Source organism: Lynx canadensis, chromosome F2, assembly GCF_007474595.2.
Source record: "Lynx canadensis isolate LIC74 chromosome F2, mLynCan4.pri.v2, whole genome shotgun sequence".
In the NCBI taxonomy this organism is placed as follows: Eukaryota; Metazoa; Chordata; class Mammalia; order Carnivora; family Felidae; genus Lynx; species Lynx canadensis.
Window position 1 is genome coordinate 1,650,362 of NC_044320.2, and position 68,337 is coordinate 1,718,698.

At 63.8% G+C, this 68,337-nt stretch overlaps 2 protein-coding genes across 3 annotated transcripts; both read left to right on the top strand.

Moving 5' to 3' along the window:
• Window positions 1–2,192: 2,192 nt before the first annotated feature.
• On the top strand, window positions 2,193–15,102 carry JRK (Jrk helix-turn-helix protein). Of its 2 annotated transcripts, XM_030304130.1 has the most exons (4): window positions 2,193–2,234; window positions 4,125–9,207; window positions 9,240–13,249; window positions 13,585–15,102. In XM_030304130.1, the coding sequence occupies exon 2, from the start codon at window positions 4,564–4,566 to the stop codon at window positions 6,187–6,189; it is 1,626 nt and encodes a 541-aa protein (XP_030159990.1). In that variant the 5' UTR covers window positions 2,193–2,234; window positions 4,125–4,563; the 3' UTR covers window positions 6,190–9,207; window positions 9,240–13,249; window positions 13,585–15,102. The 2 variants fall into 2 exon arrangements, with proteins under 2 accessions (XP_030159990.1, XP_030159989.1); XM_030304129.1 differs by having other exon boundaries at window positions 9,240–15,102.
• A 22,010-nt stretch (window positions 15,103–37,112) lies between these two features.
• Window positions 37,113–40,361, top strand: ARC (activity regulated cytoskeleton associated protein). Its single transcript, XM_030304135.1, has 3 exons — window positions 37,113–38,950; window positions 39,203–39,327; window positions 39,526–40,361. Exon 1 carries the CDS (start codon window positions 37,113–37,115, stop codon window positions 38,301–38,303), a length of 1,191 nt encoding a protein of 396 aa, XP_030159995.1. The 3' UTR covers window positions 38,304–38,950; window positions 39,203–39,327; window positions 39,526–40,361.
• Window positions 40,362–68,337: the final 27,976 nt, after the last annotated feature.

Genomic DNA, 68,337 nt, shown 5'->3' on the forward strand with positions numbered 1-68,337 from the left:
TTGTGTGGAGCCCACTGGGAAGCCAGGGGTGGGGCAGGGGGTGACCTGCTCAGACTGACCCTCTCAAGGCCACTCTGGCTGCGAACGGCGATGGGGGGGGGCTGCGGTGGTGATCGGGGGTGGTCTGGGGGCCCGATCCTGTGCACTGGGGGTGCTCGGGGGAGTGGGGCCCTCAGCGCCAGCTCCCAGGAGACACCAGTCCTTTCCCCTCCTCTCTTTATGACCCTTTCTCCTCGGCCAGAGTTGGCTCCGTCCCTGAGATGAGGCCCAAGGGCCCCAGAGTGTTGGTGGGAGCATCTGGGGGAACCCCATACATCTTGGGGATCAAACCCAGGCCCCTGCCAGCCCCATGCCCGGGGCGGGGGGTGGGGGGAGGTGTGCCGCATGTGAGCCCGTGTCCATGAGGTGGCAGCACAGTGTCACAACACAGGGATGGAGCCAGCCTTCCTGGGGGGGCCACCTGGCTGCCCCAGGAGACCCTGCTGGGTCCCCCTCACGTTCGAGTTCTGCTCAGTGCTCCGGTTTTCTCCTCTGCCAAACACGTCTGCCTCTAGCACGCCCAAATTCCTCACCCACAGGACCGTGTGCAGCAAAATGGCTACTGTTTCAAGCCCGAGTTTTGGGGGTGCTTCATCGTGCAGCAGTGGATGGCTGATATGGGGGCGAAGACAGATGTGAGGGGACCAGGGGGGCTTGGGCCAGGGAGAGAGCAGTTGGTGGGAGTGAGGAGGCCCGACGTGGCACGGATGAGGAGGGCAGAGCCCCTAGTCAATCTGGGTGTGGGGCGTAAGGGACAGGCGAGTCCAGCGTGACTGAATTTTTGGCCCGAGGGAATGGAAAAAGGACCCTGCCACCCACCGAGATGGGGACTGTGTGGGTGGAAAAGGCTGCGCGGCGTCAGGAGCTCAGGTCTAGAAATGCTGGACATGGGGTCCTCACAGAGGTCCACGTGGGGATGCCGGGAAGGGCACAGGCGTCTAGAGTTCTCAAGAGGGGTCCCGGCAAGGAGACAGGGATGTGGGAGCGGCCAGCCCCTGCTGGTATTGCCACGGGAGTGGAGATCACCGAGGGAGTGGGTGTGGGTAGAAGGGGAGAGCCCAGGAGTGAACCCTGCAGGTCAGGGATCCTTGGGGGGGGGGGGGCGAGGAAGGAGGGCCTGGGGCTACAGCATCCTGGAAGCCCAGGGGAGAAAGTGAATGAAGCCGGAGACAGCTATGGACATCCGTCTAGGCTCCCTGCGGCTGCTGTGACAAATAACCTTACATTGGGAGGCTTAAAATAGGACACAAGGTGTCGGCAGCTGGATCCTCCCTGAGGATCCAGGAAAGAATATGCATCCGTAGCTGGCAGCCCTTCCTGGGTCTACAAAGCACACACTCCGACCTGTGTCTGTTGTCACATTGCCTTTTCTCCCTCTTCTTCCTGAATCACGTTGTCTTCCCGACTCTGTCCCTCCTTCCTCCCTCTTATAGGGACCCTGTGATTACACTGCACCCCCCCCAGTCCCCCACCCCTGTCCCTGTGATAATCAGGATAATCTCCCCATCTCAAGAATCTTAATCACATAAGCAAAGCCCCTGAGGTCACGTGCTCATGGGGTGGGGGATGAGGGTGTGGGGCAAGGGGCGGCGGTGGGGGTGGTGGTGGCTGGGGCGGTGCTTTATTCAGCCGCCACGGCTGCCCTCTGGTCCCCAAAGGCTCACATTTGTCCCGCACGCAGAGCACATTCACCCCATCCCAAGGGCCCCCCAAAGTCTCAACTCCTCTGACTGCATCAGGTCAAGTGTGAGTCTCATCAGCTCTAAAGTCTCAAACATCAACACGCAACCCCTGCAAATTAGGTGCGGATGAGGCGCCCGCTCAGCAAGAGGCCGAGTGGGAAGGAAACCGCGCTGGCCCTTGGATTTCACCGAGGGAGGGGGGCTGCGTCACCGTCCTCCTGCCAACCCTGGCCGGGACTGCAAGGGCCCCCACGTCCTTCAGCGCAGGGCTCCACTCGCGCGAAACTCGAGGCTCCGACGCCCCTGCGCCCGCCCCACGGGTGCACAGGGAGAGGCCGCCCCGCGCCCCACCCACCGGCTCCGCACCGGCCCGCAAGGCCAGCGAGAGGCCCAGTCAGTCCTCCAGGCTGCCTAGAGCGTCCCGGAAGTGGCTGGGGGGAAGGCGGCCAGGCGCGGACCGGCGGCGCGGGGAGAGGCGGCACTTCCGGCGGTGGCGGCGGCCCGGGTTTGCAGGTGAGCGGGACCGGGGGGCCGGGGGGGCTGGGGGGCCGGGAGGTGGGTGGGGGCGCCGCGCAGTCCGTGCTCCCCGGGCGGAGGCTCCTCCCGTCCCAGCCCCGCCGCGGGGCCGCCCCTCGCAGACCCGCGGGGACCCCGCTCGAGGAAAGCATCGGCCACGGGCGCCCCGCCCCCTGGCGCAGACTTGCACTATTTTCGGTTTTCTTTCTTTGGGTTGTTCCCGTGCCCGGGACTGAGCTTCCACCCCAAACGTGGTCCCGGGAGAGAGACGCTCTCAAAGCAGGCGTGTCCTCAAACCCGACTGCCCCTCGGCTCTGGGTTCCCGCGGGCGCCCCGGGTGTGGCCGTTGCGCCACGCAGACCCACCCCCCCAACCCCGCGACGCGCCCCGCGTTTCTGCGGTCCCGGCCCTTCCTGCCCCTGCACGCTACGGCTGCTCCCAGGGGAAGGCGGTTGCTCATTTTTTTCTCCTGAATCTCTGCGGCTCTTTTCTAAGGACAGGTCCTCCCCCCACCCCGCCCCGCGGCCCCGTCTCTGGCCCTTTATGCCCTCTCCCCAGCTTCTTCTCTATCCTTTGGGCACAGGAGGATAAGATGTTCACGTGCACGTTCGTGTGCTTACTTTGAATTCACAAGGCTACACCCCCACCCCACCCCATTCTCTCTCCATATTAGGTTACCCTTTGGTTTGAGAAGTTGTTTCGGAATATCGGAGTATCTGCCTTTCAGTTGTAAAGGGAGTTTTGCCTCGCAGGCTGGTCCACAGTGCCCTCAGCTACCTTATGTTACTCTGCACACACCTGCATGTGCACAACAGGAAACGTCCTTAATGGCCCCATTTCAGGCGCTGAGCCTCCTCCAGGAGGCCTTTTCCACAGTCCCAGCTCCTCCTCCTCCTCCTCCTCCCCTCCTCCCCCCTCTTCTCCCTGCTGTGCTTAGAGTTAGTTCCTGTCAGGTTCCAGGCCCCTCCTTCCTGGGGTGCTGTCATATGGAACTCTCTTAGGGGTGGGTGGTGGCCTTTTACTTCCCCCGGTCTAGGTCCAAGCAGTCCGCTCTCACACTGTCATTCCCAGTAACTAGGATAAAGGTAGGATCCGTAAAGGAGCAGCACCCTCACTTTGCAGACCAGGAGACTGACCCAGAAGGGGGAGGGGCACACCCAGAGCTGGCTGGTGATGTGCCTAGAGTTTGAGCTCAAAGGGCTATGTTTTTATGCTCCGCATAGGCTAGTCTTTGGCCTCACGGTCTGCATATCTGTGGGAAGACACGGCCCAAATAAGGGCTTGGGTGAGAGGTGGGCTGGGGAGTTGCTAGAAGCCCGTGGTGAATACTGCCTGTCTTTCATCGCGGGACAGGGAGCAGGCTGTAGCTGGGGAGGGGAGTGAGGGCCACGTGACCAAGTCATGAAGGAAGCGAGGGGACCCTCCCGGCAGACACTGCACGGCTTGCGGGCCGGTCGGTATCAGGGCACCAGCTCTCTACTCCTTGCAGGCTGGAGGATGTCAGTGTCTTCGCAGGTGAAGTGTGGTGGGTAATCTCGAAGGGTCCAGCAGGGCTGCCTCTGCTCCGCCCCGCAAGTCTGCTCCGCGAGGCAGGGAGGGCTGGGGTGTTTGGGCAGATGTTAGGAAAGAGCGGAGCTGTCTGGCCTGAAGGAGCTGTGATGGCCGAGAGGTCACTTGTCACCTGGTAGGGCCGGGAAGAGCCAGCGCACCCGGCGGGGCGGCCTTCCGGGTGCCGCGCCACCTGGGCCAGCTCACGTGCTGGTCTCCCCTGCCACGCTTTGGTTTCCGCTGCAGCTTCCCAGCGGGTCTAGACTAACGGGGGCATGTGTGCAGGTGGCCCAGGCGCGTGGTCAGTAACGTTCTTTCTCCCCTTGTTCTGCTTTCCAGTTCCTAAAGCGAGGCATGTGGGACCGTGCCGTGAGCCCAGAGGGGTGTCCCCAGCACAGGCGGTACAGCCTCGATTAACCAGAAACCGGCTCCCAGGACCCCTCTACTCTGTGGTCCATGTTTGAAGGGAGGGGCTGCCGTTGTCCTCCTGAGAGAAGGCCAGAGGTTCCAACAGTGTGGACGAGTAGGGGCGTCGTGACACCGGTCGTCTCCTGCGGAGAGCACCGGGAGCCGCCAGCGTCGCTAGGAGCCCGGAAGCCGAGGCGCCGCTGACGCCGCAGGGAGGGACGGAGGAGCAGCGGAGGCTCACGGTGGCCCCGGGGTCAGAGGGACGGGGCAGGCAGGGGCGGGAGCAGAGGAAAGGGGCGGGAGAGGCAAGAAGTCCGCCAGGCCCCGCGGCGAGCGTCTCCCCACCCACCGGGGGCAAGCCAGCCTCCGCATGGCCTCCAAGCAGGCTGCCGGCAGGAGCCCGGGGGAGAAGCGCAAGAGGGTGGTGCTGACCCTGAAGGAGAAGATCGACATCTGCACGCGCCTGGAGAAGGGGGAGAGCAGGAAGGTCCTGATGCAGGAGTACAACGTGGGCATGTCCACCCTGTACGACATCAAGGCCCACAAGGCGCAGCTGCTTCGGTTCTTTGCCAACTCGGATTCCAACAAGGCCCTGGAGCAGCGGCGCACCCTGCACGCGCCCAAGCTGGAGCACCTGGACCGCGTCCTGTACGAGTGGTTCCTGGGGAAGCGCGCCGAGGGCGTGCCCGTGTCGGGCCCCATGCTCATCGAGAAGGCCAAGGACTTCTACGAGCAGATGCGCCTGACGGAGCCCTGCGTGTTCTCTGGCGGGTGGCTGTGGCGTTTCAAGGCCAGGCACGGCATCAAGAAGCTGGACGCGGCCGGCGACAAGCAAGCGGCCGACCACCGGGCGGCAGAGCAGTTCTGCGGCTTTTTCCGGAGCCTGACCGCCGAGCACGGCCTGTCCCCGGAGCAGGTGTACAACGCTGACGAGACCGGCCTTCTCTGGCGGTGCCTGCCCACCGCCAGCCCGGAAGGCGGGACGGCGCCCGGCGTCAAGCAGAGCAAGGACAGGCTGACCGTCCTCATGTGCGCCAACGCCACCGGCTCGCACAAGATCAAACCCCTGGTGATCGGGAAGCGCGGCGGCCCCAGGGCCTTCCGGGGCATCCAGCACCTGCCGGTGGCGTACAAGGCCCAGGGCAACGCCTGGGTGGACAAGGAGATCTTTTCCGACTGGTTCCATCACATCTTTGTTCCCTCGGTGAGGGAGCACTTCCGAGCGGTGGGCCTGCCCGAGGACGGCAAGGCCATCCTCCTGCTGGACGGCGCCCGGGCGCGCCCGCGGGAGTCCCAGCTGGTTTCCGACAACGTCCTCACCGTCTTCCTGCCCGCGGGCGCCACCTCCTCCATCCAGCCCATGGACCAGGGCATTCGGAGAGATTTCCTGAGGAATTTCATCAACCCCCCCGCCACGCTGCAGGGCCGTCACCCCCGTTACAGCATGAACGATGCCATCGTCAGCGTGGCCTGCGCCTGGAGCGCGGTGCCCCGCCACGTCTTCAGCCGGGCCTGGAGGAAGCTGTGGCCCGCGGTCACGTTCGCCGAAGGCTCGTCTTCCGAGGAGGAGCCGGAGCGTCTCCAAACGAAGCCTCACGACCAAACTTTCGCGCACATCCTGGAGCTCGGGAGAGAGGCCCCGGCCCGCCCCGGCAGCCGGCTTCACCGGGGCGCGGCCGCCAAGGGAGACGGGCTGGGATGCGAGGCCGGGGAGGGCCTGGCCCCGTCCGCGGGGGGCCCAGAGCAGGTGGAGAAGGACGGCGACGAGGCGGCCTGGGAGCAGGCGGCCTCGGCCTTTGACTCTGTCGTCCGCTTCGCCGAGGGACAGCCCTGCTTCACGGCGCAGGAGGTGGGGCAGCTGCGCGCGCTGCGCTCGGTGTTCGCGAGGCAGCGGCAGGCGAAGGGGCGGCGCGTGGCCCTCAGGGCCGCGGTCAAGCTCGAGGCCCCCCAGGAGCTCTCCCCTCTGCCCTGCTCGTCCGCGGCGGCCGAGGACTGATGGCTGGGGGCGCTGCAGAGCCGGGCAGAGCTCGCCCGGGAGGCTGGGCGCCCGGTGGGGGGTCTCGGCGACTTGGGGCGGCCCATCCCGCGTGTTCTGGTTCGTCGCGGGCCTGTCGTGTTTTCTGGCGCGTGAACGTGAGGAGCCCCTCTGGAAGGGTCCGCCAGACCGAAAGCCTAGCGGAACATCCTGTGACCGGAGCCCAGGACCGTGCCGGGCGGACTCTGGCCTCGTGCGCGCTGGCTGAGCCCTGCTGTGTGTGCGGGTGGAGACGTCTGTCCGTCCGGGAGGAGAAAAGCCGGTCCTCGGGCCAAGCGATGGCAGTACCTGCGGCCACTGGACCGGGTCAGCGTCACCCACGGCCTGCCCCTCCGTCCCCTCGGGCCCGGGTCTGCCGTGTGGCCGCCATCCCTGCGTCAGGTGGGCGCGACGGCTGGGACTCCGCTTCTGACCGTGAGTCGGCAGAGCCCTCGCCTGCGGCTTCGAAGGCACACGTCGTCACCCTGCTCGCGTGTCCCTACTTCAGCCGCGGGCTCGCTCAGCCGCCCCGGCCTCCCGCGCGTTCCTCCTGGGACCCCAGGGCGTGGGGGCCGCACGCTGCGCTGGCGTGACGGAGTCACTTCCCACAGCGCAGGCAGGACCGTCCCCCCGGGCTGCCCGCTGCCCCGAGGGGCCCGTGGCGCACCGCCGGCAGGCCTGGTGTCCGGGCTCCAAGTTCACCATTCGCTCCCGGGGATTCCGCGCTTCCCGCCTTCACGCTGACGAATCTTGAGGAGGCGCTCGGAAATGAGGCTGAGGTTTGCGCACACGCGACCCGGCGCTGGAACGAGCTGCTTAGGTTTCTAGCGATGCTTGAACTCCTGCGGTCGGCCCTTCCCACCTCTGTGCCGCGTGTGGGCAGGAGCCGGTGGCACCACCTGGCCGTGGGAAGACGCGGTCCCTCCTGTGTCTCCCGGATGCTTCCGGCCTCGCCGGCACCGCTGTGGCCCCTTGCCGGCCGTGCTCCCCTCCCCACGTGTCCTCTCACCTCCGTGCCCCTGGATTCACGGTCTGGTGGCCGAGCTGGCGCGACGTTTTCCTTCCTCCGTTTGCCGTGTGTCCCTCCGGGAGCCGCGGGAACGGTGCTTGGCGTGCGGCCGGTCCCCCCGGTGCTTTCACGTCTTTCTGAACACGGGAGGCGGCCGCTGCTGCCGTGGGGCAGCACGTGGGCCGTGCGTGCTTTCTGTGCACGTGTGAAGATGGTGAACTAAGCACGGGCCTTTTTAAGAGTCTCGTCGCCGAGTCCTAGGGCCGGATGGCTCCAGGCAGGGCTGTGTCGCTGTCGCGTCCTCTCCTTCGTGTGTGTTGGGGCCGCAGCTGTCGAATCGCAGCTGCTTGCGGCCTGGAGGGAAGTTAGGTGTCGGGAGTCACCGGAGCGCTGCCCTCGGCGGTGGCGACGGGCAGCGGAGAGGAGGACGGACGTCCTGAAAAGCTCTCCCCGCATAGCCCGGCGTGGTTCTCGACTGTGCTGGGCGGTGTCGTGAGGGAGGGGAGAGCAGATAGGGTTCCTGGCCGCCTCCTAGGTCCCCTGTGGATGCCTTGTCCCCGTCAGACCCTAGACCCCAGGCCATGGATTCAGCGCCCTCACCACCTGCCCCCGTCCTGGCCGTTTTGGAACCTAACAATAAATGCTCGTCACCAGATGGCCTTTGGGGGGGGGGGGGTGTGTCTGTCCTCCAGGCGCTCCTTCCAGAACCAGCCACGGTGCCGCGCTGCTCGGAGGTTCTGGGCGGAACAGGACAGGCAGGCCTCTGGCGAGCAAGCTTCCCTGGACCGCAGACCGAGGTACATGGCCACGTGCAAGGGCCCGCACAGGCCTCCACGCCCACCTGTCCTCCGAGGGCCCTCCCAGCTGCTTGCCCATCCCTCCTTGCCCAGCTTCGGGCTCGGTGGTCAGAACGTTTTAGCCTCAGAATCTTTTTTCCCAAACATTGCTGGGTGGAACCCTGTGAGACTGGATGTGAAATTGGAACAGGGTAGAACCAGTCCCCCCTTCCCTTCCCCCCAGTTGCTACTGAGGCAGGAAGCCTGGGCTCCCTGTCCCTGCGAGCCCTGGCCCGGAGCCCTGGCCATCTTGTCCTTCTGGCCCAGCCTGCACCCTTCTGCTTAGTCCCACCTGGGCCGGAAGGCAGCCCGGGGCCACGGCCGTCAGACGTGGTTCTGGAGGGAGAGGGGTTGGAGGCGGGGGTACGCAGAGAGGCAGGCTGGGCTCTTTCCTGGCAGCCCGTGCCGCAGGGGGAGCAGAATTTGGGGCGAACGGGACCCACCCACGCTGCCTCCGAGGGCCCGCCTGAGCATCTCTGGGGAGGAGGTGCCCCGGGTGCCAGCTGTGGCGGGCTCTCCTGGCGTGGGAGCATGCTGACGTTGGTTCGCAGGCGTGATGTGTGTCAAGTGCCCGCCCTGTGCTGGGCGTCGTGCTCAGCCTGGGGCCGGCGGGTGATCGGACAAGGCCCCTGTCCTGCCTTCAGAGAGCACAGGTTTCCCGAGAAGGGCCGGAAGTTGGGGAGGCCGGAACACAGGTGAGGGGCGGAAGGTGGCTCGGTGGGGGTGTTAGGGGGTCCACGAGGGCGGTAAAGAGAACAGAGGTCCTGCCTGCGTCAGCCCCGCCCAGCAAGTCCAGGAGGGGATCCAGGGCAGTGAGGCGGCCGCGTGCGTGCAGCCAGGCTCCTCTGCCATTTGTCACATGTGGCTCCCGCTTCACGTCAAGACTGGCCTTCCAGTCCCCATCCTGGTGTCTGCTTCCAGCCACCGGGAGCGGGAAGTGTAGCACCTCCTCCAAGAATTCCCTCAGCTGGCACACATCCCTTCTGCTCCCGTCCCTCGGGCCGGGTCCCAGGGGCATCTGGGCCTGCAGTTGTGGAGGACGCGAGGGCCCACGCTGGGGGAGCAGCCCGGGAAAGCCGGGGCCAGGTCTCCTCACCCCCACCCCCACCCCCCACTCAGGGCCTCGGCCCTGCTCCCCAAGGCCATGGGGGGCCCGTGTGTCAGGAGGGCCCGGGGTGTGGAGGCAGGGGGCGGGCGGCGTGTGGGCCTCCACTCGTGGGGCAGGGACCCCGCACTGCAGCAGGCCCAGAGGGCTGGAATTGCTGTCCCCACCCACCCACCCCCGGGGCCCAGGCCTTCCACAAAAGGACTGACTGCGTTTGCACAGAGGGTGAGGTTCGAGGGTGCTTGCGGAAAGTGGAGCTCGCAGAGAACAGCACGTGGGGGGAGCGGGGGATCCACAGGGGACACAGGCTGAACTGTAGGCTGGTCAGGGAGGATCTCAGACACCGATCTCAGGAGCTGTTCTTTCAAAGGAGCCAAATTTGGTTGGATTAGTCAGGGAAGCCGTTCACGCCCAGGGCGTCAGTAGTGAAGACAGCAGAGCACTCGGCCGGCAGGGAGAGGAGCTCAGGGGCAGGGAAGACAGCCGGAGCCTCTGTCCTCCCAGGGTGACTGTGGGCGAGCCCAGGGCTGCGCCCCTGGCCAGCAGCGGGAGGCTGGAGCGGCCGCCCCACCGCGCCCAAGATGGGACTGGTAACACGATCCGGCCTGGGTGGCCCGTGCCCGGAACTGCTACAGCACATTCCCTAAAGCGACTAGTCTCCTACCTGGACGTGCAAGGAAACAGCCCATGTGGCCCAGGCCCCAGGAAACAAAGGCCACAGAACCGGCAGTGTGTGAGTTAGATTGAGCAGAGGAGACTTGAAAGTGGCCGCCGTAGATACAGTCAGAGGAAAGAAAACCAGCATCAAACAGGGAAGGGAAAGTAGTGAAGGAAGGTGCCATCGCAGCGACGCAACTAACGGAACCAATGAAAAGATCAGAATTAAGTAAAAGAACCAAGTGGAAATTCTGGAGTTGTAAAATACAGCAACCACGATGGAAGGTTCACTAGAGGGGCTCAACGGTAGCCATGAGCCGGCAGAAGAAGATCCATGATCTTGGCCTAGAGACCCACAGATCACACAACGCAAAGACAGTGACGGGAAAGGAGCAAACGGTCTCGGAGAAACGGGGACCCCCAAGTGCACCGTCGGAGCCGCAGGGCGGGGAGGGCAGGAGACAGAAGGGAAAGAATACGCAAAGAAACAGTGGCTGAAAATCCCCAGATTTATCAGGAAACGTCCGCCGACAAGTCCAGCCGGCTCGGTGAGCTCCAGTGGGACCAACGCTACGATCCCCGAGTCCGGGAAAGCCCTCCCTGGCCACGAGAGCGCCCCACGAGGCTGGCAGCTGACCCCAGGCGCGGGGACGGCATCGTCCGCGTGCTCGAAGAGAACCCACAGCCAAGACTCCTGCGTCCACCAAAACCGTCTTTCCGGATAAAGAGAGAGAACGACGTTTGCGGATACACAAAACCCGAGAGAGTTTGGTACCAGTGGACCCACCTTCCGAGAAACACTGAAGTTCCTCAGGCTCAAAGCAAGTGACCCTGACAGTAGTTCAAATCCACTCAGAACAAAAAGAAGCTTGGGGAAGACAGTTCTGTCCTGATGGGAGACCTAGGACACCGTGTCCAGTTGACCCTCGGACATCTCTGCGGTTGGGGCGCCCCCCCCCCCCCCCGCTACCCTTTCCTCTGGCAGCTTCTCTAAAAGGCATGCCATCGCACAAGGTGGGCGTCTTGGCCCCGTGTCGTTGAGTTCATCGCGTTTACGGTGTGCTGTGTCTCATGGTCACACCGGGAAGGGGTGTGGGGCTGCCGTCTCCAGCAGGAAGTGAGCGAGGGCACATCCGAAGTCCGTTCTGGCCGGCCTGAGAGCGGCTGCCCAGGAGGTAACTCAAAAGTAGCGACGGATGCATCACAGGAATTAAAGTGCTACGTTAGAAGAAAACATAAAAGCAGCAGATGAGGGCTGGAGGGACCGGAAGGCCCGGGACCCTCAGCAGCGGCACCTTCCGGCCTCCCTGGCCCTGGCTGAGGTGACAGCGTGGCCCCCGTTGTGCAGAGCAGGGGTCGAGGCCCTGAGCTGGTCCGCGCCACGGCAGAGGTCTTGCTGCGGCCCCTGGAGCCCGTCATCCCGCAGAGGGGGGCCCCGGAGTGCGCCAGCCGCGGCCGTGCTCGTGGCCTCAAGGGCCAGCGCTGCTGTGCTCCTGGCCGCTTGTCCCTCTGGGAGCCAGGAAGGACGCCGTGCCGCCACTGCCGTTTCAGGCCGCGTGGAACCTCCAGGCACACTGATTTATTTAAAATTGACCTTTGTCAGTAAACTTGCCTTAGAGGATGTGCTCTACGTTTTGGCGACGAAGCGCGTCTTGCGATGGAGTGAGACAGGCTGCTGTTGTGCAGGCACCCACACGGGGCAGCGTGCGCTCACCTCCACCTGTCCCAGCGGGGGCCCAAGTCCTCACCTCCGCAGACGGCGCCCCCTGCCACCTGTGCCCCTCTGTCCCACCCCAGCGGTTTCCAGGGGGTCAGGCATGCGGAGCAAGATGAGAGGTCTCCCACAGAGCGCCGGGAAGGGCGCTTCGGGGCAGGGGGCGCGGGGTGGGGTGGCTCCCCGCGGTGCTGCAGGACCCCGGAGGGGCGGATTGCCTCCTCCCCCGGCCAGTCCCCGCCCTCCAGCCTGACGCTGGGTGTGCTCCCTGCTCGAGGACTGGGGTCCTGGATGTCTACACCTGTGCCCATCCATCTGGACAGGGGACTTCCGGGAGGCCGGGACAAGCTTCTTACTGGACGCCATGTGGGCCTGGCACAGAGGAATATTCAGGGAGGCAAAGGCGGGGGGGGGGGGTGGCAGCAGTTCTCATGACCAAGAAAGTTCTTGGCTAGGAGCCACAGGACAGGAGGTGTGGCTCTGGCCACCCAGTCCCCAAGACTGTGCGTGCACCCCACCCTCCAGTCCCAGAGACCCACGGGGTGGCAGGAGGGAGAGGGAGCCGGCTCCGAGGAGCGGACGCCGAGTGGGCACAGCTAAGAGCCAGACCAGGTTTAGGGACCCGGCTAACCGCGCGGCAGAGAAGGTGGGCGGCATCACAGAGCCAACATGGACTCGGGAGCCAGCGGGGCCTAGGACAGTCTCACGTGCCCAAAGTGAGCAACGGTGGCTCTCCCAGCGCCTGTAGCTGAGGATGTGGGTCACGTACTCATTTCTCAGGTCTTTATCGAGGCTCTTCGGGTCCTGGGGGCTGCCTGGCCGCTGGGACGGAGGTGATCGGGATGAGGGCTCAGAGAGCTCGCGGTGTCGCCCGAGGCAGGGGGTGCTCAGCCTCGGAGCAGGGATTGGGATGCAGGAGAGGCCTGTGGGAAAGCAGCCTGGAGAACAGAGAGGGCTTCGTGGAAGTGGCAGGCGTAGAACTGGGGCCCGGGAGGGTGTGTAGGAGTTCTCCCGCCGAAGTTGGGAGCGGTGCCCTGTGGGCAGACCAGGGGTGAAGAGGCTGGTCCGGAAGGGTACAGTGGCTCGCAGGGCAGGAGTGGCCCCCAGGTGGGGTGGCCACCCAGCAGGACAGGACCCTTGAGGCCCAGCGGGTGGGGTCATGGGCTGCCTCCCACCCTGCCCTTCCCAGTACTGCTCTGGCATCTGTCTGGGCTCCTTCCTCGCCCCTCCCCATCAGGGCAGCCGGCCAGGGAGCCCCCGTCCCCCGGTGCTGCGGCTCTCCTTGTCCAGGGGGCAGGTGACACCCCTTCACTGTTTCAGGCTGTGACTCGTGATGACTGAGAACCTGCGATCCGCAGCAGGATCTCTGGGAGAGGCAGAATCTCGGGGAGGTTTTGGATACCCTAGGGACCTGAGTTGAGTTGACTGAGGGACCCTCGGATGGACAAGAGGGAGCCTGGGCAGGAAGGCGAGGCCCTCGGGAATGTGACTGTGGGACCACCTACTGATGTAGGGCCCCTGTGTGGACGTGGCCCCCCCAGAACTGGACATCGGAGCACGGAGGTCACCAGGCTGCCTGCTCGGGAGAAGCCCCACAGTAGGGCCAACGGCCTGGGCTCGGCCACCCAAGACGGACATGGCCTTCTCTGGTCCTTAGGTTCTGTTGGAAATGAGAAGAGGTCTGGGGCCTGCCAGACCCCCTCCCCCTCCGGTGCAGACAGGTGATGGGCTGGGGGCCAAGGGGAGAAGTAAAGGGGGTGGACTGTGCTATTGTCATTTGTCAGGAGGTTACCCAGCTGGGGCCAGTCCCCTCGTCTGGACAGCCACCAGGTGGGCCAGGCCGTGTCCCAGGCGGTGGCCCTGTCTGGCTATAGCCCGCCTGCTGCTTTCCTGGGTTAGCACCTCTCCGGCCGGCCCCGGGCAGCGAGGGGCTCTCTCCTCCACCTCAGAGGCTTCTGGGCCCTTAGGGGACCCCATGTCCTGGTTTGCCGGGGGTGGAGCTGGTAGGCACCTGTTGTCTGGGCATAATCGTCAGTAACACCCCTTCACTCTCCAGGGTCTGAGTTTGGACAGTACATTTCCTGGGGACACCCCGCGGAGGCCCTCTCTTCACGTGATGCCCCCACCCCCGGTCAAGCACGCAGGCCATCTCACGCTACGGAGGCAAGCCTCGGCCTGGCCCGTGTGTTGACAACCATCGTCACGAGGTCCACCTTGAAACGTGAACCGTGGGCTCGCTGGGCTGGGCGGGCCCGGTGCGTGGTGTTGCCGTGGGCGCATCAGCTGCTCTGGGGGCCCGAGGCCAGCACTGTTTGCAGCTGGTCCGGAAGTGGCTCATAGACCCCGTCGGGGAGGCTGCAGGGGACTTTTGAGCACGTGGCCCCCAAAGTCAGTGTGAGCCCCCACCAGTGAGGGGGCCCCTGTGGCCCTCAAGCCAGTGGAGGAGGTGCTGTGTGTGGTGACACTGAGGTGGCTGGGGAGGGAGGCGGATACACTTCGAGACCTATTTCGAGGGACCTGATCTGCACAGGCAGGGACTCGGCCGCCGGGAGGAGGGGAGTCCAGTCTGGAGACGAGCATGTGGGGGCGGCCCACTGATCGCCCCGGGTCAGTGCCCCCCTCACCTGGTCGTTGTGGGCTGGCACTTTCCCTTCTCCCTCCCCCTTCCCTGCCAGCCACATCCCTGTCCCGCTTTCTGCTTTGGGCCCCGCTGCTGCAGGGGGCAAGGGTGGGGGTCCTGGCCGGACACGGGGAGGGGGGTGGCAAACGTGGCGAGACACGCAGTCTGGGGGGGAGCTCTGGCCTCCCCGGCCGGAGGCTGGTGGGGGGGCTGGTGGGTCCCTGGGGCCACCTCCCACCCCTCTGGCCAGCCCACCAGAGCACGCTCCTGCTTCCCACTCGAAGACGCCATTTTGCCCTTTCTAGGGGGCAGTGATTTTAATAAACGGCTTTTTTTCTGTGAGCCCAGAGTGTGAGGCTTCCTCTCAGCTCAGGAAGATGCCTGTTGCCAGCAGCTCTAACGAGGGCACCCATAAACCTCTTATTTGTGGCTCCAAAAATGAGGTCATGGGCTCTCACTGTACTTCATTATTTAATTAAACAGATATTAAGACAACACAGTGGGGCCGGGGCTCCAGGTGAGGGGAGGTATCAGAGGGAGGAGCCCGGGGCTGCGGGGAACGTGCTGGGGGTTCGGTTCGTTCCCCCACCCCACCCGCCCTGCGCCCTCGGAGGTGCCGACCCTGTGGCCTCCCGGGCTGGGCCAGCCGTGCCCTGTGCAGGACCCTCCGCCCTGGCCCGCCCACAGGCTTTTGACTGCGTGGAGGATGCTGGCCTGCACAGAGAGCTGCCCCCACCCCCGGCTGCCCTGCAAAGAGAATTGCCGGCCCCCCACCCGCCACCTCCGGAAGGACGGGAGATTCACGCGCCCGCGCCCGTTTTACTGCCGCGGAAACAATTAAGTTAATAAAACAGCCTTCCTGTTTCTTGAGCTCCATCAAAGACCATCAAATTGTCTTCTCCAGCCTGCCGTCTGCCAGGTAATAAATTGTTACGGGCTTCTCTCTCATTAGTATTCACGTTTTCTGTCCCTACTCTGGGCGCCGCTGGGCAGCACTGGCGGGGGGGGGGGGGGCAGAGTAGAAACCGAGTCGGGATTTCCGTGCCACTGTTTTCCCAGGGAGGCAAGCCTGGGAGAGACGGGGGCACGTGGCTGAGCTCGCAGGAGGGACCGGCCAGAGGGCGGAGGGCTGGGGCGGTGGGGAAGCACTGGGAGTCTTTTGCTCAGTCCTTCTGTCAGCAAACATTTACTGAGCACCTACTATGGGCAGTCTAGGCCCCGGAAAAACCGGGAGGGGCTGGGAGGTCAGACACCCCTCCTGCCCCACCCCTGGTAGTGCAGAAAGAGGCCCTGGGAGGCAGGGCTCCGGGAGCCGTGTCCTCCCTCCCGGCCCAGTCGGGCGGGGTGAGCCCGGGCCGAGCTCTGGGAAGCCGTCCGGGCCTGCCTGCCTCTGCCCACCCCCACATCCCTCCTCTGTCCCTTTCATCACATGTTCGGAGCCCGGGGAGCCCGGGGACTCTGCTGTGCGTGCCGGCAGGCCCCTGTGGCACAGGGCTCCCGGCCAGGGGGAGACAGTCAAGGAGGGAGGCCGTGGCTCTCGCCGCGTTTGCCATGGGCCTAAGAGGGTCAGAGGCAGCCTTCTGGAAGAGGTATCAGCCAGGAGTGAGGACCAGGCCGTCCAGCGACATGGCGCCCACAGACAGGACCTCGGTCTTGCCCTGCTTTCTCGGGTTTGTGCCTGGGTGTTTTGAGGCCTTGACCTGATAAATCTCTTTGTGCAGCCAAGAGCGCGCTGCCTTTGCAGTCACAGAGACCTGGGTCTCAGTCTTACCCCTGCCACATATGTGACCCTGGACCTGAGCCCTGAGACCTGTCTTCCTCCAGGACAGCTGGGAGGCCAAGTGAAATAACATGTGGGAGCATGTCCACCACAGAGCTGGCACTCACCTGGGCTCAGCAAACAATCATTCTCTCATTCATTCACTCCAGTCGTTCATTCACTCATCCATGAACCCCCACCCATCCACCGAATCATCTACTCACCCTTCTACTCACTTATCTAGCCTCTTACCCAGCCAAACACCTATGCATTAACTCATTCACTCACCCACCTACCCACCCACCTACCCATCCGTCCATCCATCCATCCCGCTGTGATTTTGTTCACTCCTAGAGCTTAACTCCATTAGGTCTCCTTCACTCTTGGGAACCACTGGGCCCATGCCTTTCCCATACTTAGAACAAGAGTCCACGTGTGTTCCCTGTCGATCACCTCCTGCATTCACAATCCCCTTGTAGGTGTTCCTACCTCAGAGATGGGAGCAGAGGCCCAGAGAGAAAGGGCAAATTGCTGTCAGGCTACAGATCAGCCCAGCTGAGATGCTGGGCTGCTTCTCAGACTGTGCAGAACCTTCTTGAATGTCCTCCACTTAGACTTCTCCTCTGCTCCCTGTGGGGACCAGGATGTGCTGGGCCCTGGCACACCCTATCTTGCTGCGTCCAGTGAATGAAAGTATTCTCACCCCTTTGCAGGTGGGGGGCCTAAGGCCCAGAGGAGCCGGGTGCCCTGTGTCCTCTCATCTGGGCACCCACTGGGAGCAGGGGCAGCCCTTCAAAATCCTAAGTCATGTCCATGGCTGGCCCACTGCCCTGGAAAGTCTCCTGGGCCACCAAGAGATCATGGCCCAGAAAATCTCAGAGATGGAGAAAAGGCTCTGGAGCCTTGGGGTGGTGGGTGCGGGTCTTTTAGTAACAAATCCACACAGCCAGTCATCACCCCACTTCTTCCCATACAGCTGTTCACCTCCTCAGACAGCCCAGAGATTTCTGGCATTTGCATGCCAAGCCACAATGAGGGACTTGACCTGGCCCCACTCCCTGAATCAGCTGCCCTTGGTCCCCTGGCCCAGACGGTAAATGGAAACATCCATCAGCAGCCACGGCGTCCAGGTGACCACGGCAATGTGGGCAGAGGGGACGTGGTGGGACCAGAGTGGGCAGGTCGAGTGTGCCCCATTCCAAACAGAGGTGCCAAGGCCTATGCTCCAGCCTCGTCCGATGGGCACTGAGACTTCCTGGTGCAGAAGTGCTGGTGGGTGGGGGCTCACGATGCCACCCTGGGAGGTGCCCTCACTCTACCATCCAGAGTCACCCCATGAAACTGGGGGCAGTCAGCACGGGGCCTCTCTTGGGGTGTCTGCTGCCCCCTTGACCTGGTTCTCTGGTCCCCTCACCCCCGTGCCGGTTCATCCCATCCTCCTCGGGGGATTTGTGTCCGCCTTGTGCCATTCCTGGGCACCGGGGCACTTGAGGGGCCATGATCTGAAGGGGGTGACAAATATGTCACCAGCCAATTCCAGAACATTCAAGAGCCTTAGGACCTGGCACGTGTGATGTGCAGGGGCGGCATCACTGAGGGCTCTCTGGAAGGGGCCACGAGCCAGCGGCAAGGAGGGATGGGCAGTCTAGGTGGGGGTGCAGCATGGGCAGAGGCAGGGGGCTCTCCCAGGCCAGACAATAGAGGACAAGGGGAACATGTGTGGAGGGACTCAAGCAGGGAGACACCACCTCCTTATCCATGCTTGGCAGCAGCTTCCAGAAACACACACTCATGCCCGTGTCCTAGGCTGTTGGACTCCTGACACTGGGGCCATTGGTGCTCCGAGGCAGCTTCCTGTCTCCTTCTTCACCCCCACAGACACCCTGGCCTGCCCCCGGCCCGGGAACTGCCCACTCCTGGGGACAGGCCCTCTCCTGGGGACCACGCCCACTCTGGGAGGCCACGCCCACTCAGAGGACCACGCCCATTCCAGGGGACCTCACCCACTCCCGGGGACCACGCCCACTCCTGGGGACCTCGCCCATTCCAGGGGACCTCACCCACTCCCGGGGACCACGCCCACTCCTGGGGACCTCACCCACTCTAGGGTACCTCACCCACTCCCGGGGACAGGACCACGCCCACTCCTGGGGACTTGCCTTCTCCTGGGGACCACGCCCACTCCAGGGGACCACGCCCACTCCCGGGGACCTCCCCACTGCCGGGGACAATGCATGTTTCAGGAGTGAGGGGTCGGTCTCTGCCCACCCTGAGTCTACCAGCCAGCTTGTGCTCTCAGGGTGAGGGACCGAGCAGGACCCTGCCCTGCCTGCCCTCTGCCCCGGTGTGAACTCTTCAGCACAAGCTGCTGGGCTATGCAGCCAGGCCGTGTGGTCACCGGTCACAATCTTCTTTGCCTTATTTGAGGCCCACGCCACTTAGTGGTGGGGACCTCGAGGCCAAGACAGTGAGCAAACAGGACTCCTGGGCCCAAGGGACCTTGTGCACTGCTGGTGTCTCTCTGCTCCTCCTTACAGCCTGGCCCAGTGCCCGCCCCCACCTCAGCGCCGCCCCTCCCCCCCCCAGAGCAGCCCACACAGAGAGGAGGAGGGGGGGCTGGGCCCGGGGAGCACACCCCAGGGAGGAGCCCAGGAGCAGGAGGAAAACCGGCAGAAAATGCACAGAGGTGGGATTTTACTGTCGTGTGCGCTTCGGGGCTTGACAGTGCCTGGTGCACAGAAGGTGCTCAGGGGACTCCCGCCTCCCCGCGGCCGCCCGCGCCCGCTCGCTGTCTGCCCTGCCCTCAGCCACCCGCCTGGCCACTGGTTGTGGCCACAGAGGATGGGCTCCCTGGGTCCCGCCTGCGTCCAGCTGTGAGGTCCTGCAGTTCAGGCGCCATCACACCGCACTCACGTGGCAGGCGGGGGGATGGGTCCGGCGCCCTCCCCTAGACATACCTGGACCCCTTAGAGGGGACAGCGGGCACCCACAGGGGCAGCGTACCGGTGAATGCTGTCACGGGGGGGGGGGGGAAGCCCTCAGCCAGGGTGACTTGGGACTGCAAATTCCAGTCCCACCCCTCCCTGGTTGTCACCTCCCGTGGCCCCTGCTCTGCCACCCTCGGCACTTGCCGCCCAATGCCCGGTGCCTTCGTGCTCCCCGCCCCTCTGCCCAGCCCCGCCCCTCCTGCTAGGCCCTGCCCCCCAGGACCCACCCCCAGTGGGGGCAACCAAGAGGGCCAGACGGTGCCAGCCTGGTGCAGGCCGCGGGGGCGGGGGACACAGGGGCTCAGGGGTGCGCCTCCTTCCTTGCCTCTCCTCAGTGACCCTAAAGTGGACGTGGGGACCCAGCAAGGGTCACGGGCAGGATCACAGGCAGGAGCTCGTGAGGTCATGCTGGCCCCAAGGAGGCCCCAAGGAGGCCAAGGTTCAGCAGTGCCTCAGCGACCTGGCCTGGCCTGGTGGTCCCTCCAGACCAGAGGCAGCTGGCCTCATCCCTGAAGGTCTACCAGGGGGGCAGGGCGAGGGTGTGGGCGTGGCCGGGAGGGGGTGTGGCGGCCACCAGAGCTGTGCTCCCGCTCTGACCAGCCGCGTGGTCTTTCTGAACTGTTTTCCAAGCCTCAGGGACGATCAGCCTCAGGTGACAGGCAGCCTGGGGGACAGGGGCTGGCCTCCCCCTCTAGGACCTCTAACCCATAGAGACGAGAAGGGGGCAGTCAACCTGGACCACAGCCCTGCAATCCTCCCCAGCCCCGGCCCCCCCACCCTTCTCCCACAGAGGCTAGAGCACATCCTCATCTGACCTGGAATAAGTCCCCACGGCCCCCAGGCCACAGGCCCTTCACGGCTGGACCTCGCGGCTGGACCTCCACTTCTTTTCAGGATACTCAATGCCTCCCCTCCTCCCAGGGCTCCTTCCTTCTGCTTCTCAAAAATGGCAAGCTTGTCCCTGCCTCAGGGCCTTTGCACATGCTTTCCCCTCAACCTGGAAAGCTCCCTCTGAGTCCATTAAGGTCCCTCCTCGGAGGCCTCACCCGCTATGGTGCACCTGCTGGGGACCGGTTTCCTGGTGTAGGCGTCTGTCTCACCAGGCCGGCACAGAGGGGCTCCTCTCCTGGCTGACCCTCAAGGGCCCCAGAACAAGGGTGGCCCGCCAGGAATCAACCCATGCAATACAGACCTTGTTCCCTCTTGGTTGGAAAAACCAATTGTAAAAAAAAGTATCCTCTAGTCACCTGGGAAAAAGCGAACATGGTCAGGCCTTGGACCCGAGCAGGGACTGTGCACATTTTTTAAAACGGTTATTTCTTCTGAGAGAGAGAGCAAGCGGGGGAGGGGCGGAGAGAGAGGGGGACAGGGAGAATCCCAAGCAGGCTCTGTGCTGGGCCCCACGGTCCAGGGATCATGACCTGAGCCAAATCAAGAGTCCGACGCTCACGACCGAGCCACCCAGGCGCTGCTGAGCAAATTTTTTGGCGTAACAAGTAATGTTTGTTTATACTTCCAAAAGGCTTTGTTTCACTGACGCATAACGAAGGATTTGCAGCTAAAAGGCTGTGGTGCCGTGGGATCTGGGGTGGGCTCTGAGATGCTCCAGGACAAAGGGGAGAACCAGGAGATGGGGCAGGGGAGGAGGGGTGCGGGGCCCTGATCCCACCTTCCCTACCTGTGTGCGCTGCGTTCGCCCAGGGAAGCGCCTTCCCGGAGGCACCACCGCCCGGAGCCTCCAGGCTGGACCACACCTGCCACCTCGCTCAGCGGGGCTCCCCAGGCCCAGGCCCAGGGGCTCTTCCCCTGCCCCCACTGCCGCCGGGGCTCCACAGTGTGGCTGCTCCGCGCGCGTCCCTCGGACCCACAAAGGCCTCTTTCCCCTGAGGAGGAGGCCCCAGGAGGTGCCCGGTGGGGGGGTGGGAGCCAGCCACTGCCGGTGGTGAGTGACTGCTGGTGGGCCTTTTCTGTCCCTCTGGACCGCATGGGACCAGCACAGGGATGGAGGGGGAAGGAGGGGCGGGGTGGGGGTGGGGGGCGATGAGGAGGGAGGCGGGGCCGTGCAGAGGGCGTGGCCCCCACGCTGGAGGCTCGGCTCTGGGTGGGACGCCGCGCTGTGTGACTCCCTGTCCTGCGGCCTCGCCACCCGCCTTTGCCCCTTCTTCCCCAGCTTCGTGCCACCACGTCCCTCCGGCGCACGGACACAGCCTCGCACCCCCTCCGTGGCAGCGGCTTCCCCCCAAGCCCTTCGGGAACGGGGCGGGGGGGGCAGAGGCTCGCCCCGCTGGACTGGCCCGAGGACTCCGGGTCAGCAGCCCTCTCAGCGCGGGAGGAAGCCAGACATCTCCAGACTCCCTGCGACACGGGGGAGCTCGGGAAGTCCTGCTCTGCCCACCCCCAGCGCGTGTGCGGAGACCAAGGCCTGGTCCGGCGGGAGTTCACGGCTCTGGGCTTCGGTGCCCCCTGAGCAGTGACCGCTCCCTGCCACCTCTCTGGTCCCGACCAGACCTTCCGGGCACATGGGCCTTTGGAGGTGGAGAAGGCCAGTCCAGGGGGCTGCACGTGTGGGTTGTCCCCACAACTGCCCGGTTTCACCGAGGTTCCCCAGGCGCCCCGGGGCCACTGACCTCTCCCCGTGCGCTGCCCAGCCAGCCAGTGTGCCCGCCTCTCTGGGCCGTGGGCGGGAAGGCATCGTCCCAGAGGACAGGCTGGCGACCCTGGCCCGTGGGGACTTGGCCACAGCCCTCTGCGTCGGCCAGCCGTCCTGGAACTGGGCTCCGGGACCGAGCCCCACCTTCTGGCCGTGGCCGGCTTCAGTGGGACCGGGCCTAGCCGGAGGCACAGCAGGGTGGGTGGGCAGGTGGGGCTTCTGTGCGATTCTTGGGCTCCTCCCACGGCCCCCAGACTGAGACTAGGCTGTAAGGCGTGACTGTCGCCCCTCTGTCACACCCTCTCCAGCTCCAGGGAAATTCTCCAGCCCGGGCCCAGGGGACATGTGAGCGGGGGCACCCCCACAGGGCCCTCGCAGACCAGGGGCTTTCTTTGTTCTCTCGCCTGGTCTGCACAGCGCCCTCTGCTGGACGCAGGAGGGAGTGCGGGCGACTCCAACCCACAACCTGGGCCGCAGCAGCTGCGAGGGTGCTGTCAGCCCGCAGTCGGGCGTCTGCTGAGCCCGGCCTGGGTGGGCGCGTGTCTGTCTGGGTGGCTGAGGGATGGGGTGAAGGCCAGGCCTCCCGCCCGGCCTCCGAGGGGCCCCTCGTTTTCTGGGCCAATACTCTCCTCTCCTCCCATCCCTTTGGTGGCCTCCTCTCCTCTTCTGCCTCCACTGTCCACCGCCCACGGTCAGCCGGGTCCCTGTCACTGCCCACAACACTGCGCCCTCCAATACCCCCACCCCCTCCCGGCCTCCTCCCCACCTCAGGGAGACCCCAGCGCCCAAGCACGGACCCCCATGTGGTCCCAGAGCTCCTCAGGACTTCGGCAGGCCAATCCCGCTGGGCAACTCTGTGCCCACCACAGGGCAGCCATGTGCTCCAAAAATGTCAGAAGAAATAAACGGAAGTCACAACTGCAGAGGAGGAAGGCACACCTGAGGTCCCGCAGAATATGGACAGGTGTGGGCCAATCAAGACCCAGGGGGAGCACGGGTGCCCAATGAGACTTCCTCCTGACAGCAAGGACAGCAGGGTCACATCCAGCCCGCACTCCTGACTAGGCTCCAAACCCAGGCACAACCCTGACCCTGGTGACACCCTGAGCCTTCCCTTGGCCTCTGTACTCTCTCAGCTCTTGAGAAAGACAAGATCCGGGAGCCTGGAGCCCTGTGTGTGTTTCACTCTTAGCCTAGAGAAGCCACGAGCCTGTGCTGGCCTCCTGCGTCCTCCCCGGTGTGGACTCAGTGCTGTCCCCTGCCAGAGCACTGCCCCTGTCACGGCTCCAGCCTGGAGTGTGGTTCCAGGCCCTTTGGGTGACAGGGGGCTCGTGCTCCCCACGAGTCCACACCCCAGCCACTCCCGTTGGCTCCTGGGGGAGTGGCCAGGGCTGTGCTTCCCTGCACAATAGATCAGGTCCAGGTTGCACGGTGAGCAGGGGCCCGTAGGGACCGGAGCTGAGACCCCTCTGTGCCAGACTCCACCCTCAATGGCCACGAGTCTTTAGGGTCCAGTGGCCACCTGTCCGGGCACCAGCTGGCCTGTGGCAGCAGAAGTCAGAAGGCTGTAGGTCCCAGGGTGGGGGTGAGGCTAGAGAGCCAGCCGGGGGCCTCCCGAGGGGCCGGGGAACTCTCCTGTCTCAGCAGCATCTTGCCGGGCCCTGGGCTCGTCTGGACACAGCTCCCACCCGGAGGGGCCTGTAGATACACGCGGGCTGAGCCCCGGGGCTGCGGGGCTGCGAAACAGCCCGAGAAAGCTTCCCAGAGGGGACTCTCGGAAGGCAAAAGAGCCCTATGAGGGCAAAGGGCCAGTGTCCAGGAGGGCGTGGGGCCATCAGATAGGACGGGGTGGAGTCCGCACGGAGGAGGAGGCCCAGATCCCTTCTGAAGTGCTCTCTTTTCCTCCCTCCCCTGCCCCCACCCCCACGGGCAGCGTGCCTGCAGCCTGACCGACAACCAGTGAGGAGCTGAGGCCCCCTGCCAGCAGCCACATGGGAACTGAGGACCAGATGTGTCCTGGGTCCCTCCCTCAAATGATGCAGGTAGCCAGCTTCCGGGGGGCCCCGAGCAGAGCCCCGAGGGAGCCCAGGGCCTCCAAGTTCCTGCTCCTTCGACGAGAATACGATGATTGCTCCGGGCAGCTCGTGGATAGCAAGCATCCCTAACACGCCCCGTCCCGTGGGCACCCCCGGACTCCTTCGCTCGGGTGGCACCCCCGGCTGCTGTGAACACTGGCCGGGAACAATTTGCAGGGCTCCTTCCTCTGGAGAACAGCCCTTGTCAGTGAGGGACCGCCGCTGGGCAGATGGAGGTCACTGACTGGCAGAGGGTGACAGGGGGGCGGGTTGGCCCCAGGAAGCCCCAGGGCCCCAGGGAGCCAGGCTCAGCCTCTGGAGCGCCAGTGGGGTCGCCGGAGCTGGTCTTCAGCTGAGTACAGCCCTTCCTCAGCGCTGCCCCCCGTCCTGCCTCTCCTGAGAGCCCCCCTCAGCGAACCACTGGAGCGGACGTCTTCACGCTAGGCCCTGCTTCTAGGGAGCTGACTGGGGGTCATGGCCACCCTCAGCCATTGCAAGAGGCTAGCCCTTGGGGTCCAAGCCCATGGATGATGGGAGGGCCTTGTCTTTGAAGTGCTGTTGGGGGACAACTCACAGCTGGGCACATGGTCAAATTTGTTCTGCCCAGGGCTTGGCTCAACGCCCCCTCACACGGAGGGGAGCAGGGGGCAGGTGAGAAGGAAAAAACTTGGCCAACATGCTCGAAGACCCCGGTTCAGCCTCCTTTTCCTGCTGGCGCAGGGCCAGGCCTCCCTGGGGAGGAGCTCAGAGAGGGAGAGAGAGAGAGAGAGAGCGCACACGGGTTGGTGGAGGCAGGGGTTTCGCCCCGCAGCCCAGACTGCAGCTGGGTGCCAGGGCTCGGTGACATCTCTGTGCCGCGGTGATTCAGCAGATGACCACCCCCAGGGCACTCCTCTGTGCTGGCAGCCTCCCTGCGTGGGGAGCACTATGCCAGCACGGGCGGGGCCCACAATTCTGGGTGCTGGAGCTGGCCTGGCGGAGCAGAGTCGCAATGTGGGGGCGCCGTCAGGCCAGGCAGAGGCTGCTCGGGCTGATGGGGGCTCCGCCTGCCTTGGGGCACCTGCCAGACCCAGTCCTCCCCGTGAGGTGGCTGGGGTGGTCTCTACCCAGCCTGGCCTCCCGGAGATCCCTCTTATTGGATGTGTGCCCTCCCCGGAGCTGAGCCATCTGAACCCCTGGACCTCCACAGCCCTCAGCACCCCCACCCTGAGTGAGAGCCCCCCGTGAATGAGCCCAAACGCCTCCAGGGCAGATATGATGAGTCACTCCTGCACTCCCCCGTGTGGCCAAAGCAAATCACCAATGAAGATTCGCTGAACACGAAGGTGAATCTGTGCCTGCGACTGAGGACGGGGCAAATTAGCTCTTGCCCTGCGAACCTCAACCCTGCAAGGTCCGGGGCTCCCTTCAGAGCCTCTTGACCCTTGTCTGGATGGAGGGGAAGGCTCGGCAGGACGGACACTCGCAGGCTCACGTAGCTGCCCATGCTCGGCCACACTCACCATCCGCCCGCTCTTTAGTAGCTGCTCTGGGACCTGTCCCTAGGACACCAGAAGACCAGTGGTTCCTCTTCCGGTCCCTGGAGCCCTGATGCACACTTTTAGAACACTTCGTGGGCTGTGCCTCAGAGGTCTGCCTACATTCGACTCTGTGAGGGCTGTGGTTTGATCATAGCCATCCTTAGACTCCAAAGCTTGAACAGATGGCTGGGCAGAAACTGGGTGGGGAAGGTCTTGCTAGATGGAAGAATGGAAGGTCAGGTGGTAGAGGGAAACACGGAGAAGGGTGGGAGAAGGATTAACTGTGATTGTGGTGTTCGTGGTTGTACAGACGATAAGGGTGGTCAAAATGGGGATGGGCTGTTGGGGATCAAGAGTATTGATGATGAAAGTGGTGACGATGACGTCGATGGTTATAATAAAGACATCACCAACAAGGATGGTGTTATTGACCGTAATGATGGGAAAGGTGACCATAGAATGGTGGTGATGATCACATCATCATGATGAGAAGGATGTGGCCAGGGAGGGAAAAAAAGGATGTGACCACAATATGGAAGGGTTATTAGTGATCATGATGAGGTTGCTAGTGTAGTGATGATAGTGATAATGATAGTGGTGTTGAAGGCATTAAGGATGATGGTTTTGATGGGATGATGACGATGGAGATGGGGATGGGAATATGATGATGGTGATGCTGGTGATGGTGATGGTGGTGATGATGGAGATGATGACGATGGTGGTGATGGTAATGGTGTTGATGGTGATAATAGTGATGATGGTGGTGATTATGGTGATGGTGATGGTGGTGATGGTGATTATGGTGATTATGGTGATGGTGGTGATGACGATGGTGGTGATGGTGATGATGGTGATGGTAGTGATGGAGATGATGACGATGATAATGGTGTTGGTGATAATAGTGATGATGATGATGGTGATGATGGTGATGGTGATGGTGGTGATGGTGATAATAGTGATGATGACAATGGTGGTGATGGTAATGGTGTTGATGGTGATAATAGTGATGGTGGTGATTATGGTGATGGTGGTGATGACGATGGTGGTGATGGTGATGGTGGTGATGGTAGTGATGGAGATGACGATGGTAATGGTGTTGATGGTGATAATAGTGATGGTGATTATGGTGATGGTGATGGTGGTGATGGTGATGGTGGTGATGGTGATAATAGTGATGGTGGTGATGGTGGTGGTGATGATGGTCATCATTGTGGTGTCCAGGGTGATGTGGTGAAGGAGGAGATGACGTTGTTGGTGTCGGTGCTGGAATTGGTGACGGTGGTACTGATAACCGGCACTTGGTTTTGGTGTGAGTGATGAAGACGTTGGCCAGGTAAAGGCCATGGGTGACGATAGGGGTGATAATGGTGGTACCAGGCTCTGAGTGGATTGGGAACTTTTTCCAGGACTGGCTTAGACAGCCGTCCACAGGTTTAACTGCCTGCCGCCCAACCTCCTGCCCCAGATGTGGGCTGGCAGGGGAAGTCACTCTCATTCTCTTACGTTTGTCCTCCAGGGAGGCTGTGGCATGGCCCTGGGCCTCTCCCCAGTGGCAGTGGGTCTTGTGGGAGCGCCTCTCACTGAGGGTGGGATCGGGTCACGGCCACACTGTTCCTAGCACAGGCAGCCTGAGCCTGTAGGTCTGTGGGATGGCCCTCCAGACGCCTCCTCCCGCCTCTCGGGGCTCACTCTCGACTTGACACTGAGGCCCTTGTGGGCTCCTGTCACAACATCTTATTTTTATGGGGAAAAAAGGCAGCATCCACTCGGTTCAGGGAACGTGGTTTCATTGTGTGGCGCTTAGGCTATAAACCGAGGGCTCGTTTCCAGCTGGGGCGTGCAGGGGACTGGCGGCTCCCCGAGCAGCTCCTGCTATGGAAACGGGGCCGTGTGCCACGAATCCCTCACTTGAGGCCTCTGCTCCGGTGATGGGCCCACCTCGGCTGTCTCTGGCCTGGGTGGGGTCCGTGGGCTGGGGCCGGTGGGCTGGGTGGCGCCTAGGGAGGGGAACCCCTTGTCTGCCTGGTCCCCAGTGTCATTCTGTCTGCCTCAGGCACGGAAATCTGACTTCCCACGGCTGAGGCCAGTGTCCGGGGGTGTCCCTAGGTTCCCCGGATTCCCAGACCCTGCCCAGACCAGGTCTAAAGGAGCCCAGACTCCAAGCCCCACCTGTGGGGGACCCACAGGGCCCTGGGGATAGCCCGAGGGTTCTGGGGTCAGTGGGTGAATATCCCTCAGCGGAGGTGGGGCAAGGGCCTGGTTTATACCTCCCATGACCTCAGCGTGCCCCACCATCACCCCTGGGCAGGAGGAGGCCAAAAGAGCAGGCCCTGGAGGCCATGGCGTTAGCGGAGGTTTTGGAAGTAAAGTGGGGAGGGGGGTGCGCCGGGCCCTTGCAGGAGTGGATCTGGGGGCCTGCCGGGCAGAAGGGCCCCTGTTTCCCAGCGCAGAGCGAGCATGTTTATGGGTGTGGGTGCGGTGAGCTGAAGCTGTGGTAGGCGGGGGGCATCCCCAAGGGGCCCTCCATTCTCACCCTGACCTCCAGGGTTGGGGGTCAGACAACAGCCCCCAGGGCCACAGCCAGGGCCCTCCTCCTGGCCTGCTCCTTCTCTCGCCTAGTGGTTTGGCCCCAGCCCCAGCCCCAGCCCCCACAGGGAGCGCCTGGTCTCCTTCTGGGGTGGACCGAGGGAAGTGGTAACGGTGACTGCCCTCTGCAGGGAGGTCTGAGGGGTCAGGCCAGCAGGCATCAGGCCTGCAGCCGGGGAAACTGGAGCGCAGCAGAGGGAGAGGGCATGGTGGGGAGAGGGGAGGAGGGGAGGAGGGGAGGCGAGAGAGCGTGCTAGGCAGGCACGCAGCCGGCAGGTGGCGCCCAGGACTTGGATGGGCCTTGGATGCAGGCGCCGGGTCAGGGACAGAGGAGGACGGAGCAGAGGGCAGGGGCGGCCGTGGGGCTGGGAGAGTGGGCTGCGTGGGAAGACCCCGGAACCCGCCCTGCTTCCACTCAAGGCCCCAGAGCCTCCCCACCCCCAGGTAAGGGACAAGCACAGCACCTCCCAGGGGGACCCCTGCCCACAGGGCGGTCTTCAGGGGGCGCTGACCCCGCCCCCGATGGCTGGCTCCGCCCCTTCCTCACTCTGTGGCCCAACCCGGCCTGAGCCCGCAGGCAGCTTGCCCTCCGCGCCCTGGCCCTTGTCTTAGGGGCCGGGGCCCCCCCTCTGAAATGCTGCCCTTCCAACACCCCCACTCTGGCCAGGGCTCCGCAACTGTGCCTGCGGGCCGGCGCTCTGTGCTGGGGAGAGATCTAAACGAACCCATGAAGGGGAAGAGACTCAGGCAGCGGTTGGGGGTGTGGACATCCATCGTGGTCTGTGCTGTGCACCAGTTTCTCAGCAACCTTGGACATTTCCTGACTCCCGGGACACTGGACGGCAGCCTGGAGCTCGGCCAGGGAGAGGAAGGAAGGGACAGAGGCCGGGTCCTGTCCGGCAAGGGTGGGAGAAGCCCGCTGGCCCCACCCGGCCTTCCCAATCAAGCTCCGCAGTCCACAGTGGCCTGCAGCGAACAGACAGGTGGCCCGAAGCCAGGAGGGGGCACGGTGCCCGCAGACGTTAGAGGGGTCATCTCCCACCTCAGAGCCCCCCCCAGCCCCTCTGTACGGCGTCCCCCCGACCCTAGGGGTGGCTCCAGAGGTTGCTGCCACCCTTCCCAACCCCCCCCCCCCGGCCCCTGTCCCGGACATGGAGCTTAAGACCAAGAACGTAGATCAGGGCTGTGGGTTGTGAACCAGACGTGCCGGCCAGGTGTCCTGACCCACCTTGGGGTCGGTCACCGCCATGAGCAGAGTGACACCCCCATCGGCTAAGGAGGCCGAGGCTCAGAGGGCATCTGGGGTTGCTCAGTCCACCTGCACAGTGACAGATGGGCAACGACAGTAATAAGGGGGCCGCTGGCTCCCCGGCAGGGTCCCCGGGGCCCCACCCCACACCGCCAGCCATCCCAAGTCTTCGTGAGACGCTCAGCGTGCGGCGTGGGTCCCCTTCTCCCACGTGATCTTTGCCGACCATCTTTCCAGAGAGATTACAGAACAGTGGACCCCCAACCCCAGGATGGCGGGTGGGGCTGGCCACATAATTGGTGGGGGCCACAGCCAGATGGAAATAAGGGACTTTTGCTCAAAGTTAGTAGGAGCTGCAAGACAGCTACGGCAGAGCACGGCCTGGGGCCGAGAGACAGGTGCCGTCGAGGCACCCCTGTGCGGCAGCCCCTCGCAGCTGGGGACACAAGTTCACGTCTGGGAGCCCAGGAGGCTTTGGCCCGGCAGACACTGGGCCCCCGAAGGCCAAGGATCAGCACGGCCCACGCCTGGCACCCCACAGGCCTGCAGCAGACGGGGAGGGGCCCACGCCCACGAAGCGGGAACGGGGGAAGGCGCCGGCGTGGGGCAGCAGTGGGGCCTACAGCCGAGCAGGGTGGCCAGGCCGGCGGCTGGGGGACATCCAGGTCAGGACCCCCGGAGAGAGGCCTCACCTGGACAAGGTGTGCCCGGGCGGAGGTGACAGCTGTGAAGGGCAGGGGCCCAGGCCCCAGCCGCGAGGAAGGAGAGGGAGTAGCTCGCAGACAGACGCAGAAGGGGACCCCAAGCCACTGCCCCGTTTCCGGCAGGGGGGTGGCGCCGGGCAGGGGTCCCTCCAGGGCGGCCCCTCTGTGGCGCGGAGCCTGCCTGCGTGGGGAAGCTCCTCGCTGCGTCACGCTGAGCTATTCTCAGCCCGTCTCCTTCTATGGCTCCGGAAGTGTGCTTGGAGGCCGGCGCTCTGTGCTGGGGAGAGATCTAAATGGAGACGCAGGGAACGGCAGGAAAGTTGGCCACCACCCCCTCCCTGGCCGTCCTGAACCCCCAGCTCCGGGGGCGTCTGGCCAGGGCCAGCTGGCAGCACACCCCCCATCCTGGCTGGGCCGGCCACGCTCGGGACTCCTGCCGCGTGATCCGGTCTGAGTCCCCTGGGCGTCCACGGGGGCGGCGCGGGAGGCACAGCCTGGCTGGGGGCCCAGTAGGGCAGAGAGGAGGGGGCGGCCGCGGGCTCCAACCCCCACAGCTGGGCCCCCAGCCGCTCCTGCCGAGTCCCCACAGGGCTTCCACCCCGAACTGCCAGGACACCGGGCCCCTGGCTCTCCCCATCCCTGAGACCCTCCTAACAGCCCTCAAACAGGCCCTGCCCACCCATAGCTTGGCTCTCCAGCACCTGCCCCTGCTCGGCCTAACGTCCCCCCTGCGGGCCACAGACTCGGGTCGGCGGCCTTGGTCCCCACCTTCACCCACGGCCCGTCTAGTCCCGCTCCCCTCCAGCTCTGCCCCTGGAGAGGGACAGAACCCAGCAGGGCCCCCTGCTCCCCCCTGCCCTGCCGGCGCACCCGTACCCGGCCCACCCCTGCTCACCCTCCGGCTCTCCCCACCCTTCAGGGCGCCTCTGGGCTGCTGGTCCCAAAACATCTGGGGTGCTGGGGAACTTGACCGGAGTCTCCTCAGGGTGGGACCCAGGTGGGTCTCGTCCACCCATGTGCCCAGAGCAAGCTGAGAGCCTGATGCAGTCAGCGAGCAAGAACATGGCTTCGTTGGACAGAAGACCAGGAAGGCGCAGTCGCACACACGTACACACTTACACGCCGCACACAAATGTGCACATGCGCGCACACACACACACACATTCAACTGACACACCTCGAGGACCACATTGTGCTCGGGGGCTCTGAGGCGGGCATGAACAAGGCGGGGCAAGGTCACAAAAGACTCCGTTAACACAGCGCTAAGAGGCCGGGAAGACTTCCTGGAGGCGGTGACAGTGGGCTCAGAAGTAGACAACAGGTAAAACCATGACGAGTTTTTATGCTTAGGTTTTAAAACCCGAGAGGCCTCTGTCATTTGAACCGGGGGTGATGTGCACTCGGCTGGATGGGGTGGAGGGGACAGACTGGCCACAGGTCCAGCCTCCTCCCTGCCACCCACCATTGCCGTCAGCCTCCGAGCCGCCCAAGCCGAGAACCTCGGCCACTGTTTAGTACAGTCTGCCTGTTGTGTCACAAGGACACCGCTGGGGCCAGAGGGGTTGAGTGATGCGCAGGAAGCCACACGGCGCCCCCAGGAGAAGTGGTGCGAGGAGGCAGGTGGCCCGTGGAATCTCAGACCCAGCCAGAGGCACCTGCCGGGCCGAGGGGACATTTTAGATCCAGACACCGCGTGGGTGGCCCCACGGTGGGAAGCGTGCATGGAGCGTGTCCCGGGCCCAGCTCCCTGTCCGGGGCTCCCGCCCCGCACACCTGCCTCCTGGAGTGGGGACGCCGAGGACCCCCCACCCTCGATGCCACAATGGCCTCCCTCCTGTCCTGTCGTGGGTCACAGTGGGGCGCCAGCCGGACTCCCTGGAGGCCATGGGCTGCTCCTTGAAGGGCAGAGTCATGACCTACTGGTGCCTGCAGTTCGCACGGGCCACACGCAGCCCGTGTCCTCCGGGGCCTATGGGGGTCGTGACGACACCCCATTTTAGGGGCAATCTGCACCTCCTGTGCCCCACCTTGCTTGGCGCCTCCCTTGTCGGGCTCAGGAACTGTTCTGAATGGATTACTGACTCGCCCCATGGCTGGAAGGGCAAAGGTTCTTTGCAGGGGAGAGTACTGATGCCAGGAAGGGGCAGGGCCGGGAGGACTTCAGAGGACTTACCCGCGGTTGCACAGGGCGCAGACTGAGCTCGCAGACGCCTCCAGGAGCCTGCAGCCTGTCCTCGCACGCCCTCACCACGGTGCCCTGGCTCTGCCTCCCTCGCTGTGGAGCTTGGACAAGTCCCTGGCCCTCTCTGGGCCTCGTCTTCCCCGTTCTGGAGGGCGGTGGTGAGGCGGGCCTCGGGCTCTGGGGCCTGACCTCCCGGCCCGGAGGGGATGCCTGCAGGACCCGAGGTGCGGCTGGCTGAGGCACCTCGGTGCCAGCATCTTGGAAAAATACAAAACTTTCCTTGGAGGCTGGATGGGGAGGGAGGCGCGAGGCAGGAGGCAGGAAGGAGGGAGGGGGGAGAGGGTCTGGTGTGTGGGGGCCCAGAACGAACAGGCTGCCTGTTCCAGGGACAGGACGCAGCACACACACCCTGCCAAACCGCAGGGAAGAGGAAGTTTGGAAGGGGAGGATCGGAAGGAAAATGTTCCCTGGGCTCTGAGTGCTCGCTCACATACCTCTGCCTCCCGTGGGCAACCCCCCCCCCCAAGCCAGCCCTCAGCCCCCCAGCTCGGGTCTCTCAACAGGACGCGTGCCTGCACCGCGGGGTCTCCTGACACCCCTGCCCCCAGCTGCCCTGGCCTCCCGGGGTCTCTCGGAGGCTGCTCTGGCTGTGGCAGGTGCATCGGGCGGGTGTGCCTGAGGGACCCCCCCACTCTCATTAGCAGGTCCCCCCACCTCTTGAAACCTCCGTGAAAACAGGGCAAGAAAGTCTTGAGAAGTGAAACGGAGCCCTTGTCTCTTCCGCTATCCTGGCGCCCCCAGCTCTCTGCCCCTCCACCCACCACCCTTTCTTCCTCTTTGACCTTGGCCCAATCTCACCTCTAACACGTTGTGTCGCCCCCCCCCCCCCCGGCCTCTGCCTCTCCAGGCCTCCTCTGTGCCCCTGCTCCCTGCGCCCCGCTCCAGGGCAACAGGCCCCCAGGGGAGGGCCGCTGGGTAGGGGCAGGGCAGGGCCCAGGTGTTGGGCTCAGACCCCAGGCCTTTCTTCCAGCTGCTTCCCCCCCATGCCGCCCCACATCATTGGGGCCTGTGCAGCCGCCCCAGTGCTGCCTCCGGAAGCAAGGAAGCTGCGAGGAGGAGCGCCCCCTCCTGAGGAGATGATGGAGGCGCTGGGCCGCCAGAGGGCCCGGGGGACCCAGGATGGGCCTCGCCCTTCCCTCCAGGCTCCACCGGCTGTGGCTGTGGCGGCAAGTGCAATGAGGCCTCGCGAGCCAGGAGGGACCACAGGCCAAGGCTGGGCGGGAAGGGCCAGGGGACCCCAGGCAGCCCAGCCCCCCCTTTCTCCTGCACAAGGACGGGGCCACAGAGCTGGCGGCTGGAGTGAGAGCGGGCGCAGGAGTGTCCCAAAGGAGCCTGTGCTCATAGCCTGGGTGCTAAGTGGTGTTAAGGGCTGTGGCCCCAGGAGATCAGCTGGGAAAGCCTGAGGCCTGTGAGTCCCCGGGGCACAGGCAGCCTGGCGCCTCGATGAGGATTACCCGCCAGGCCAGCACAGCGGGGGCAGGGGACCTGCACTCAGGGCTCCCCAGGGGAGAGGACTGGGTCACAGAGCAGCCAGAGGAAGGCAGGTCCAGCGGAGGCCACAGGCTCTGCTTGGGGTGCAGTGGGGATGTGGCTCCCCGAGGCCGTGACTTTGGGAGGGAGACCTCACCTTGAAATAGGCATCTTAGCATCACAGGCCAGCACCCGGGGTCTGGGAGCCTCGAGCCCCGGTGGAAGACCGGACCCCAGAGGGGACCGAATGGGGGGCGGGGTGGGGGGTGTTGCTGCCTGGATCCAGTGTCGGGCAGACCCCCCTGCCCCACGGAGCCCTCCTTCTAAAGTAGGTTCAAGGAGCAGCTGGCCACCTTGGGTCCGGCGGTGGGGGTGGGGTTCCCCAGGCCCTCCCTCCCTCCCTGTGCAGCTTACCCCTCCCCCCTCCCTCTCCCCAACCTGCAGCCCCAAGCGGTCCTGCTCCGGGTGAGGCCCAGGGCTGGAGGCCCTCACTCTGTGCCTTCACCCCTGCCTGAGGGGGAGAGGGGCACCGCGGAGCAGGGCAGGGCAGACCCCCCATCCCACCCCCCTCGCGGCAGCGGGGAGCCAGCAGCGAAGAATGGAGCCCAGGGCCCCAGTGCGGGGGTTTGCTGAGGGCTTCTGGGGCGATAATTGGGCGGCGATTAAGTGTTCCGAGCAGAGGCTGTCGCCTGTCACCTGTGCTGGCCAGCACTGCGCAGCCTCCCTGCAGGTCCCTGGCCGTCTCCGCGTGACCCGCCAGCACCCCCTTCCCTGGACTGTGCCTCCTCACGCCCACGGCAGGCCGGTGTGACCGCGGCGGAGGGGGCACCGAGAGACCCCCCCCCCACAGAGGTGGTGCTCGCCCAGCCCCTGGCCCCGCACCCTCTGGGCCCTGGCTGAGCTCCCCTCTCCCGGGAGCCCTGCTGCTGTGTTGTGGGGTGCAGCCGGGGCTGGAGGTCACTGTGGGGCTGAGACCCAGAGAGCCGTGCCTGGCCGGGGCCACCCAGCTGGTCGGGAGACCTGGGCCCGAGTGTCACAGGGGCCACACGCGGTCTTTGTGGGCCGCTGGCCATTCAGGTGCTGGCTCTCTGGCACTCCCACGGGCACACGCGGCGTGCGCACACACACGTGTGAGTGTGGCCTCTGCCCAGCTGGCTCATCAGGTGTCCCCCTGACAACGGCCCTGAGACACAAGCCCCGGCTCACCCCAGACACGCACAGACTCACGGCTACATGCGGCCCCCGTGGTGACCAGCCAGCCACACGTGTGGGCCGGGCCACACTCCCCACCACCGCACAGACACCTCACACAAGGCCACACGCAGGCCTGCGGCCTCCTGCCGCTCCCAGGAACCCAGGCGGCAGGGCTGGGCCGCCAGGGCTGGGCAGCTCGGGGATTCCTGTTCTCACAGCTCCTCTGCCCGGCTTCCCCTCCCTACTCCGCGCTGCCCCGCCACCCTCCCTCTCTGCCCACCCACTCGCCTTTAATTAGAAATGCCAGGAGAGCAATTTTGGGCAAGCTTTTGCCAGAAAGACATCCCCCCCCCCCCCAACCAGGGGTGGGAGCTCAGAAGGGGAAAGGAGACAGATTGGCTGGGGTGGGGGGAGGGCTTCCAGGAGAGCAGGGGGAAGGGGCTGGGGGGGGGCAGGAGTGGGGATTCCAGAGAGTGTGTGAGTCAGATGAGGGGACAGGTGGGGGTATGAGTGTGTCTGTGGGGAGGTGGGTGGGGGTATGAGTGTGACTGGGGGGCGAGTGGGGGGTATGAGTGTGACTGGGGTGGGTGGGGGTATGAGTGTGTCTGGGGTGGGTGGGGGTATGAGTGTGTCTGGGGGATGGGTGGATAGTGGGTATGGGTGTGTGTGAGGGGTGGGCGGGCGGGGGCATGTGCCAGTGTGCGCCCTGTGTCTGCGGGAGGGTGGGAAGCTGGCCGCAAGGGGCTGCGGTCTCTTGACTCACTGGCCGTGTGTCTGCGGGCCTCTGGCCGTGACCAACGAGTGCTACCTGTGCCCGCAGAACGTCGCAGGGCCTGGGACCCAGAACCATCCATCCTGGGGTAACCCAGAAAGGGTGTCCCTCCCCCACCACTGTTGCCAGGGAGGCAGAAGGGGCCTCCCTCCCGAGGGAATCTCAGCTTCCGGAGCCCCATTCCTTATATGGTGTTTACTTCTCTCTGCCTCTCCTGACTGCTAGGCTGCCGGCACCCCTTCTCCTCCACCCCCGCCTCCTCCTTCCTTCCCTCCCCTCCTTCTCCTCCTTCCTTCCCCCTCCCCCTCCTCCTTCTCCTTCCTTCTCTTCCTTCCTTCCCCCTCCTCCCTCTCCCTCCTCCTTCTCCCTTCCCCCTCCCCCTCTTCCTTCTCCTTTCCCTCCTCCCCCTCCTCCCTTCCCTCCTCCTTCTCCTCTCTTCCCTCCTTTCCTTCCCCTCCTTCCTTCCCCCTCCCCCCCTCCTCCTTCTGCTCCCTTCCCTCCTCCCCCTAACCCCTTCCATCCTCTCAGAAGTCTTGGAGCTTCTGACCAGGTTCCCTCTGTGTCTTGGGGGCTTCAGGGAGCAGTACCCCTTCATCTCCTCCACTGCCCTCACAACCCCCCCTCCCCCCTCCCGCCTCCCCGCAGGGATTGGCGTCCAGACTTCCCCCGGAGGCACCACAGGGACAAGTCTTGGGCCTTCCCAAAGGCGTGGGAGTGGGGGCAGCGGGCGGTCCAGTCCAGCCATTGCCACGCTGGTGTCACACATCCACACCACTGTCAGGGGCCCGGGCAGCGCCCAGGCCTGGGTGCACGACCCTCCCACGTGGGATGCAGGACCAGCCCAGGGCCCCCCCTCCCCCCCCACCCCCCCACCCCCCGACTCGACAGCACCCCAGGGAACGGATAGGCAGGAGCTGGAGGCCACACCAGGGAACTCACCCCTGGCGCCTGGGAGCGCGTCCAGGAAAGCTAGGAGCCTTGGGCTCCAGGAAAGGAGGGGGTCTGGGTGTCTGTCGGGGTCGCTGCCGGGACTCATCCGCGGCTCAACACCCCGCGACCCCGGGCCGGGCCGAGGCAGGGGTGGGGGCGCTGAGGCCCCGGGAGAGCGGAGTCAAGCGCCACCCCGCCCCCCTAGGAAGGACCGACACCAGAGAGGGGGCAGCGGACCCGGGATCCCTGGGGGAGGGGCTTCCTCCTAACCTTTGGGCGCGTGGGGGCGGCAACCGACCCGCCCCGAGCCCCCTGGGGGCACACACCTGCGCTTCCCCGCCGGTCGCGGGCAGGGGCGTGTCGCCGGGTCCGGCCACCTTCCCTCGCCCCGCGGGCTGAATGAGCCGGGGAGGGGGCGCAGGGAGCCAGCCGGCGGATTAGTCACCCCGGCCGATGGCGCGTGCAGGGGGTGGGTGCTCCCTCGGCGCCGGGAGCGCGGGCGGGCGTGGGGGGCGGGGCGCGCGGGGCGGGGCGGCTCGCCGGGGCCAATGGGAGCGGGGGCTCGGCGAGGGGCCGCCCACGGCCGCGCCAGCCGCATAAAGAGCCCGCGCCGGCGGCTGGCCGCAGAGCTCGGCGCCGCCGCTCCGGCCGCTCTCCGCCGCTCTCCCTGCGCTGCCCGCGCTCCCCGCCGCTCTCCCTGCGCTCCGCCGCGCCCGCGCCGAGGACACCGAGGACCCGGCTCCACCGCGCCGCCGGCCCAGGGGCACTTCGCAGCCCGCCGCCTCCCGCCCGTCCGAGCGCCGCGGCCGCCTGCTCACTCCCTCCGATGGAGCTGGACCACATGACGAGCGGCGGCCTCCACGCCTACCCCGGGCCGCGGGGCGGGCCGGCCGCCAAGCCCAACGTGATCCTGCAGATCGGTAAGTGCCGGGCCGAGATGCTGGAGCACGTGCGGAGGACCCACCGGCACCTGCTGACCGAGGTGTCCAAGCAGGTGGAGCGGGAGCTGAAGGGGCTGCACAGGTCGGTGGGTAAGCTGGAGAGCAACCTGGACGGCTACGTGCCCACCGGCGACTCGCAGCGCTGGAAGAAGTCCATCAAGGCCTGCCTGTGCCGCTGCCAGGAGACCATCGCCAACCTGGAGCGCTGGGTCAAGCGCGAGATGCACGTGTGGCGGGAGGTCTTCTACCGGCTGGAGAGGTGGGCCGACCGCCTGGAGTCCATGGGCGGCAAGTACCCCGTGGGCGGCGAGCCGGCCCGCCACACCGTGTCCGTGGGCGTCGGGGGTCCCGAGAGCTACTGCCACGACGCCGATGGGTACGACTACACGGTCAGCCCCTACGCCATCACCCCGCCCCCCGCCGCCGGCGAGCTGCCCGGGCAGGAGCCCGCCGAGGCCCAGCAGTACCCGCCCTGGGCGCCCGGCGAGGACGGGCAGCCCGGCCCCGGCGTGGACACGCAGATCTTCGAGGACCCGAGGGAGTTCCTCAGCCACCTGGAGGAGTACCTGCGGCAGGTGGGCGGCTCCGAGGAGTACTGGCTGTCCCAAATCCAGAACCACATGAACGGGCCGGCCAAGAAGTGGTGGGAGTTCAAGCAGGGCTCCGTGAAGAACTGGGTGGAGTTCAAGAAGGAATTCCTGCAGTACAGCGAGGGCACGCTGTCCCGCGAGGCCATCCAGCGCGAGCTGGACCTGCCCCAGAAACAGGGGGAGCCGCTGGACCAGTTCCTGTGGCGCAAGCGGGACCTGTACCAGACGCTGTACGTGGACGCCGAGGAGGAGGAGATCATCCAGTACGTGGTGGGCACCCTGCAGCCCAAGCTGAAGCGCTTCCTGCGGCACCCGCTGCCCAAGACCCTGGAGCAGCTCATCCAGAGGGGCAAGGAGGTGCAGGATGGCCTGGCCCAGGCCTCCGAGCCCGCCGGCCCCCAGCTGCCCGCCGAGGAGGAGGCCGAGGCCCTCACGCCGGCCCTCACCAGCGAGTCTGTGGCCAGCGACCGGACCCAGCCTGAATAGAGGGCGGCCCAGGCCGCAGCCCGCCCGCCACCCCCCGCCCGTGGCCTTTGCCAACCGGGACTGTCCGAGCCGGGCCGAGCCCCGTGCGGGGGAGCCCTCGTCCCCCGCCCGCTGGGCACCCCACCTCCGCCTCCCGGCCGGACTCGCGCAAACACGCGTCACCCAGACGCGGACACTCTCCCCCCCACCCCCCCAGCAGCAAAGGAGCCCCCCCTCCCCCGTCCTGCGGGGCTCCTGCCTCGTCACCTGCCTTTCTCCTGTCTGTCTTTCCCGGCCCCCATCCGCACCCTGCACACTCTCAGGCCATGACCCGACTTCCAGGCTCCCTTATTCCACCCCGCGCCTGGGCCTTCCGGGCATTCAGAGGTCAAGTGTCCGGGCGGCACAGGCCAGTGCGCACCAAGCTCGAGGGACACCCCGGAACAGACGCGAAGACAGACCGGTGCCGCCGGAACCCTGGCTTCGGCGCGCTGCCTTCTCCTGGCAGTCGCTGCGCGGCCGGCTGGCACTCTCGTCGCCGCCTCGGGCAGCCGGCCAGCCTCGGGCCACGAGGCCCCTCCTCCTGGAGGACAGCTGAAGCGTAAGACGCAGCAGCAGCAGCAGCGGCAGCAGCAGACCTGGCGTCCTGGTGCCTCCTGGCCCCTCAGGTGAGCCCCTGCCCCACGGCACCACCCCGGGGGGGGGCGCTGTAGAGTAGGGAGGACCCAGGGCCCGTCCATTTTCCGGGTGAGCCCACTGAGGCTCAGAGGCATCCCCAGCGAGTTAGCTGCAGGGGTGGGGTGTTGGGGGGCTGCAGCGCAGAGCGGTGGGGAAGGAGCAGAGACCCCAGGGATCGGGGAGGAGGGCTGGGGGAGTGCTGAGCCAGCTCTCACACCACCGACCCGGTGCTTTCTCCTCAGCATCAGTGATTCACACCAGCCTGGAAAAGGATCGGCTGGGCTCGATGACTCACCCACGGCGGGCGGAGGGTCCCACAGGGCCCGAGTCCTCACACTCAGCTGAGGAGCCGGGAGACTGACGACAGGTAAGGGGCCCCATCTCTCCCACCGAGACCCTATCCCTCGGCTGTCCTTCCCGGGGCCCCAGGCCCGGCGGCCCCCAGCGGCGCTCTGGGCGAGCCGGGGGCCGCCCCATAACGTCCACCCACACCCTTCCTGCGGAGTTCCTCCCAGCCTCTGGCCTGTCCCTGACCTCCCCCCCCCCCCCCGTGTCTTTCTTTCAGGTCCCAAGGCTCCCACAGAGTCTTTGCTGCTTGCCTGGCACTTCCCCTCCCTCTCCTCCTGCAAAAGCTGCCTGCACACGAGGAGACGTTGAGGTCGGCGAGAGGGGCTGCAGAGAGGACAGGCCCGGCGGAGAGCTGGAGGTGAAGACGGGCCAGCGTGAGGGCCAGGGCCTGCCGCCAGGCCTGCCCCGCTGGCCACCAGCCCTCCCGCCCCCAGGTCCGCTGCGGCTGGAGTTGGGGTCGGCCACCTCGGGCCCTGCCTCGCTCCAGCCCAGGAACCCCCGGCCACGGCACGGCGGCCGTCCTCTCCTACCAGAGCTTTCCGGGAGCTCTGACGCCGAGGCCACAGCCCCTGCTCCCGCCCGCGGCCCCAGGCCCTCAGCCCCAGCAGCGCCCAGAAGCCTTTGCCCCTGGGGCTTCAGCGGGCCCTCTGCCAGGCCCCGCCATTGCCAGGGTCCGGACCCCCACCTCTCCAAACACCAGCACCCTGGTGCAGACTGGCCACTCAGGTCTGTAGCCCCAGCAGGCCCTGGCTGGGGGTCCTCCTTTCCACCTGTCCAGTGGGGGTTCCCAGGTTCAGAAGACTGGTGTCTGCAGAAGATTCTGTCAACCCCGACATCATGCACTCCTGCCAGCACCCCCAGATTTTATTTTTGCACAGAAGCCATAACCCACACTCACAAGCTGGCACGGGCTGCAGGGAGGCCCCAGGGTCCTCAAGAGGGTGTGGCCAGCCCTCCCTGTCCCCAGTGGATCAGGCCTTGATGTCAGGCCAAGCTGTGTGCAGCCCCCTGTCACCTTCCCTGAAGACAGACTTTTTAAGTTTTTGTTAATAAAACACTGAAACTTCTCGGTGCGCGCTGTCATTTCTCTGTGGACTTGGGTTGGCGGGCATGGGGTGCGGAGGGAGGCAGCTCGGGGTGGTGGGTCCCTGGAGCCCCCACAAGCGCAGACTGAAGGGTCTCTGGGGACCTAGGGAGCACAGGCCCATCACCCCACAGGCCAGTTGGTCAGGGTCCTGGATCCTCAGGGTAGAAGGGCCTTAGGGGCTCCCCCCACAGAAGCGAACGCCTGAGGCGGCCGGCAGTGGGTGAGACTGGGCGGAGCCCTCGTTGTAGCTGAGCTGAGCACTGTGCCCCCAAATCCTCCGCCCACTGCCTGCTGGGGTGTGTGTGGTGGGGGTGTCCTAAGAAGTCTGCTGCCAGGGCTCAGCCCACACGGAGGCCTAGGGCTAGAAGCCAAGGGGGTCTTCTCGGGCATCGAGCCCCGGGGACCCAGGCAAGGCAAGATCCCCACTGGGAGGTGACCCTGACAAGTCCTGGGTCATAAACTTGGTCTCTCCAAGCCTGTCTCCTCATCTGCAAAATGGGCATACCATCACTAATCTAATCCACGCGTGGGTTCGAGAACTGAGACACGAGGGCCGTTCGATGCCCCGTGGGCGGTTGGCCTCGCCTGCCTCTGTGGGGTCACCAGGCCCCCAAGACAGAGGGAGAGATAGCCTGGTGGGGGCTCAAACCCCTGTTCCAGCCAGCGTTCAAGGAGAAGCAGGCCCAGTGGGGGTGGATGGTGAGCGGTTGGTTGTGAGCAGTTTTCTTGCTCAGTTGTGGGCCCGGCTAGGCCAGTGCATAGGCCGTAGGGCAGGCTGGAACCCCCCTCCCCCCCCCACCCCCACCCCCCTCCCCGGGCTCAGGCTGAGCTACTGTGGGACAGCTTCTTCCTAGGTGATGGCTCAGCTCTGCTCTTAAGACCCATCAACGGATTGAGCCAGACCCACCCAGATTGCCTTGGTGATGATCTCCCTTAAAGTCAACTGACGATAGGCTTCGGTCACACCTGCAAAAGGCCTTCATAAGAGTTTGATTGGATGCCCGGGGACGGTTCCCTAGCTAGGGTGACGTGTACAAGTGACCAGCCCCAGTGCCACAGTCATGGACAGGGGCTTGTCAGGTACCCAGCACAGGTCCTGCCCCTCCAAAGGGGCTGCTCTGCTCCGGGGGCGGGGGCAGGGAGTGTGAGCCCCGCCCAGCCTGGGGAGGGCTGCCCCTGCTAGAGCTTCGATGCAGCATCGTGGTGGAGGACGCGGCCTGCTGGGCACACAGGGGAGACCCGGGGCGGGCAGGAAATGAGCCGGAGCAGAAAGCAACACCTGCCACAAGGAAATGTCGTCACCCTCCGCATGGAGAGGGCTGGCGGCCCTGAGCACGGTGCTCCCGTGGCGAAAAGGCAGCCTCTTCCCTATTCTTCCCTCGTATTTCTTTTAAATAATGGCAACTCTGACAAGAATGGGGAGAGGAAATTGACGGGAACAGAAGGCAGGGGCACCATGGTGATGCCTGGGAGGCAGGGATTTCTCCCGGAGACAGGCTACAGCTCACATCAAAGGCTGGAAACTGTAGGGGCCTTTTCTTTTCAATAAGAAGTTACTTCCGGTAATCGGTAATCGGGTGATTGTGAAACAGGCTCTCGGAGCACTTGCAGTAAGTAAGGGAGATGTGGCTGAGTCCCTGTGTCCTCAGAGCCGGGCGGAAGGCGGAGCAGGGGGGGCTCGTGGGGTGGAGGGGCCCAGCCCCAGTGACTCTGGGCACAGGATGTTCCCCATAAGGGCCCGCCTCACCCCTCCCCGGTCCCGCCCATCCATTGTCACAGACCACCCAGCCTCCTCTCCTGACTAGGGGGTGGGGGAGACTGAGGCACGGGGAGGGGCTGTGCTTGCCTCCTTTTGGGGATCAGTGCTGGGACTGGAGGCAGGGCGTCCAGGAGCCCTGGGGGACTCACCCTGCCGACGCAGCTTGGTGGGGGCTTCTGAGCCACGTGGACGTAAGCTCAAGTTCCCAGGGATGCCTTTTCTAGAAAATCAAGTCTGCCCATAGCGCTGGCGTGAGGGTCCGTGGGCAGGGTGCCCAGGCCGCAGTGCGTGCTCAGTGGGTGCCCTGCTGCCCCTGCAGAGCTCAGTGGGGACTTGGGCCTTGCAGATCCCCTGAGGTGCTGTTGGGGATGGGCCGCTGGCCGCAGCAGTTAGGAAACTGCCTCAAAGGGGCACCTGGGGGACTCAGTTAAGTGTCCGACTTCGGCTCAGGTCATGGTCTCACAGTTTGTGGGTTCAAGCCCCGCGTCGGGCTCTGTGCTGACGGCTCGGGGCCTGGTGCCTGCTTCGGATTCTGTGTCTCCCTCCCTCTCTGCCCCTCCCCCGTTCGTGCTCTGTCTCTGTCTCTGTCTCTCTCTCTTTCAGAATAAATAGACATAAAACAATTGTTTTTTAAAAAAGGAAACTGCAGGAAGAAAGGGGCTGGGGAAAGTGTAGCAGTCAGAGGGAGGTCAAGCCGCTGTAACAAAGAGGCCCGACAAACAAAACAGCTTATTTTCTGCCACATAAACATGTGGCTGGCAGCTGGGCTCTATCTGCTTACTCAGGACCTTCCGAGGGCTCTGCCGCCCCCAGGCCACTGTCTCCGTCTGCTGGTGAAGGCCAGAGGAAGGGCCCAGAGACAGGAAAGGCATACCGTAGTGTTTAGGCCCAGGGAGGCCCGGGGAGGAGGCCCATCGCTGCCAGCCACAGCCGGCACAGGGGATGCTGTTTCGGGTCCACAGGCAGCTGCCAAGGGCCCACACGCGTGCAGGAGGGAGGGAGAGGTCTCGGTGGACAGCCGGAGGACAGAAGGCCACATGGAGGACCGTTTGGGGTGATGTGAACTCCACCCTGCCCAACGAAGGTCTGGCCCCTGGCCTTGGCTGCTGGGAGGTCACCGCCAAGCCCGGGGACATCCAGAGTCCAGCGTCCTTGCTTCCCCGGGGCTCTGGGCCACACGGGATCGGCTCGGCCTCCCGAGGGGCCGGAGACTGAGGTCAGCCACGCGGGCAGTGAACCGGGTCTACGCGACGGAAGCCAGATAAAGGCCTCGCACGCCGGGGCTGGGGGCTTCCCCGGTTGGCGACGCTGGTGCGTGCCATCACGTCGCTGCCCACGGCCCCACGGGGAGGGGACAGTTTGCACCCTCCTGGGCCCTGCCCGGTGCGCCCCAACCCCTGGCTGATGGTGGTGTGTGTCCTTTCCCCGCGACAAACCGTGACTGCGAGCGTGACGCCCCCCGGGGGTGCTGGGAGTCCTCCTGGCGGACGATCCCGGGGACCCCAGAGTCTACAGCTGGCATCAGAAGTGAGGGTGATCTGGAGGATTGTTCCAGGTGACACCATTTCACAGGTGATGTGACTCTAGTCCATAAGGGACTTTTAACTCCAAGAGGATTTAGGATTAACGTAGACACTTAAAAGAGAGATGGGGCGCCGTGGTTCAGTCGGACTTCGGCTCAGGTCACGATCTCACGGCTCACGGGTTCAAGCCCTGCCCCCGGCTCTGTGCTGACAGCGCGGAGCCTGCTTCGTATCCTCTGTCTTCCTCTCTCTCTCTCCCCCACTCGTGTTCCCTCTCTCAAAAATAAATAAACTAAAAAAGAAGTTTAAAAGAGAATCAACCTCAAAACGTTACCATCTTTGCCAAGAATTAGTATGTGCTTCATATTTTAAGCATTTTCACACTGCAGACAATTTGGCTGATAGAAATGATGCCGACGCGGACTGTCTCACTGGGCCCCTGGTTACGCTCGCGGCTTTGGGTAGAAACCATATACGATTTTATGTACAGTGTTGGAACGTTGGGGAGAGCTTAAGAACCACCATACCGTTCAGCATCATTTACTGAGTTTATAATAATTAAGTTTTTGGAAACTTCACGTCTGACAAAGTAGATTCCATGTAGAATATATTAATCTTATGGATGTAGCTTAAAAGGCTTGAAGACAGGGGCACCCGCGTGGCTCAGTCAGTCGAACGTTGGACTTTGGCTCAGGTCACGATCTCACGGTTCGGTTCATGGGTTCGAGCCCCGCATCTGGCTCTGCACTGAGAGTATAGAGCCTGCTTGGGATACTCTCTGCCCCTCCTCTCCCCCTGCCCCTCTCCCCCTCCCTCTGCCCTTCCCCCCCTCTCCTTACCTCTCCACCTCTCTCTGCCCCTCTCCCCACCCGCTCTGCTCCTCTCCCCTCTGCCCTTCCCCCTCTCTCTGTCCCTTCCCAGAGTGCTGGCCTGCCACAGGCAAGGTCTCTCTCTCTCTCTCTCTCAAAAAGAAAAGGCTTGAAGACATAAATGGGACCAAACGTTACTTTGAAGTGCCCTCAAGTGGCTCTGAGCAGTGAGGACTGCAAGTGTAACTTGGAATCTGAAGGGAAAGCTTGGTTGGGGGTCGGTAATTGGCCTGTTCCAGCACTAGTTTAAAGAACAAAGTGGCCTCTGAGCCCTCGGCCCAGCACAGGAGCGCTCCCTCGCAGGGGACTGCCGTCCCCGTGCCCCTTGAGTGACTGGTGGCCACTGTCCAGCTGACCTGTCCTGCCCCCGATGCCCCCGCTCCCCATCTCGTCCCCTGCTCTGCTCCCCGGGCTCCTGCTTTTCCTCCTTCTTCCCTCCTCTTCCTTTCAGTTGGATCTCTTTGGGGTCTCCGGGTCCCTGTTGTCTCTGTCTCCATCTCTCTCTGTCTCTCTCCTTTATGACAGGATTCCCATGATAGGGTCCCCTAAGATGGGCTCCCTAGAAGAGGATCCCCTAGGACAGGATCCCCTAGGGCAGGCTCCTCTAGGACAGGATCCCCTAGGACGGGATCCCCTATGATGGGTGCCTCTAGGATGGGATGCTCTAGGGTGGGCTCCTCTAGGACGGGATCCCCTAGGACAGGATCCCCTAGGACAGGCTCCCCTGGGACAGGCTCCCCTGGGATGGGGTCCTCTAGGACGGGATCCCCTAAGACAGGATCCCCCAGGACACGATCCCCTAGGACAGGCTCCCCTGGGACAGGCTCCCCTAGGACAGGCTCCTCTGGGACGGGCTCCCCTAAGACAGGATCCCCCAGGACGGGATCCCCTAGGACAGGCTCCTCTAGGACAGGATCCCCTAGGACGGGATCCCCTATGATGGGTGCCTCTAGGATGGGATGCTCTAGGGTGGGGTCCTCTAGGACGGGATCCCCTAGGACAGGATCCCCTAGGACAGGCTCCCCTGGGACAGGCTCCCCTGGGATGGGGTCCTCTAGGACGGGATCCCCTAAGACAGGATCCCCCAGGACACGATCCCCTAGGACAGGCTCCCCTGGGACAGGATCCCCTAGGACAGACTCCTCTGGGACGGGCTCCCCTAAGACTGGATCCCCTAGGACAGGATCCCCTAGGTCGGGGTCCCCTTCGACAGCCCCATATTCTCAACCTGGAAACTGAGGCACAAGGAGGTACAGGGACAAGACCAAGATTGCCATGGACGGCTAGACTCTTGCTCCCCATGCCTCCTGCCTGGAAGATGCTGGCAACAGTGTCCTCACCGGAGGGATGTTTCTGAGCCCACACCCTCCCCCACTCCGCCTGGCACACGCTCCCCCTCCTGGAGGCAAAGGGGCAGGTGGTCCTGTGTCTACAGGAGAGCGCTCTGCTTCGGGCCCTGCCTTTGCCCCCACCGACCCCTTGTTCCAGATCCAGCCCGGACCGTGAAGCTCCCCGTGCTTCTTCCTCCCCTGGGCTCCTCCACCAAAGTCCCCGCAGACCCGCCACCCAGGGGCTCCCCCACGCTGCTGCGCTCCCAGCCTCTGCCCTACTTTCCGGGCAGTAGCCATCGCCCGTCTCCTCCGGGAGGGAGGCCGGGCAGACGCAGCCCCGCGGCCCTGGGCTCCAGTGGCCCCAGCATGGGGCCAGGAGCTGCAAGGGGGTCCTCCGGCCCGCAGCCCCCATCCCCCTCTCCGATGGAGCCTCAGAGCCGGACCGGCCGCCGTATGGACTGGGAGGCGGAGGCCCCGGAGGGGCAGGGAGTCGCCAGGTGAACCAGACGGCCCCCTTCGAACCTCTGTCCGCTTCAGGCTGAGTCCTTGGGGCGGCGTGAAAGCCGGACATCCGGAGGCAAGCTTTCCTTCCTGGGCCTCGTCCTCTCTTGTCCCCCCTCCCCTCCCTCTGCAGCCCCACCCGGGCACCTCTGCGGGCACGCCGCTCCCCTCCCTTAGCCACGCCAAAGCCGCCCTGCCCAGATGACCAGACGACCCCAGCGCCGACCCCGGGCCACCCTGGGGGACGCGGCTGAGGGCAGCGTGGCCTGAGCCGGGAGCTGAAGCCAGACCGCGTGTCACCGCCAGGGGCACCCCAGACCCTTCACCGCGGCTGACCAGTCCCACTCTCGACTCTGCACCCGAATCTGCACCCTTCGCCCCGGGCCTCGCGATGCCCCCAGTCCCGGCTGGAACCTGCTTGTCCTCCCACAGTCTCAGACTGCGTCTGCAGGGAGCCCCAATTCCAGACCCCTGCTCCCAGCCGCCGCCCCGCTGTGCCGGGGGGCGACACCTCACGGGCCAGAAGCCCCTTTGGCAGGCCTCCCTGGCCTCCTCGTCCCCCTCCTTCCCCGGCCCCCCTCTCTCTGTCTCTACCTCTGCCCCCTTCTCTCTGTGCAGCCTCCTCTGGCCCCTCCCGTCCTGCCAGCCACTTTGTCCTTCCAGAATCCCTTAGAAGCAAACCTCCTCCCGCCCCCCCCCCCCCCCCCCCATTCCCTCCCGTAGGCCCCCGCCCTCTGCCTGGCTCTCCCCAGCTATTTCCTGCCGCCCACCTCTGTGCACACTGCTCAAGAACGCCTCCTCCCTCGGACCTGCCCTCTGCAGGAGCCCTGGACCTTGGGCACAGCCCCACCTGAATGACTTCTGAGCACAGCGTCCTCGGCTCAGGCCCAGAAAGGGCCGGGGGCGGGGGGGGGGGGGGGGTCCCTCTCCGAGTCCCTTCCCCTGTCCACGGCTGGGCCCCAAGCTTGGCTCTGACCCACGGGAGGACACGCGCCAGCCGCGCCCCCCTCTGCCCCGCCTCTGAGCCTTGGTGCCACACAGAGCGTGCCAGGCTCCGGCCCGGGCGCCCGGAAGAGGGGCGTCTTGTTTAGAGGCTGCTCCCCAAAGACAGCAGCTACTTGATGAGGGAGCAAGCACCCCGCCCCAAGGGTAACCGGATGGCTCTAGAAGGAGGGTCAGACCGGGGACTTCTGAGGCCCTCTGACGCCTCGCTTGCTCAGTCCTCCGGATGGCGCACCGGGAGCCACAACGCTGCCTCCACCCCCTCGCAGGGACCGGCCACCGTCCGCCAGACTTCTATTCATCCTCCAAAGCCCTGCTGTCTGTCGTTCTCTCCTCTGTGTCTGGCGTCTTCCATGCCAGGAGTCTGGGCTGTGAAGGAGGCTATTTTTAGCCTCTGTTATCCCCGTAATTATCTTGTCTCTGTTTTGCCCTGTATTGGTGGAGTTCTGCCGGAAAATGTCAGTCTGTCTCCACACTCGGGAAATGGGAGCGAGGGAGACCCTCACCGTGGAATGGGAGGGCGCCCCCCGCCGCGCTCAGAGAGCCCCCCGGGGAGCTCCGCTCTGTGCACGACCCGCCAGAGACGTGGGCCCCACCTAACCGAGGCCAGGAGGACTTTACAGGAAACCGTGACCCCTCCGGCCACAGGGAGCTGGGGATCCCAGGCCGTGGGGCTGGGGAGGGCCCCCACGGCCCTGGAAGTAGGGCCTGGCCTGGATGAGGCGCCCTGAAACCGCGTCCGTAATGAATTCTTGTCGGTGCGCGTTCAGACCTGGCCCTGGAGAGCAGAAGCGTCGCTTTCCCCCGATCCCCGGCTGAGGCAAGATCTGGCGGTCCACTCAGACCCCCACATCTCCCGGAGCCCGTCGCGGTCAGGAAGGAACCCGTGTGCCCCCGCTGCTCCTCGAAGCCTCCGAGGAGACCCTAACTGGGGCGTGCTCCTTTGCGCAGGTGAATCGCCGCCGTGCGGGGCTCCGGGTCAAGAAGAGATAGGGTGGGGGCCTGTGTGCTGCTGTCTGGGGCCGTGGGGTTCCGAGTCCGGCCGCGGGCTGGAGATAGGCGCCTGTGGGGACAGAGGCATGGGACGAGGCTGCTCCGCCCGGGGGGGCGGGGGTGGTGACGTGGCCCGGGGTCTGGGGCTGGGACGCCCCCTAGGACTCCAGTTCCTGGGCCCCGGACCTCAACACCTCCCCGAAATCTGACGTGTGACGCCGTCGGGCATCTCTGCGTCCAAGCTTCCCTTGGCTCCCGCTGGCCTGGCCTGAAAGGCCCTTCCAGGGCCATCCCTCCCTGGATGCTTGTTTTTGGGAGTTGTTGTTCCTTATTTAGTGTGTTCCTGCATTTCTCCCCTGCCCCATCATCCAGGTGTTGCCATGGGAACCAGGCTGTGGTACCCATGGCATCCTTGATGGATGAGTTTCAGGCACCTGTGTGTGTGCGTGTGCGTGTGTGTAGTAGGGGGTGTGTGTGGAGGGAGGGGGTAGGCGTGTACGGGGAGCAGCGGGGGCAGGGGCTGACAAGGGCCCCTGGGGTTCCGGATCCATCAGGAGGCGCAAGGGGGTGGTGATCAGAAATCTCCATTCGTGGTCCCATCACCGCCACTGTCCTGTTCCTCATGGTAGCCCCTCCTGCTGTCACCATCCCAGCCGGGCTGACATCAGTGTCCAGAAAGGCCCCCAGTGGCCTCACGTCATCCCCCGTGCCCTCACAGCTGCCCCCTCCCTCCGCCTCTCCCTTGACGACCGGGACCAGCGGCACGGCTGAGCCCCCTCCTCGTGTGGCTTGGGCAGCTGTGGCCTCCGCGCTGGCCGCGGGGCCCCCAGCAGTGACACGGGTCAGAGTGTCTGCCTCCCGCAGACTCACTGGGCTCCCGTCCTCCCCCTCAGTCTCCCCATCTCTGCGGTGGCAGCCGTGAGGTCACCCTCACACCTGCAGAGTCCTCCCCTGGTATCCGCTCCTGGGACCCAGACCACGGAGGGTGGGGGGCGGAGGGGAGCGGGGCTGCCGTGGGGGGGGGGGCTGTGGCGCTAAGAGCAGCTCCGCGCTGTCTCGGTGCCAGCGTCCCGATGAGCTGCGTGGGAGGGAGAGGAGAGCCAGGAGACTGCAGGGCCGCAGCCTCCTCCCTCCTCCTGCTCTCCCTCCCCCCTGCCCGCCCCCTCCCCTGCCCCCACGCCAACGCGTGGGCCGTTGGGGAGGGGATGGGGGCGGTCTCTGGAGAGCCAGAAGGAGGAGGGGGGGTGTCTCATCCCAGGGCAGAGCCGGCCCCCAAACCACGCTCTGCTCCCAGCCCTGCAGACCCCACAAAGGACGGTCGGGGCCGCGTGTCGCCTTACGCTGACCACTTCCTCACTGGCAATGCTGTGCATTTACCGGGTTAAATAAAATGCGTGATTTAAATGAATTTCTCTGGTTGCCAGAACGTTGTAAGTCACATTGGCGGCTCGCTCTCTGTTGCCGGGTGCTGGGCGCCTCACCCAGGGAACATCTCCGGGAGGGGCAGGGGCTGGTCGGCTGGGCCCGACCGCCGGGTGAAGGGGCCGGGTCCCAGGGTTGCGGGAGCTCTGGCTTCCCCGGCCGTCATCCGGGAGCCCTAGGGGCCCCAGAGGCTGTGAGGGGTCTCCGGGAAGAGGCCAGAGTCACCGCAGGGGTGTGGTTCCCGAGCCCCGAGGCCGCAGGGAATTGTGGCCAGGAGAGATCCCAGGGGAGCCAGCCTGCTTCCCGCGCAGGGCCAATTGGGTGCTTATCCAACCGCGGGAAGGGATCCCTCCCACAAAACCCACACCAGCTGAGATGTGGGGCTGGGGCCCAGCCTGCAGCCACCCTGCCCCCACAGTGGCACCCCAGCCCCGCTCCAGGGCAGGCCCTTCCTCTTGCCTTCTGCCCTCCCTCCCTGGGCCTCAGCCCCCCTGGGGGCAGCTGACCCACCCCCTCCAACCCAGGGGCTCCCGTCATGGTCACCCCAGCCCTCGGGGACCTGGGTTAAAGACTCCTGGGCTGTGCCTGAGGCCTGCCCTGTGGACTGTTGCGAGGGAAGGAGTGGAAAGTGAATTTCTAACAGGCCTTCCAAATGTTGTCATGGTGATGCGGATCAAAGCCCCTGGGGGGGGACTCCCTGTCCCATCCCCACATAGGAGGCCACACTTCCCTTGCCTTCAGTGCGGGCACCTGAAGGACAGTCAGGTCAGTCTCAGGGGAATGGCCCAGGGGGCTGTGGATGGCTGCCTGTAGCCCCCCCAACTAGCCGGTGACGCCTTCGTCCAAGAGGTGCCACCTGCCTGTGAACACGGCAGTCCAGAAAGGGGCTGGGGACCGGTGGGGCCTCTGGGCCCGGCCCACAGACTGAACCCTTGCTCATGGCCTCCTCTGTCCCCTGGCCTTGGACGTGGGGCTGGGTGGTGCCGGTGCCCGGATGTGTGTGTGGGGGGACTCGGGGCCTGCCCCCCAAGATGCCAGCCCGTCTGTGCCCTGGACTCAGCTGTTCAGAGAGCCCAGACTTGTGCGGCCAGGCCCTCTGCGCCCGGGTCCCCCGGCGGGGGGTGCGGCCGCCCTCCCGGGAGACCTCCGACTTCCACCGACGGGCAGCTCTGTGGCCGTGGGACACCCATCAAAATGCACATAATTCTTGTCCGTGGAAACCCCGCTAAGTCTGGTGGCAGGCAGGTGACCACTGCCCCATCCACCTGCAGGTTCATTTCCACATTCCTTCTTCCCTGTGTCCGTGTGGGGCTCTGGTCGGAACATCTTACGGGTTTTGACGGGGAGTCAACCCTTACCGGGCACGAGCTCTGGCTCACGTGCGTTTCTTCCCCTTTGGCCAGAAAACCGGAATATGTGCTTCCCTTCACCTGCAGCGACCCGGGCCCCACTGAACCTCAAGCCTTCCTGGAGCCCCGACCTCAGGCCTCCCTGGAGGTTTTCCTGGGGGATCCGCAGCCTGTCTGGCTCCTGCTACCCCTCCTCTCTCCTCCTGGACCCGCCTGCAGCCTCCGCCTCGGCCCTGTTTCCTGCTGTCCTCACAGCCCTGCGATGGCAGGTGGGCTCCCCAAGGGGGGCGGGGCTTAGGTATGCTAGAATGACCCCATCCCCCCTTACTTCTGGACCCTCACTGTCAGGACCAGGGGCGGGAGCGTCACACCCTTCCTGCCCCCGAGTCTCCAGCTCTAGTCCTCGCAGCAGTTCTGAGATGAGTCCAGCCTTCCGAGTCTGTTCATGCAGGCTTCCTCCTGCTGTTTCCCCTTCCTCCCGTGTGCGGGGCCCGCTCCTGCCGTGTCCCCAGGAGCACCCTTTATTCTTTCCCTTCCCTCTCTTCCAAAAGGCTGGGTACTTCCATGTGCACCCCTCCCAGGACAGCCCCACCCCCCACCCCCTACCCCCCTACACTGCACCTTGTGCTACATTGTGTTGCATTGTCATTTTCCTTCCTGGGCTCAGTTCCTCACCTCCTCCAGGTTTGTTTTATGAAGTTAGTACTACCAGAAAGAGACAGTACAAAAAGAAAGAAAGAAAGAAAGAAAGAAAGAAAGAAAGAAAGAAGAGAAAAGAAAGAAAAGAAAGAAAGAAAGAAAGGAAGAAACAAGGAAAGAAGAGAAAAGAAAGAAAGAAAGAAAGGAAAGAGGAAAGAAAGAAAGGAAAGAGGAAAGAAAGAAATAACAGGAAATAGATAACAAGGAAAGATAGAAAGGAATGAAATAAATAAATAAATAAAGAAATATAGAAACAATTAAATATAAAGAAAAAAATAAGAAATAAACAATAAATAAAAAAAATAAATAAAAAGACACAATTAAATAAACATTAAATAAATAATAAACAATTAAAGAAATATAATAACAATGATTAATTAATAAAACAATTAAATAATAAATAATATATAAACATTAAATATATAAATAAAGAATAACTTAATAAACAATTAATAAATTAAACATGAAATAAATAATAAATAACAATTAAATAATTATTAATTAACAAGTAAATAAAGAAATAAATATATAAACATAATATAAATAAAATAAATAATAAATAACAAGTAAATAATTAACAAAAAATAAATAATAATAAAGAAATAACATGAAATAAATAAACCAGGTAAAGTAAGTAAACAATGAAATAAAGAAAGAAGAAATAAGAAATAGAAGAAGAGGAGGGAAAAACACAGATCAGTGTCTCTCATAAATATAGGTACAAAGATCCCTAACAAAATAGAAGCAAATAGAATGTCGTGGTGTATAAAAATAATCATGTACTGTGACCGAGAGGCTTGTTCCTAGGGTGCAAGGCTGGCTCAGCATTTGAAAATAAGCAATGTAATTCACCATATTAATGGGCCAAGACGATAAATCACATGATCATGTCTCTTGATACTGAAAGAGTAGTTGAGAAAATGTAACACTTTGGTCACGATAAAAACTTGCAGAAAAATAGGAATCGAGGGGAGTTCTCTCGACCTGATAGTCTACAAGAAACTTACACCTAACATCACACCAGTGGTAAAAGACCAAACGTTTTCCTCCCAAGATCGGGAATAGTGGAAGTCCTAGCCACTGCAATAAAGCAAGAAAAATACATAAAAGGCGTACAGATAGAAAGGAGGAGATAACACTATCCTCATTTACAGATGTCACAATCGTCTGTGTAGAAAATCCCAAAAAAAACCTTTCGAGCTAATAAGTGGGTTCAATAAGGTCACAAATGAGATCAACACACAAAAATCAGTTGTGTGGGGCACCCGGGTGGCTCAGTCAGTTAAGCATCTGCCTTCAGCTCAGGTCATGATCTCGCGGTCCGTGAGTTCGAGCTCCGCGTCGGGCTCTGTGCTGACAGCTCAGAGCCTGGAGCCTGTTTCGGATTCTGTGTCTCCCTCTCTCTCTCTCCCCTGCCTCTGCTCATGCTCTGTCTCTCTCTGTCTCAAGAATAAATAAACATTAAAAAATAAAAAAAATCAGTTGTGTATTTCTATGTACCAGCAATGAACACGTGGAAACAGAAATAGAAATATCATTTACAGTTGCTGGGGAAAAAATGAAATACTTAGGTGTAAATTTAATAGAACATGCTCAGGCCTTGTCTGCTGTAAGTACAAAAGATTGATGAAATTCAAGAGGCTCTAAATAAAAGGAGTGACATACCATATTCATGGATTAGAAAAGTCAACAGGGTGAAGATGTCAATTCTCCACAAATTTATGTAAGTTTTAAGGCAACTCCTGTCAAAATTCCACAAGGACTTTTTGTAGCTATGGACAAGATTCTTCCAAAATTCTAAAATTTACAGGACAAGGCCAAGGAACCAGAATAGTTCCTGGAATAGCTGAAATAGTTTTCAAAAAGAAGGATCAGGTGTGAGGGATCGATCTACCCACCTCTGAGGCTTATCACGACGTCGCTGCAGTGATCAAGACCGTGCAGAACCGGGGGCGGGAGGGGTGCACAGGTCGGTGGAACAGGACACAGGACGCAGCACTCAGGCGGGGACCCCCGTGCGGCCCAGCTGTTCTGCCTGCCTTGCAGGGAGGACACGTGTGAACACCCGGCGCAGCTGAAAACCTCCCCCTCCCTCACCCCGTGGCTCCCACGACCCCACGACCCCCACAACCGCCCACCACTGTGTAGGCAGCCCCTCCTGGAGGCCCCCCATCCCTGACCGCACGCCTTGGGGAAGGGAGGGGAGAATGGGGATGGGACAGGCCCTGGCTGGGCCAATGGGGGCGTGGCCTGTGGTCGGCCTTTTCCCACCACTGCTGCACTAGGACTTGGACACAGCTCCCGTCAAGTTCCTCCATCGGGCCAACTTGCCTGGTTATTTCCCTTCGCTGAGCGCACCTTCCCTCCTCTGTGCCAGTGGCTCACTTCTTCTCTGGAGACCGGCAGGGCCGCCCATGCCCACCAACTCTACGCAGGGAAAGGTCTTGTAAAGGGGTCTCTTCAAAACCTCTATGGCTTTGGGGAGACTGGGGGGTTCTGCATTACCATTGCCCTTGATGGGTTATCTGGGGTCTTAGATGACCCCTATCTTGCCTCCCTCCCTGCTTCCTTTACATGTTTGGAAAGATAGTGAGTTCCCCAGCCTTGGAGGCAACCAGCCAGAACCTGGAATGCCAGGGACGCTGTGGAAGGGACTTCTGTCAAGGAGGCAGGAGACTGGTCACGCAAGTCCTCTCTGGGCCCGAGAGAGCTTCTCCCAAAGCTAGCTGGTCCTTTGGAAGGAGCCTGCTGACGGGGTGGGGGGTAATTTCAGCCTTGAGGAGGTGGCCAAGGGAAAAGTGAAGGAATCGTCAAGTGACTGTCAAACCCTGGGAGGTGGAGGGACATCACCCTCGTGGCTCTGCAGCTGTCACCTCACGCTGTCAGCAAGGTGGTCCTTGAAGAAGCAACACCTTTGTGATCAGAGTTGCTGGATTATTCACGACAGAGCAGTGCCCCAATAACTTGTTAGTGATGGTGGGTCCCCTCCGCTTGGTGTCTGGGAGACCCGGCTGAGCCGGAGAGAAGCTGGTGACAGGCTCCGGGAAGACTGAGGGTCTGACCTCAGGGCCCACGCTCCTGGGGGGTGCCCGGCCCGCAGGAAGCCCTTGGAGGTGACGGTCTATTGTCCCGCGCATCATCTGGTCCCTGAGTGCCACTGACGTCGCTGCGGGGTGCCGGGGGCCGGAGGTGATTTCGGGGCTTCACGGTCCAGTGAGGGGACAGACCCCAACCGGCAAACACAGTGCGAAGGAGGTGTCCTGGCAGTGACGAGGACGTGGTGTCCGTGGAGCCAGTGACGACGGGGGCAGGCAGTGAGGTGGGAGAGGAAGGGGGTCCCCACGGAACCCCCAGGAACAATAACGTCGACTCTGCAGGTCCCGCCGGCTTCCCGCTCTCAGCCACACGAGGCAGGAGGGGCACGGGCTGTCTACACGGGCTCCGGGCTGCCCGCTCCGACCTCGGATGCTGTGAGAGGAAGACGCTCTCAGCCGGGCAGGCTTGGGCCGCGTCGGCTGCGCGCACTTCTGGCTGGGCCCTCCTTGGCTAGCTCAGGGACACCTGACCAGGTGGGGGCGCTGCTGAGTGCCAGCCTCTCCAGGGGCCCCCAGGCCTCGACCCACACCGCTGCTCCGGGTCATACCGGCGGCCCCAGCAGGGAACCCTCTCAGCAGCAACAGGCACAGAGGCCCTTGCCATGTCCCAGGCCATCGCTGGTGAGGCGGGGGGGCCAGCGGGGGGGTGACAGCGGCAGCATTCGGAGCCAACACGCTCCGCCTCCCCCCGGTGGGGAGGTCTCCTTCTGATGGGGTTCCGTCAGCAGGGGAGGGGCCCAAGGGGATGGGCACAAGAGTGTCTCCACCTGATATGGGGACGCGGCCTGAAGGCGCGCGCCTGTCCCTCTGCTCGCCTGGCTTGGCCCCCGGCCTTCTGGGGACTTCCACGCTCCTGGCCAGCACACCGGCACCCCCTTCATCAGCCCCTTTGTTTCTCCCCTCCCGCTGGGGCTGGCGGGCAGAGTCCCCGCCTTCTTTCTGGTAGGCTCCAGTGGTGGCTCGCGGTGGGGACCCGCTGGGACCCTGCAGGTGAAAGAGGGACATGGGGGAGGGGCGTCCTACATCCGCCAGAGGTGACTGGAGGCGACTGCAACTCGGCTTTCAGCGGATCGGCAGCAGCTGGGAGGCGAGCCCCTCGACACGGCTCTCCCTCACCCACTGTGCTCTGGGTGCCCAACGCTGGGTGCTTATTTGATACTCGAGGGAAGAAAGGAGGGGAGACAGGAGGGAGTGACGAGAAGCCGCGCGGCCCGCTGGCCTCCGGTGGCCCCCCAACCGCAGCCTCCTGCTTCTTCCTGAGTCTGCCCAGACGTCACCGTCCTGGCCACCGGTTCCCTGATTACCCACTCTGAGGACAGGACCTGGCCCAGGTCGCCCAGCCACCCCACCCCCCCAACGCTAGCCTGGTGAGTATAAGCACCCAAGTCCTCAGTCATCCTTTTTCGCTGTCTTCCTGCCCCAGCACGCTGACAAGCGGCTTACGAATAAATGCTCAGTTTACCTTCATCACAACCCCATGCCGCGGCTGAATTTTACAGGCAACTGAGGCACAGAGTGGCTCAGTGACCTGCTCGAGGCCACACAGCATGCGGTGCGGGAGCACAGCTGAGCCCAGGCCCTGAGCAGGAGGGGCCCTGGGGGATTTGGCCGTGGTCGGGCTGACCGCCGGAGGGGCGAGCCCCGGCCTGGGGTTGCTTGGCTGCAGACATCTTGAAGCACCCCCCCCCCCCCCCGCCCTCCCTCCGCCGAGAAGGCTGCCCCTCCTGGCCTTCCCTCCCTCTCCATCTGCGGGCAGAGCAGGGCCCAGAGCCGGGACCCGGGAGGAGAGTGTCGGGAAGGGCCTCCGAGGCCTCTTGCCTTGTCTCAAGTGCGGCGTGAAGCCCGAGTCTGATGGCGACCGGGCGCCGTCTCCCTGTGGCCGACACCCTGCTCCTTCCTGCTGCTTTGAAGCCCCAGAAGCCTCCCTTCTGCCAAAAGGCAAAACCCGAATCCCAAGCCTTGCGTTTGCAAAGGATACTCGCCCCCTGCCCCCGCCGCGGGGGCCACATGCGGCCCCCCAAGCACCCCCTTCTCCGGGCCCTGGACCGGCTTCCCCTGCTGTACGCCTTTGGACGCTGTTCCCTCCCGTCGCGTGCCGCGGTCTGGCACGCTCCTCCCTCTGCTTCAGGCCCCAGCGCCAATGCCCCTTCCTCCAGGAAGCCTGCCCTGATTCTCCCCGGCAGACCTGGACGGTTTCCACTGGGCGCTTTTGAATGACTGTTGGTTTAGGAGTCTGCCTCCCTGGCAGGCTGAGCCCCCCTTTTCTTCCTTTCCCGAGCCGACGGGGGACAGTACATTCTGGGTGTTCAATGATCATATGTGGAATAAGTGAGTCAGATGGTGACAGCCTGTCGCGGGGAGCCGTGGGCTGTGACGGGACTCAGCGGGGCCCGTGTCTTTCCCATCCCACCTCTTCCCCACAGGGAGGGGTCCGTCCATCTGAAGCCGTGAGGCCCCCACACCCTGCCTCCCCAGCTCCACGCGGACCTTGGGCGGCAGGGAGAAAGCCAGCCTGGTAAGGCTCACAGAGTCACCAACCGCAGGTGCAGAGGCGGCCCCCCTCCGTGGCACACGCTTGGGTTCCCAGGCTCCCCAGTGTGACCCCAGGGCTCCTGCGGTTCAGGGCCTCCCTCCGCCCAGGGGTCCCTCCGGGTGGGGGTGCCGGAGCCCTCACACTGCTCCGTCTGCCGCCTCCATTTCTGTGCACCTGATTCTGGGTTTTCAAACTCCGGCAGTGACGGGTGCGTGCTGAGGGACTGACACCGGGTTCGGGGGCCGTGAGGACGTGCGGCAGGGCAGGGGCCTTGTCAGCTGCAGCCCTGAGAGCGGATCCCCTCCGAGGGGCTGGAGGGTGGGCGGCCCTCGGACGGCTGCCTGGGAGGCCCCATGAGCCGAGCCTTCCCCGAGCACTCTGTGCACTCCATGCCGCCGACTCGGGACCCCTCTGCCCCTGGCTGCCTTCCCCCAGTACCCTGCGGTCACTCCCATGCAGCTCGACCTTGGCCACAACGGGGCTTGTCCCCACCTCTCAGATTGCTTGTCCTGCCCCCTTCGCCCCGCCCCTGCCACCGAGCAGCCACACAGCCCACCTGTCTCCAAAAGCCTCGCGGTTATGGTGTCGAGGTGGGATTCCTTCCCCCCAGCCCCACCCCGTGCCCCTCCCCTGCTCCCCACCGCTGCCATTGTCAAACCCCCCATGACCCCCCCACCTCGGCCTGCCCATCCTCGCCCCTCCTCTCACAGTGGTCCCCCCCAAGAGCACCCAGGGTCCTCTGTCCCTCTCTTGCCTCCTCCAAGAAGCCTTCCCAGGCCGCTCCTGATTCCACACCCACTCCAGGGTGAGGGCCATCCTCCTGCTTCCTCAGATTTTTGGCCCCCAGCCGCAGGGCGATGGCCACACCACGGGCACCTGCACTCTCCTGTCTAGAAATTGGCGCTTTGAGTCCTGGCCGCTGCTTGACTTCTGACGCGGGCTGTCACCGGCCTCGCCGGCTCCCGGGCAAATGCACCCTGGCCGCCTGCAGCCCTCCTTCTCCAGCCGAACTCAGGCCTGTTTCCCCCAGCCCCTCGCCTCCTCCAGGACGCCCCTTCCTGGCAGCAGGATGCCTCCCAGCCCCCATGCCGTGCTCCCAGCCTCGGGAGGGGCACCCACTGAGCACGGGGCCTGGGGGCACCAAGCCCCTGGGCTGGGCAGGGACCTGCCAGTGGGGTACTTCCCGGGGCCCCGGCGCCCCCCACTTCCACTCAGAACCACCACTGGCCCCTTGCTCTACCCTCCAGGTGGCTGCCCGCCCAGTCCCGGCGCGCCCGCGGCCCCTGCCTGTGGCCTTTCTGCTCAGAGCTTTGAAGCAGAGGCCAGCCAGTGCCCAGTCCCTCCCCCCTGACCAGCCACTCTTCCCCAGACAGCCCTCGTCACCACAGAGATGGCACGTGCCACCGGAGGCCCAGGAACTGAGGTCCCCGTTCAGATGTGGGGCCCTCGAGGGCCACGAGCCCGCAGTGTGGCCCGAAAGTTCGGTTCCACCTGACTGCGATCTGGAGGTGTTGAGGGTCTTTAGCGAGCCGCCCCCCCGCCGCCCCGACACATCTCAGGGCCACTCTGGCCCCTCTTCTCGTGGCAAATGGTCCAAAGGGCTTGTGGGGGTTGGGAAAGCCCTTTATGTGTCCCTACAGTGCCCCAGAGCCTGGACAGGGCTGCATCAGGGTCCCCCACCCCGCCACGCCCTCCCCACCAATACCCTCCAGAGCTAAGAGCTGTGGGCCCTGACAAGGGAGCGGGAGGCACAAGTGGGGAGACAAGCACCCCCCCCCCGGCAGAAGGTTCCTCGGGCCACAGCTTTCAAACTGCCCAACAAAGCGGCCGCTGCCTGTCCTGGGGGAGGCCTCGTTCTGGGGCTTTCTCTCTACACCGGGCTCCCAGCCTCCCGACGGCCTCACAGGTGGAGGCCTCAGGCCAGCCGCCCACAGGCCCCCCGTTCTGAGCCCGGGACCCACCTCTCCCACGGCACTCATGGCAGGAACCCCCCCATTGGACCGCTTGTGGGGTCACCCCCAGGTTCCTTGGGGCCCCATCCCTTATCAGCCCCTGCTGGTGGCTACGGTGGCCTCAAGGGGCCGGTTCGCATTCTACTCGCCCGCCTGCCTCTCCACCGGGGCAGCGGCGCCTTCTGGGGCCTCACCCCGAGCTCATCCGAGGGGAGGGGGCCTCTTTCTAACTCAGCGGTCTGCAGCCCTGGGATTTTCTCTGCCTGGGGAATTGGAGAGCCCCACTGTTGATCAGGGATGCCCTCGAGAGCGTCCCAGAGACAGTGACGGACCTACAGCACTCTCAAGGGGACCTCTTCCAGCTGCCCCCAGGGGTGGCTGGCGGGGGCGTCTCTGGAGGAGAAAGTTCTTGCAATAAAAACTCTTAACAGGTGGAGGCTCCTCAGGGGAGTTACGCGGCACGCCGTTCTCAGGAAGGCTCAGGAGTGCACCGGCTGGTGGGGCTGGGGGGGGCGGGGGGGGGTCCCGGGCGGAGGGCGCGGCCGAGGCCCCCTGTGGCAGTTGCCAGGGAGGGGACCCCTGGTCTGTCCCAGCCAGAGGCTGCTTTCAGTCACTGAGCAGCCCTGGGGGATGGTGAGGTGGGTGGGCGGGTGGGGGGAGAGGATCCCTTGGGGAGCACTGCCAGGGAGGGGCTCGGCTTCCCCCGGGGGCAGTGGGTGTGGCTGCACCTCCGAGTGCCCGTCAAGGAGAGGCCATCATGGAATACGCCCGTGGGCAGGTGGGAGCAAGTCTGCACCCGTTTTATATTCTCGGGGCTTTTGGGGGCCTGGCCCCGGGCAGCACCCGGATGGTGGTGCCGGGGACACACACTCCCGAGGGTCTTCAGGGTGCTGGTCAGAAGCAGGCAGGGGTCTCTCCAAAGAGGGGCCCCTCGAGCGAGGCCTGACTGCCGCTTCCCGGCTGCGACAAGGCAGGGTGGGCACCGCCGTCTCGGGCCCGTCTGTCTGGGTCAGCGTCCAGGCTGGGGTCCCTCTCGGCCTCAGGAGCAAACCCGCGGCCACGCGCGCCCGGAAGGCCCTCAACTGCCCACGATGTCGGTTGGGGATGGAATTCTCAGGACAGGGTGGCTGTTTGGGAAACAGGGTCAGCCAGGGAAACGCGGTTTCTGGACCCACTTTCTCAGGAGACGTGTCCCCACTGAGCCCTGGGATCAGAGGCTCGAAGACTCACGGAAGGAAGGCCGCCCGGAGGTATCCACCCCGGCCTGAGGCACAACTGAGCCGCCCGTAAACGCGCAGCTGGAGCCACACCCACAGGCCTTTCGAGATTTTTTGTTAATGTTTATTTCTTTTTGAGAGAGGGAGAGAGAGACAGAGAGGCAGAGCAGGAGCAGGGGAGGGGCAGAGAGAGAGGGAGACACAGAATCCGAAGCAGGCTCCAGGCTCCGAGCTGTCAGCACAGAGCCTGACGCGGGGGCTCGAACCTACGAACCGCGAGATCATGACCTGAGCCGAAGTCAGATGCTCAACGGACTGAGCCACCCAGGTGCCCCCGCCACGGGCCTTTCTAGATGCCCCCCAGCACTCAGGGCACCACACTCACAATCACAGACGATTTTGACGGGGGCCTCCGGTCTGCATGACGTCCACGGGGCCTCTGCTGACCTCCAAACGGCATTGGGGAAAGCGAGACACACAGCTGCTCCTGCCCCCCGCTGCGCGGTCTCCCTGGGTCACTGGAGGAAGGCCCTTCTGGATCACCTCGGCCTGGCTTGGCTCCCAACCCCGTGAATCCATAAATGTCCTCCAAGTCTCCCCCAGGCTCTCTTGGAGAATAAACCCTTTGCCATCTGGTGGCGGCCTGTCAGGGCCTCTAGGGCTGGGTGACCTCGAGCTGTCACTGCCTCCCAGCCGCTCAGATGTCTGCAGGACGCTGCTGGTTTGTGCAGGGTCTGGGGATGGGCTGACGTCCTGCCCCCCTGTGAACCTCTCCCAACACCGGCCTCTCCCAGGCCTGAGCAGATCCCCACCCTCGAGGCCGGGGCCTGACCCCTCCCTGTCTCCTCAGGGTCCCCGGACCTCAGAACACAGGTTGCAAATTGTTGCAAAGGGTACAGGAAACAGAATCCCCTGGAAGCCCGACACCCCGAGATGACTTTTGACTGTAAATTTGAGTCATCGAATTTTTTTATTCCCTGTGGGCTCCTAAGCATTTCCCCACGTCATTGAACAGTCTTTAGAAACCCGACTTTTGATCACCGCCCCTCCTTCCTCTACTTTGGAACATAGCTTTTTAAATCCATGAAGCACCCTCGAGTAGGTAGATTTTTCATGCGTTTCTCGTTTTCCAGAGATTAAATTCCCAGAAATGTGCACCTGTGTGCACTCTGGGGGTCTTAGCTGAGATTCCCTGTCTTGGGGGCTGTTATCTTTCACAACCTTTCAAACAGTCTTTACTCGTGAATAACATCTTTTACACGAGATTTCGTGGATTAGCCTGAAGCTCGTCTCTGAGTTGATTCCCAGCGTCCCTGAAGTGTGTGTTTAGCAAGGAAGGCTCCCCGTTGGGACCTCATGGCCCGGGGAGGGAGGCATAAAGGGAACCCCGGGGGGGAGTGCGTGGGGGCCAGAGCAGAGGGCCAGCAGGTTAAGGGAGCACGGAGTGGAGGGGTATGCAGGCGACAGGGAAGGCGTGCTCCGGGCAAACGTAGCTTGTGCCAAGGTACAGGTAGGGTTCTGAGTGTGGACCCTGGGGACCAGGCAGGAAGCAGCAGTTGACAGGGTCCTGGGGTGGTTCCTTCCTTTGAGAGCAGTGGGTAACTCGGAGGGTGGGTCACTGCATCTGGTGGTGGTGGCGGGAGAGGAAGGGCCCTGCAGGTGGGGGGCCATCCCTGTTGGGGGAGATCAGCGAGCAGCGGGGGAGCCCATGCTCTCCCCTCCCCCAGCTGCTTTCCTACCTAGCTGACCTCTGCCGTCTCTGACCGAATCACCCTCTTTGGGATTTGATCACTTCGGGGCCCCTGAACATTACTTCCTGGGGTCCGCTGTCCCCTTCACGGACTTTGGGGTCTCACCTCACCCACTCCAGGAAGCCTCCCAGGCCTGCTCCCACTGTCACTGCCAACAACCTGGCCCCCACCCCAGGCTGGGAATGGGTGACAGTGGCCCTCGTCTCACCCATGGAAAGGGCTTTGGGGACCAGTGCAACCTGGGGTTCAACCTCCAGGAAGAGCTCTCTCCCCCAGACACCAACATCCTCCCGGCCAGGACCCATAGCCAGAGTGCAGGTCACAAGGGCCTTGGAGGAGGGGAGCGCCTGTGCATGGGGTGTTGAGGGCGCCCTCAGGAGCGCATCACCAAGAGTCAGGCGGGAGCAAAAGCGGGGCCTGCTGGGGTCAGGAAGGAGTCTCAGGGACCCTAGATGAGGGAGCAGTCAGCTCAGACCAGGGTGGGGAGGGAGGGGGCTGACGTGGGCCCCGAAGCGACGGGGTGCTGAGGGTCTGGGCGAACAGGGGGGTCAGAAGTTGGGATCTGGGGTGCCGGCTGCAGGTGGCCCCGGGACGAGGGCAGGGCTGGGCTGTGGCTGTCGGTTGTCACTTACTCCAGGCCTGTGCACAGGACACCGGACATCTGTCGAGTGAGGGAAGGAGGAGCGGGGGTACTCGGGAAGTACAGGAGGCTCCCCCGAGAGCCGGCTGGCACCCCTGTTCCCTGGCGCCGTGCCGGTGGGTGTGAGAGCCCAGACGGACGGGGCCCCTGCCCCTGCTTGGGGAGAGGCTTTCTCTGGCTCGCCCTCAGGAGCACCTGCTAGAGGGCATGGACTCACGGGTTCACCTGCCTTCACGTATTCCTGTACACACTGGGGACTTGGGGTGCAGACACCCCTGCCTCCGGTGTGGAGGGACCCAGAGCGGGGCCCCAGCTCTCCGGGAGCCTGGAGCAGAGGGCCGGGAAGAGAGACTTGGGCTCAGGAGATGCGCGAGGCTCCTTTTGGGGCCCAGGGAGAGAGGGGGCAGTGGGCGGAGGAGAGGACAGTTTTGGGGAGTCACCAGGAGTTAAGGTGGAGGTGGGACGCCAGAGCCCTGGTGTGGCTGATGGTCTTGGAGGCGCCCTCTCCTGGAGGAGGAGCCCCCGGGCCAGGGTCCTGGGGGAGAGCACTTGCCGGGGGCCCAGCCCAGAGAGGGATGGCCCGGAGCCCAGGCTGGCAGCATCGGGGTCCCCTGGAGGCTTCTAAGAAATGCACATTCCAGGGGCGCCTGGGTGGCGCAGTCGGTTAAGCGTCCGACTTCAGCCAGGTCACGATCTCGCGGTCCGTGAGTTCGAGCCCCGCGTCGGGCTCTGGGCTGACGGCTCGGAGCCTGGAGCCTGCTTCCGATTCTGTGTCTCCTTCTCTCTCTGCCCCTCCCCCGTTCATGCTCTGTCTCTCTCTGTCCCAAAAATAAATAAACGTTGAAAAAAAAAAAATAAATAAAAAAAAAAAGAAATGCACATTCTGGCCTGTCCCGGGCCCTCTGAACCAGAGGGTGCCCTGGAAGCGGGCCCCTCGCCATCCCCTCATGCTGGGGAGCCTGGTGGAAGGGTGGGCGGGTGTGGACGGCCCAGGGAGACGTGACGGCAGAGGAGGGCCCCGGGCTGCCATGGGGCCGCAAGGCCGGTCAGAGCACGGGACTCCTCCACGCAGGCCCAGGTCGGAGGGGGCGGTGGGTGCCTGGGCTCTGGTCCCCCTGCATCCTGGGAAAGCTCTGGTGAAGCTCCTTTGACCCTCCACGATGCCCCCGGGCTGTGGGTGTCTGGACAGTGGGAGGCCCGATTCGGGATGTGGAACCCGAGCCTCTGGGAAGGGGAGCCTGGGGCTGGTGAGGACCCGATGGCCTTGAATGCCAGCTCATCCTTCCTCCTCCCCTAGGTCCCCAGAGCTCACGGAGCTGCGTGACTGAGGGGGCCCTGGTAGGTTGGGGTGACTGACTGGGGTGGGGTCCTGATAAGGTTGGGGCGACTGGGGTGGGGGCCCCAGTGTGGCGTGGCCTCTCTTCGGCAAGTCTGACTGGTCCTGCCCTCTGTCCCCACCCCAGAACCTGCTCTCCAGGGAGGTGACGCTGTCCGTGGTGGCCACACCCAGTGAGGGTTTCTCCCGTCCCCACTGGAGGTCCAACTGCCTGTCGCCCACAGGGGAACAGAAGCTGGATATTGGTGAGCAGGTGGGCTGGGGGCTGTGGGGATCGGGGGCCCAGCAGGCGGTCTCTGGACAACACTGTCCTGGTCCCCTCCAGGCTCGGAGCACGTCCCTTCCCCCGGCCGTTTGTTTCAGGTCACTTGGCTTCCATTAGCCAAGTGTCCGCTCTGTGCAGGGTGTGGGTGCAGAGCCAAGGGCGGCACGGAGGGTGCCGTGGTCTTGTGTCTGCCGGGTGCTGAGGGCCGCCTCCATGCACACCTGACAGAAACTTCTGGAAGGGCTTTGTCTCTGGAGTCTGACAAAGCAGGCGAGGCTTGCTCTGGAGGCCTTGTTCTCCCTGCCGGCCTGCAGCACCACGGAGGATCGCAGCCACCCAGGCCACCCCCAAGAAGAGACCAGGGTCCACAGCTGCTCGGGGGCAGGTCCGGGGGGGGGAAGGGCACTGCCTCCGTGCCACCGGCTTCCTGTGGCCCTGACAGGGAGGGGCAGGGTGGTCCCCCACCTGCTCTGGGGGCACAGGCCCCTCGAGAGTGCTGTAAACACGAGCATTTGTTGTTTATTTGTGGTTCTCGTGCTGGGCAAGTAATAGATTCCCAACAAGCTTTCATTGAATGAATGAATGAATGAATGAATGAATGAAACAGCAGATGGACCCAGACGGCAGCGGGTCAGCACCACGAGTGACGCCACCTCACAAGCCGCCTTAAGCCTGGGCCCGGCGCTGGCTTCGAGCGGTGGCCCTGGCTGTGGGTGTCAGCCAGGGCTGGGGGGGTCCTGAAGTGGGGTGTGCGTGGGCCCACCAGCAGCCCCGAGACCGTGGGCCACCGGGCGATGCTGGCTCCTGGCCCGCGGTAGGGACCGGCAGCGCGGGACCCACCCTGCGGCTGACCCCAGGCCTGACTTTGTTTCCATTCCCAGGGGGGCGCTGGCCTCGCACCCCCCACCCCCGCTTTCTCCTGATCAAAGCAGCACTGATCACCTCTGTAAACCGTGTTAGAGGATTTGGTTCTCAGAAGGCTCCCAGGCTGTGCCTCGTGAGCCGGGAAGCTGGTTGTCCGAGTGGCTCGGAACACGGTTTTGATGTACGCTCGAGAAAGGAGTGCTGTCATCTTTCAAAGAGGACGGGTCCCTGCGTCCACCCCCAGTGCTGGGACGGCGTCTCCACCCCTCGCTCCTCCGCACCTGTGCCTCGACAACCTGACGGGAAAAGTCCTGTCTCCCTGTGGTTTTAATTTGCTTTCCTCATATCGCTGCTGAACGGCCTTCTCGTCTCTTTACTGGTCACCAGGGTCTCTTCTGGGCGCCTCTCCACCCCTTCCCTGCGGTGGCTCAACGCTCTCCTGACCCAGAAGGGTCTGGAGCATCGATACTGGCCTTCTGTCGTAGACGTCCCGTGTAGACGCCTCCTCAGTTTACCGTTCCGTGGGCTGTAACGATGCTTGGGCCCTAAGCCGACGTCACTGACTCTAAAAGCGTTTTCCCTTTTGCCTCTCTGTGTCGTATTCAGAACCTCTACTCTGGGGTTTCCGGATAACAAAGCCACGTCTGCTCGGCATGTTCACAGCTGCCATTCGGAAATTCAAGCTTCGTAACCGCCTGCTATTTATTTTGGTGTGAGAAGTAGGGCAGGGACGTAGGTTACTTTTTCACTCCAAACGATGAGCGACTCCTTTGGGACCGCGTTCTCCTGGGCTGGCGTTTTGCGCGTTCCTGTCACGAGGCGTGTTCTCTTCGCCTGGCTGGCTGGGCTCTGCGGGGGGCTGTGCCCTGGCACCCGGGGCGGCGTCTGCCCTCTGTGTTTTGCCTCCTGGCTGCACTCACACCGGTTCCCCTGCAGACGCGTTGTCAAGAAAGTCCTTTGGGCCGTGTGACCAAAGGGCCCGGCCGGAGCCAGAACTGGGGGGGTCTAGGATTCCGTCCAGCGCTCTTCTGTCCTCTGCAGAGCACCTAGGCAGGGCGAGCACGAGCAAGCCCCCCAGTGACGGACCCCTCTGGGAGGAAGCGCTCGTCGGCAAAATCAGGACCATGTCGGCCTTGCAGAAGAGCCAGGCGTTGGAGGCCGTCCACTGCCACATCCGGGAGCACACCCAGGTGGGACCCCAGGAGCCCTGCTCGTCCGTGCGGGACGCTACCTTCTGCCACTCCAGGGCTCACAGGGGGTGAGCCCGGAGGCCCGCACTGCCGCTTGGCTCCCGCCGGCCTCGGCCGCCCCCGAAGCCCCTGACCTTCAGGGACGTGTGGCAGAAGGTGCCGGGATGTAGGAAGGTGCTGGGCCACAAGCGGAGGGGCAGGTGGGGCACAGGGGCCCTGCCAGCTGGTGCTCAGACGTTGCCACTGGGGTCTGGCGGCAGGTGCGGGCCAGGGAGCCACATGGAGCCAGCCAGCCTGCCCCCCGCTCTAGGCCCCGGGGACTGGAGAGGACAGGGTGGTGTCCGATCCACCTCTGTGCCTGGGGACCTCCCAACCTGTGGGCCGCAGGAGGCTCCCCAGCTCAGGACTCCTGCCATCGTGGGGGGCCAGGCCCTGCTTTTCCCTGACGCCCCACACGCTCTGGCCTGTTCAGCGTGATGGCCTGAGCCACCACCGGCGGTGGCTGAGCTCCCAGGTCGGGTGGGGCCCCCCACCCCCGGCCCCTGTCCTCCACCTTCCTGCTGCAGAGTCTTCAGGAGTTCGGGGCCGACAGACAGAATTGAGTACGAGGGACAGCAGCACCGACGTGTGCCTAGAGGGAGACGGGCTCTAAGCACACACACAGCTTGGCTTCGGGCCCCTGGAACCTGGCGGATGGCCAGGTTCCTGCTCTGCTTCAGAGCAGGGGAGGGAGGGACATCCGGCCAGTGGGAAGAGCCCGTGCAAAGGCCCTGAGGTCAGCAAGATGGCAGCATGAGAGGGCTGGGGGACACTGGCAGGGCCAGAGTGTCACGGGCTCCCCAGCCAGCTTAAGGGGTGCAGGGGTATCCCACAGGTGGGGGGCTGCCAGGGACCAAGCAGAGGTGGGCACAGCCCTCTGGCAAATATCTCCTTCCCCTTTGGGGGGTGGTTTGTCTTCTCTGCTCACCCACAGGTGCCCACCCCGAGTTTTCATCCCTGGGGTTTCCCAGCGGATGCGGGGGTCCAGCTTCCCCCGGAGGGTCGGATGGGGCCTGAACACTGTTCCGCCCACAGCTCATCAGGAAAGAGGTGCCCAACGCTGGCCTCCAGGAGCTCCTGGCGGCCTTGAACCTAGAACTCAAGCAGCCTTTGGAGAAGGTCAGTGCCTGGGGTGGGGCTTCCCGGGGTCTCCTACGTGTGCTCAGAGCCCCCGGGAAGCTGTGACTGCAGAGAGCCCGCGGCCGCTCAGGCCCCCTCCCCGCTTCCCAAGTGATTGTCGCCATCTGAAGCTCTGCGCACACGGACGATGCCGGGAAGGCGCGAGGGGTGCTGTTGCAAGGGGACGGCGGCCTCGGGGCCACTTCGTGTTCGCTGAGCCCTGGCTCCCAGCCGGCCAGGCCCTCTTCCGGGCCCCAGGGACGCGGCGGAGGCAAGGGCGGCAGGCTTACGCTCTAGCGAGGGAGCCGCGCTCGACAGTGGGGTCATCGGTGACAATCAGGAGTGCGCTCTGTTCAAGTTGTGTTGCCCGATGTAGAAACTACACATTTTCATCGGGAGAAAGATAAAGGGGAATTCCGGAAGACCCTGAACGCAGCCTCCTGCGCCCGCACGAAATGAGGCTGGGGGGCAGGGGGGCGCAGCTCTGCCCGGG

Bases quoted from the DNA above. Each gene is read 5' to 3' on its own strand.
- JRK (XM_030304129.1), top strand. From the start codon at position 4,564: ATGGCCTCCAAGCAGGCTGCCGGCAGGAGCCCGGGGGAGAAGCGCAAG.
- ARC (XM_030304135.1), top strand. From the start codon at position 37,113: ATGGAGCTGGACCACATGACGAGCGGCGGCCTCCACGCCTACCCCGGG.